General features: G+C 41.3%; 1 protein-coding gene across 4 annotated transcripts; it reads right to left on the bottom strand.

Annotated features, from left to right (window-relative positions):
* Positions 1-4590: 4590 nt before the first annotated feature.
* Positions 4591-39892, bottom strand: RAD23B (RAD23 homolog B, nucleotide excision repair protein). Of its 4 annotated transcripts, none has more exons than XM_061632934.1 (10): positions 39495-39892; positions 26052-26133; positions 24211-24290; positions 22222-22505; positions 19667-19722; positions 18242-18369; positions 13599-13746; positions 11975-12102; positions 11546-11734; positions 4591-5941 (listed from the first exon to the last, which is right to left on the bottom strand). In XM_061632934.1, exons 1-10 carry the CDS (start codon positions 39558-39560, stop codon positions 5828-5830), a joined length of 1275 nt encoding a protein of 424 aa, XP_061488918.1. In that variant the 5' UTR covers positions 39561-39892; the 3' UTR covers positions 4591-5827. The 4 variants fall into 4 exon arrangements, with proteins under 4 accessions (XP_061488918.1, XP_061488934.1, XP_061488926.1 ...); XM_061632950.1 differs by having other exon boundaries at positions 11546-11716; positions 39495-39888; XM_061632942.1 differs by lacking the exon at positions 39495-39892 and adding an exon at positions 38956-39030.
* Between the last annotated feature and the right edge of the window lie 32197 nt (positions 39893-72089).

A 72089-nucleotide genomic window follows, 5' to 3' on the forward strand; every position in this document is an offset into this window, starting at 1 on the left:
TTATGTTCTTATGAGAGGCTGAATTTATAAGCATAAGGGATGTTGTTAAGACCAATGTATCTGGTGTTTAGTAATATAGGTAGATTGTATGTTGATAGTTATACAACCACGAGAGTGGCTGTATACTATAGTCAGCATGGATTTTTCGCATTCCACAATGTTAAATTGAAAATAACCCCCCATGCCATTCTGATCCTTCCCATAAGCTCATTTCAAAACAAAACATTACAAAACTTATAGTCCTGAACTCAGAAACACTTGCTTAACCCACTAAATTTTCATGGCGATACACAAGACAGTCAGAGAGAATCGAGAGTACAGTGTAAAAACAGAAAAAAACCAGAGCCCTTTTGGTCTTTTTTCTGAGTTTTCATAATCTGCTGAAATTCATTAAAAATCAGCCATGTTCACAGAGTACTTGTAGTCCTATTAATGACCTTGCCCCACACTCTGACATTCATCTTCTGCTGTTTAAAGGTTTAAAAATGCCTGGCTGATTTTTAATTAAAGAAAATTTTGCTTGAACTGAATGATGTCTGGCATGCTCAGTAAGAACCAAGTATCAGTGTTCTAAAAGCCAGACTCCCAGCTGCTGGGCTTGGCTAACCAGGGGGCCACGCCCACACTAGACTTTGATTTCACATGAGACAGTCATGGCTTCCCCCAGAGAACCCTGGGAAGTGTAGTTTGTGAAGGGTGCTGAGAGGAAATTCCTGTTCCCCTGACAGAGCTCCAGGGGCCAGAGTGGTTTAACAGTCAGCTGCTCTGATTGAAGGTCTGTGAGGGGAACAGAGCTTCTCCTAGAAACTCTCAGCACCCTTCAGTAACTACACTTCCGAGGATTCTTTGGGAGAAGCCATGACTGCCCAAAGTGAAATAACAGTCTGGTGTGGATGTGGCCAGGGACAGCTTTGGTTCAAATTTGGGTGGGAGGCTACATGTGCCTGCTGTAGAATAAAAAGGTGTGGGAAATGCTGAAAAGCAATGACACTGTTCACAATGTTTTCCTTTTGGAAAGGAAAGGGGCTTCCCCTCTGCCCAGTGCCCACCCATCTAATCTCCTCCCCTCACCCTTCCTCTTCCTCCCCCCCTCCTCCAGGTCACTTTTACCTATCCTAAGCACAATTGCAGGGGAGTAAATCCCACTGAACATAATAAGCATGCAAATGATCAATCCATTCTCAGCAAACATGCACAGGATCACATTTATTACCTCCTGGACTAAAATGCAGGGAAATTCACTAATAGGCAAAAAACCTTGCGGTTTAAGAATGTACCTATTGCCAACAGAGATTTCTATCAAACTTTAAAAAAACAAGGAAATTGGGCCGCTACAGTGAAAGCACCAGGGAAGCAGGAGACCTGACCTCCTCTCTGAAGTATTGTACTGCCCTACAAATTTGTAAAAATGCAAACACAATTTGGGTTGGTCTTTCACAGTTCACTTCACTTCCTGTGTAGCTTGGAAGAATTTGGTAATATGTGCCTCTGAGCATATGGTGAGTGGTGGCAACACCTGCAGTCAGCCCAAACAACAGAAACAAGATGTGCTGTGCTGATCTTGTTTTGGTTGGGAGGAAGCAACTATATTAAAACAGTTGATATCGTTCAGATAGTCACTGTAAATATGTTTGATTTACTTTGTAATTTTAGTGAAGTTTCCTATAGTAAATCATACTCTTTTGCTTCTGTTTCTGTGAATATGTGAAGTACAGCAACACTTTGCAACCCTAAAAAAAAGCTCCAAAAACAATTGTGGAATAATGGCACTGAGTGTTCTGCAGAATAGTTTCCAATGGACATGAGGAGTGTCTCAGTTTGCACAAGATAAAACAGTGGGAGGTGAAATATATTCTAGCAAAATTCTAGGTGTGCTCCGTTTTTAATTGACCATGCCCACCTTCCTTAAGTGGAGTGGTTTAAGCAAAGCAGGCTGAAAGTCTGGCTGGAAGTCTGGCTTTTAGAACACTGACAGTTGGTTCTTACTGAGCATGCCTGACATTATCATTCAGTTCAATGCAAAATTTATTAACATTAAAAATCAGCCAGACATTTTTTTAACTTTTAAACTGCAGAAGATGAAGGCTAGAGTATAGGGCAAGGCCAGTGACAGGATTACAGGTACTCTGTGAACATGTCTGGTTTTTAATGGATTTCAGCAGATTATGAGAACTCTCAAGAGAAAAACGTCCAAAAGGGGTGTTTTTTTTTCTCTTTTTAGAGTTTGAACTCTCTATTCTCTCTGACTGTTTTGTGTATCACCATGAAAATTGAGAGGGTTGTTAAGCAAGCATTTGAGTTCAGGACTATAAGTTTTGTACCATTTTGTTTTGAAATGAGCTTAGGGGAAGCATCAGAATGGCATGGGGGGTATTTTCAATTAACATTGCAGAATGTGAAAAATCCACGCTGGCTATAGTATACAGCCACTCTTGTGGCTGTATAATTATTTTATGCTTTTGTTTGTACACCTACAGAATTTTAAAGCACCTCATACATTTTCTTACACCCTCTGTTAAAATTGGCCACAGAATCAGAAATGGACACTATCAGCAGAGAGAAGAGGGAGCAATTAAAACTGTTCCCTTTCTTCTCCAACCAGAGCACTAGCAGAGATATTAGTTTTAACTGGACACTATCAACAGGCGAGCATGTGGTTTCCAAGGGGAGCAGCTGTACGTGTGGCACAGTGGAAGGAGGAAAGGTACCGTGGGAAAGTAAGGTTTCCCCTTACTGTGGGGGGAGAAAAATGGAGGGTCTAGGCCAAGGCCTGGGGGTTTAAGAAAGCATTTGAAGACCCAGGGCCTGCATGGAAGGGAAAGGGTGTGCATGTGGGTATAGGTGGTGTATTTTATTGGATTGCAGAAATGACTTTCCTTCATTAAAATGGAGGTTATGCTGGAGCAGAAGGCTGGATTCAAAGGAGTGGCTTTATGTTTGGGGACTCATATGGCCCACCTCGGCCTTTTACTAAGGTTCTTGTGCAAATTACTTGTCTTTTGGCTTCCATGAAATGAATGTTTTGCATGCAGTACTTGTTCACATTCCCATGGCAGACGCTTTGTGACTGGCCCTGCTCTGCCTATGGCAGCTCTTTTGCAGCAGCGTGCACGGCCCTTTCTCAAAATTCTGAATGTGTCCATGGGCCCAAAAAGGTGGTGGCCCCATACATACTTATGAACTTAATTATTCCTTTTACTATTTAAGACATATATACAATTCAACTACCCAGCCAGCTTGTGGGTAAGTCACTCCCTCTGTAAATGTGCACCTTTAAGAGAGACAGTTGATTTTGGATTTGTAATAATAAAAATTATAATATTTTAATGCATTTTATTTGATAGCTGTTGTATACAAATCCATTCTGAAACTGCCAGGGTGGCATAGTGGTTAGTGTTGGACTACGACCTGGGAGATCAGGGTTCGAATCCCCACACAGCCATGAAGCTGACTGAGTGACCTTGGGCCAGTCACTGCCTCTCAGCCTCAGAGGAAGGCAATGGAAAACCACCTCTGAATGCCACTTACCATGAAAACCCTATTCGTAGGATTGCCCGTAAGTCAGAATCGACTTGAAGGCAGTACATGTCTGTTTTATCTGATTTCAAAAACATTGATTGGACAGAATATAATGGCAACGTTTCCCAGTTTAGCAAAAATCTCAGCCTAGATCTGCCATTGCGGTGTGGGGCACCAATTGCATGGCAACTAATCCAAGGCTATCCCTGGCTGCCTGCTTGTTGAGTGTGATATACAAGAGGTCTCTATGTTACCACTCACACAGGCAAGTTTAATATGAATATCAGCAGCATTAATTATAACTTTCTGGAAGCAAATTTTCTAAATACCCAAATCTAGAAAATATCCATTTGTAATAATGAATTACAGACATCAATTTCTTTATCCTACTATGCTGGCTGCTCTATTGGTGGCAGCCAATCCAAATTAAAATTCATTTAATCAAAGCTTGGTTGTCTTGTACATTATACTCAAAGTATGTTATGGAAATGGCCAGTAGAGGGCCCTTTTCTCTCTATAAAACCAGAAGAAATAGTTCTTGCAAGGCCACAAAACTGTCATTCATTTTTTAAAATTTCCTCAAGACAAACTGCTACACGTCATATTTTGTTGTTTAATATAATTAGCTTTGGGAAAAAAGCCAGATGGGTTTTGCAGAGAGCTTTCAGAACATAATCTAGTTCCATCTAATTTGAAATGGCATCAAATTTGAGCACCTTCCACTTTAAATGAGGCTGTTATGCAGAATAAATGTGACAGTAGGCGTGCTATAAGAAAACCTATCTCATGACATTTCAAGCACTTCATATTAAAGCAGGTCCTAATATGTGTGCATGACCACCACAGTGTAATGTCTGCCACTCTTTCCACACTTCTGGTTTAAGAAATGAGGAACCAGGCATCTCCTCAAGAGGTCCGATTTGGCCCAGCGGCTGATCCTTACTGAAGCAAATGTTATGTAAAAGATTGGTATTTTCAAGCACTGATTTAAAAACAACAGGTATTCAGAACCACTTCAGACCAAATTACAGAAAATAAGTAGCTGTCAGTAAAAAATAATACTCAAAACCATACAATTAATGTTACTTTTAATAGGAAGTAAAAGGGGGATGTGCATAATCTTTAGGGATCCAATAGCTTGATTGTTCATCTATTTTCCCATTTTCTGAACATCTCTTCAAGAGCAAAATATTTTCACAATGCTTTTAAAACAGAAGAGAAGGCAAGTTACTGGAACATTACAGTTCTTTTTAAAGCAATACAATGACAATAGCCTTTAAGAGTCCCAGAAATTGAAACTATAAGATTACAAGCATTTAAGACACCTAGTTTTGAAATACTTGCAGCTGTATTCATTGATCAATTTCACTTTGAACAAAATATAGGTAGGATGGAATCTGATTTCTTCATAAATACTTTCACTAGGATGGAGAGTCTACATTTTCTTCATTGGCAATAAAAAAGTGCTCAATTCACAAAAAGGGATACATCAAACCCAAAACATGCAATGGTTGTTCGTTTAAAAATATTACTGTAACCAAACACTGAAGTAAGCAGTAATTCAGTTATCTTAAAGTATTAGCCCAAAAGAAAATGGTAGAAGTTCACCTGTATGTATATAGCCTCTCCATTTATTTTGAAAGGAAGGGGACAGGGAAGGGAAAACCTCTCTAAAAATCAATGATCAAGAATCTAAAACAATGGTTTTAATTTGAATTTTTAATCCAGCATTTCATGTGAAATAATGGGCCTCTTGTAGTAACTCGATACATCTGAAGCAGCAAAAAAAAAAAAAAAAAAAAAAAAAAAAAGCCCACCACCTGCATTTTTGGCATACTTTTAACATTTACTCAAATATATTTTTATCTTAAATTTATGAAGCCGTTATCCAGTGTTACCGTGAAATACAGACTGTCAATTCTAGGTAGCCTTTGCTATCTCCAAGACCAATGTTAATTAAAAAGAAATAAAGCAGGGCACCACACTAATTTTGGGAGCTAATATACTAAAAGAGTGAAAATCTGGGGGAGGGGACATGAACTTTCAATTTATAGAAGAAAGGAAGTATCTGCAAAAAAGCTGGTTTTTGGTTGTATAGTATTTTACACTTTGATCTGCTACATCTGCCAATTTACAGCAGATGTGCTTGTCTTTCCTTGTATCCTTTCTATATTTTCTCTCCCTCCCCTCCCCCCCCCAACCTTACACCAAGTATCATGGATATGAGCCCAAGTATCCCAGACAATCCAGTGAACAGCTAGTGTAATGCACTGGTCTGATGTGTGAGATTTTAAAAAGTCTCTCCCTTTCAATCTTCATCAAAGTTCTGTTGTAGAAGGAAGTTGGCTGCCAAGTTTTCATTCTTCTCACATGCAAAATACGCTTGTATCACAAGTCCTTCAGGGAACCCTAGTGCCTTTAACTGTAGGATGGAAAAATATATTAGAATTCACATTTCAAGCACGCAGCACAAACCTCCTTAAAGAATACATCTCGAGCAGCCCAAATTCTTCCACCATTTTTTTATTTTTGCTGCTATACTCAGTTAAAAGCAGCAGAGTCCACTGTGACATACAGCACAGCTTTATCACAGATTTACCAATTAACAGAATCCTAACATGGGAAAAATTAGATGGGTGAAATTATGAGAAAGAACACACAGACAGCATGCTGACAGTTTAAACCATGTGCAGAGTTGCTCTTCTGAAATACTGGCCTGGCATGCAACAGTAAGCCATGGCTTGATTAGCATAACCATGGTTTAACTGCACAAACCCAGCAGCTTAAACATGATTTGTTCCAAAACCACTATTGTAAGCCATGGTTTGTTCCTGGCACATGAATCTGGCTTGTTACAAGGGAACTCAACATGTTCTATCAATCACAGTTTGCTTGCCTGCCCAGATGCTTGCCAAACTGCAGAGCTATACAAGAAGAGCAGTGCAAAACCAAAACTGCTCCCAAGGTCAGGTGGCTCTTGCTGGCACTTTGCCCTAAGAACTTCCTCCTAAGTGCCTGGCGACAGGCTCCTTTCCCTGCCCCGCTCCTCTACTAGTGCTGAAGGAGTTGCACTGGTTACCGGTTGTTTTCCGGGCCCAATTCAAGGTGTTGGTTCTGACCTTTAAAACCCTATACGGTTTCAGCCCAGTCTATCTGACGGAGTGCCTCCCACATCGTCAGGGCATGCTCAACAAAATCAGCCTCAAAAGGCCTTCTCTCTATCATCCCACCAGTTAAAACAGCTAGACTGGTGATGACTAGGGAGAGGGCTTTTTCAATTGTGGCCCCCACTTTGTGGATCCCAAATGATCTCCGCCATGCCCCCTCTATGATGAGCTTCCGCCAGGCCTTGAAGACTTAGCTCTTCAGGCAGGCTTTTGGGGTGGGTTAGATTATTATTGTTGAGATTTTTAATGTTTTAATGTATTTGTATGTTTTTATTTTGTACGTCGCCCAGAGTGGCTGGACAGCCAGCCAGATGGGCGACTAATAAACCTAATAAATAAATTTAATAAATGAATAAATAAATAAAATACTACAGCCCATCCTCCTCAAGGCAGACAGCTTCACAGTTGCTGTTCAAGAAAGGAATTTTTTAAAGCCACCATGGCAGTACTCTCTACTAACATCTCACTGGGACAAAGAGGAAAGCAGTGAAGTTAAATGAACACTATACAATGATACTCTAATGCAGAGGTTCCTCAACTTTTTCCCCTATGTACGACCTGAAAATTGCTGAGGTTCTTGGTGGACCACCTAATGGTGTTTTTGCCTGTTGTAGCAATTGTAATGAGCTGTGCTAGATACTGTACGATTTTTAAATATATTTTATTGCTTCTTTTATTTCTTATATATTGTATTTTATTGTATTACAATTTGAATTCCATAGAATTCAACTATAATAAAATACAATACAATTTAGGCAACATAAGCAATAAAACACAATATAAAACCAATATGAATATTTAAAGTGAATGATGTGCTGCCTATCTACAATCACAAACACACACATACCCCGCAGGCCATCTGAATGAAGCTCATGAAACACTGGAGGTCCACAGACCACAGTTTGGGAATCTCTGCTCTAATGTACCTGATTAACTTACAGCAACCATTTATATGTGATGTTTTTTTTTTTAAAGTTAGGGATACACAGCAGTTGCTGAAATAAATAAAACAAGCATTCACATAAGTAAAACTAGCAAGGTGAAAAAAGTAAAAAATAGTAGAGAAATACAACCCTTGGAGGAAAAAGCCCTCTGTGTCCTTTCAATCAGAAACCAATACTGTCCATAAGAAAAAAAACTGATATACATCATGCCCTGAAGCCTCAGTTCTGTTTTCACAAACCCATAAACAATAATCCCTGACTTTGCTAACCTTGCGTTCTACATTATGTATATTATTTTAGAGGCAGGTTTGCTAGATGCATAAATAAGGGTTCTGAGATTTTGTTTCCCAAGCTCTCCATTTTCTGTTGCAACCCACAAGGTAAAGAATGGTTTCTTCTAGAGGAGCACCCAGACTTGCCCAGCCCAGATGAGGAGAGGTATGGTACCCATAAACTGAACAGGAAAGCAAATGCAGTGTGTCTTCAGGCCAGGAACATCAGGAATGCAACATTCCACTTCATTTTGGAAAATTACCCCTCCTTTCCACAAGATTTTAAGGTTACTACCAACTTCTGCTGTACACCTTCAGTAACACCTCACTCTCCATTCTGACCCTACTTGAGCATGTCTGCCCTCACATACCCCCTCCTTTTGTATGTGTCTTCATCAGCAGAAACGGTGCAACTGAGGTGGGAAGAGGAGGGGCGATTTAGCTGTCCAGTTGGATTTCTTAAAGTGCTTACTGATTTTGTCAGTTGCCTACAGCTGGGGCTGCTTCATAGGTAATTTCCTGGGATGTGGGTTTGGGTGTTTTTCTGTTGGAAGCTAAAGAGGAAATGCTTGGTAGGTTCGAGTACTTTAGCAAGAACTTTTTTCCAAGATGGGATTAATGGAGGCTATGGTATTTCTTGTTCCATGGTGGGGGCAAGGTTTCCCTTTGGGCAGATGTACATCCAGGGTGCTTAGAGCACTGTAAAATTGTGCCCCTGTGCAGTTTTCCCCTCTCCAAAGACTCAACTTTTGCCAGGAATTAACTTTAGAGACTGGGAAAGAGAAGCGAGGAATGAGTCTGTGGAGGAAAAAAAATTCAGCAAAGCAGTACCAAGAAAGGGATAAGGAGTTTCTCAGCTCCACATAACACTGGGTGATCCTTTAATGAGGACAGGGAAGAAACTGCCAAAATAAGCCCATCTTTGCAGGGCATGTACAAGGAGACCGTGATAATTGTTGTCACCTTGCAAGGAGAAGTTGACTCAAGAATCACATCTGCAGTGAGCAACTAAGGCAAGTCATGGCTTGCAACTCAACTTCAAAACATAGTTTCACTTCCTATTTTGAGGCTAATCCTTAACGATAATTTATGTATTCAGGCAACTATACAGGTAATTTGTCTACCTTAACCATGGTTATGTCTAAATATTGCCTGAGAACATACGTGAAGTGCTTTGAAACTCTAAAGGGCTATGTGAATGCTAAAGGTTTTTAAGTGTTATAAAGTAATATAATTAGATGGCCAAGAGTGAAGGTATGTATTTCTATTAATAACTGTACTGTAATGGGAATATTGATAGATAATTTATTGTTTTTAGCCAATGGCCATTACAACGTAAGTATCAATATAAAACATCTGGTAAAACATACAAGTAAAACATTTATGGGACATTAGGAATCTATCCCATGATGCATATGAGTTTTCAAAAACTAATTAAAATAATTGTAGAAATGTTGATATTTATTTCATTTTTTCATATATTAAGATTAAAATGTGCTCAGGTGAATCTCCCTTTGTTGGTAGGACTCATGTGTTTTAGGAGTGCCATTCTTATCTTCGCTGCAGCTAATGCAAACAGGGCTACCCCGTAGGTGACGAATTTGTCTTTGTCTGCCAGTAGCCATCTAAGTTCATCTGACTGGCCTTCTAATAAAGACTGAAAGGGAAAGATGAACTTCAGCCTTGTTGAGTCATATAGAGCACAGTGTAATATATAGTGCTCCATGCCTTCTATTTGACCTGACCCACATACGCACAGTCGATCTTCTAGTGATTTTTTTTAAGTATCTGCCAACCAGATATTCAGTGGGCATCAATTGGAATCTGAGTCGGGTAAAGGCAATTCTTATGGGGAAAAAGGTTAACTGCTGCAGATAGGAGGCCCTGATCTAGCTTAATTTTGCCAAACCAGATGGCCAATTTACATTTTTTTTGAATATTCAAGGTCTTTTTGGGCATCTTTGTCATAGACAAGGTCCCTGATCATGCTTTCAGATATGTCCTTAACGTGGCAGGGGAGACCGAGTAGCTAAGCATCAAACGTCTACTACTTTGTACCCAGCCATCCTGATTCTGTAGCTCCAGGAAACATCTTTTGGCTAGGTGGTGTTCTGGCATCTTTGATAGCTTTTTCCAGTATATTAAGATGGATTTGTGTATACGTGCTTTGAGAGATGGAAGGCCTGCTTCACTCCTTAGAAGTGCACCAGGTGTGCTATGTGCTACAGACAGGAGCAGGCGCAGAAACTTGTCAAGTTGGTCTCCGCACTGCACACCCCAAATTGCTGCTCCATACACGATCTTGGCTGCAAAAACTTTTAATGTTGGTTCTATTAGGCGATGGCCATCAGTATGGTACAGTTTCTTTATAGGCCCTAATAAACGGACAGCTGAGGATGTTATTGCCTCTAAATGGGTGCACCACGCAGTATTTTCAGAAAAGTGGATACCCAAGTATTTAAATGAGCGGCATTGTTCTATCCTATGGCCATCCAGCATCCAGTTGTGCTGCTCATGCCTCTTAGCAAAAACAACTACTTTGGTCTTTTCATAGTCAACAGATAACCCTTCGTTCTTGCAATACCTTCCAAATTTAGTGAGCAGTCTTCTCAGCCCCACAGGTTAGTGAAATGTGGGCCATGTCATCCGCATAAAGCAATACTGGAGTTGTCTGTCCTCCAACAGCAGGAGGAAAAAAGGAGGGATTGAGGACTTCCTGCATAATATCGTTTATGTAAAGGTTGAATAAGATCGGGCCCAGGATGCAGCCTTGTTTGACACCCCTTGAGGTGGGGATTGAGTCAGAGAGATAGCCTGCCCTACCAACTCTGATCCTGTTATCTGTGTTGGAATAATGGGAATATTGACCGCTTTACAGAATTATTGTATGAATTACTAAGGTTTTTGAAATGTTTTGAACATTTAAAGAAGTGCCAGATATTACCACTCATCCTTCACTTTAGTTCTACTTAATGAGAACAGAGCAAGAGCACATTAAAGGCTTGCAAAAACTGAAGTGCATGACTACATGGTGTGTACTGATTACAAGGACCTACAACCAAATGATGCAGCATGGAGTTCCCATAGTCAACCATGCCCTGCTCCAGGATTCCTCATTCCAATCCCCCCAAGTCCACCCCCAACTCCCACTACAATAGTCAGTGCACACTGTCCTCAATGGGCTGTTTTAAGGATCCTCTCCCTCACATGTTGTTGTTGTTGTTATGTGCCTTCAAGTCGATTACGACTTATGGCGATCCTATGAATCAGTGACCTCCAAGAGCATCTGTCATGAACCACCCTGTTCAGATCTTGTAAGTTCAGGTCTGTGGCTTCCTTTATGGAATCAATCCATCTCTTGTTTGGCCTTCCTCTTTTTCTACTTCCTTCTGTTTCCCAGCATTATGGTCTTTTCTTGGGAATCATCTCTTCCCATGATGTGTCCAACTATCTCCCTCACATACAGGGTTTTTTTTCTTGAAGTTTTTTGTATTTCCGTACACCTTTGGGTTCCCCCATGCCTGCCAATACCTCTCTCTTGTAAACAGATGGTGCCATTTTGGCTACATAATGATCCACACTAAAAGATAGTGGGAGGTTATTCTCGACTGCAAAAATACAGACACAAAAATGTCCCACTCACCCTTTCTATAGCTTCTTTTTCCTGAGGTGTAACTTGAATGTAATTCATGTGACGGCTTCCAGCTTCAGCTACGCCTCCGCCGCCGCCACCGCTGCCACCTCCCCCTTGACCAGACTCCTGAACAGGCTCATTTAACATCTGAATAAAATGTTCTTGGTGTTGGCTTATTTGCTGTGGTGCATGGGAGGACAAAAGCAAATAATACACTGAAATAAAGCATATTCATTCCTACCAATAGCCTTAAACACAACCACTTCTGTTTGTACTAATAATGGTAACCTGCAAAGTGCAAACAAAATAATCAGGAGTGCCCTGCAATGCTATATTTATAAATGGAAATTTAAAAAAATAAAATTTGAGTTAAGGTGCCTCATTTACTTTACTGCCTCCCTTTCCCCACAGGACAACCAATAATGCTTTAAAAGTCACCTGCAATAATTGAGGATTTTCCCGCCCTATTTGCTGTAGCAATGCAGGCAGAAGAGACGGATTCTGCTGAATAATTTGCCTCATCTGCTGGAACTGAGGCTGGTTTCGTAAAAATTCAAGTGGATGTCCTGAAAAGGAAGGAGGTACTTTTAAGATCACACATACACATAACCCCACGTATCATTACTGTTTCTTCAATATTTGATCAGGGAAGATATGGTAGTTGAAAAAGGTGTTTGGGTGGGGAGATAACTTCAACAGTTATGATGATGCTTGAATCTTATTGGAGTGACATATATTTAATTCCAAAGACTTAGAATTTCAAGAAGAAATCTCAGACATGAAAGCAATTCATCAATGTCCAGCTTGAAGTGCATGACAGAGCAAATTACTAGTTTTTCATGAGAATGCTATGCTTACTGTCTAGAGTACAAGAGAGGTTTTCTAAAAAAAGATCCAGTCTTTACATGGAAATAATATCAAAAGCCAGGCATCAGGTACCACAAAATCTAAATCCAAAGTGGAACAATGAACTGCATTAGAACTTTTAACAATTTATCTTGATGAAGAAAGGTACTGAAACTCACTCATGAACATAATATGTATACTCTATGAAATTAAAATTTTAGAGATAGGATGAAATAGTAGTTCAAGTCTTTACCATCACAGATGTTACTCATTTTATACTGCCTGTCTGGGTCTCTCATAATATAGACATTTATCTCCTCTTTGTGCTAAAAAATTAGTAAGCTGTATTTTATGAAACGGAAATGTTATTTGAGCCTGAATCAATTTTAACCACAAAATCACAAATCCAAGAAAGCAGCAACACACCCACCACTGGAAGATAAATTTGTGGAAAAAATAGAGAGGGCATCTCATTTTCAAGTGTGGAATTTTCAACACACACACCCAAAACCCTATAAAAACAAGGTATTAATTACTAAACTCTAGAACAGGGGTTCCCAAACTGTGGTCCACAAGCTTCATTCAGGTGGTTCACAGTAAGTCCACATTAAAGATTCGTGTTTTTTATTGTTGCTTTTATTTCTTATACTGTGTTACTGTACTACAATTTGAAATCTTGAAATTCAAATTGTAATACAATAAATAAGAAACAAAAGCAGCCATTAAAATACAATTCAAAATCATACAGAATATAACACAGCACATTACAATTGCTACAACAGGCAGAAAAATCATTAAGTGGTCTGTCAAGTTCATCAGCAATTTTCAAGTAGGAAAACAAGCTTGGGAACCGCTGCTCTAGGGGAACAAATTCCATTTTAGCTCATTCCAAACAGTATGAAGTATTTGCTTTCCCAGAAAGATTAAACATGTCAGACATATGTTGGAGGCCAGTTTGATTTTGCCAGTTATTACCTATTGAAAAAAGGATTGGTTAATCTGCCTGCCTAGAGCTTATTTCCAAGAGAGATTGCAACAAGAACTACCGAGCAGGTAGCGGCTTCTATAGACTTATACTAGGGAAAACAAATTAGAAAGATTTAGGTCTTATAGGTCTTAAGCGAAGCACAGAGGCACAGGGAAGGAGTATGCAAAGCCATATTATCAGAGGCAGACAATATGGATTTGCACACCTTTTCAAATGTGGCAATCTTACCTCCTGTAGAACTAGTAGTAGTAGTAGTAGTAGTTGTAGTAGTAGTTGCTGCTGCCGCTGCTGCTACTGCTGAAGATGGAGAAGCACCAGTGCTAGCTGCTTGAGGGGGATCAGCCATACCTTGACTCTCTCTGTCTCCAGGGATACCCTAAAATAAGCATAGTCATGTTAAATAATAATAATAAAATAACAACAACAACAGCAACAACAATGAATTTAGGATTAACCAGCCTTGCAAATTGCACAGTATGTAAAGCGTGGCTGGCAAATGGCACCATTTATGTTTCAGCAAATGTCCAGTCAAATTTTACTTACTGTCTTAAAGCAGGACATACATTTGTCCACTTCTTGGAAATACACAGGTGAAATTTAAATGTGTTTATAAAAATACTGTTAACAACCACCACTATATTCCTGAATTCTCAGATAGTCAATATTTCTAGGCACTGGTTCAGTGCCAGCAGAGCTACATCTGGTTCAGATGGCATGGAGATGTAGAGGTGGTAACATCAGCATACTTATGACAGGAACTCACCCAGGAAAGGGATGTTGGCAATTGGCCTCTTTCAAGGAAGCTGGAGCAACCCCCTTCCAGAATGAGGCATTCACCACTCCCTAGACCCACCCACCCACCGACCCCCTTTATCTATAGTGGTATCAAGGTCAGAGCACAGATAAATGTGTTTATCTACAAAGTGTGCTGCAAACACGTCACAACTGATCTCAGAGGGTTCAAACATTAAACTGTGGTTCAAGGCCCACCAGTCCCTTAACCACTCTGAAAAGTTTTGCTGGATGGCTACTCAATGCAGTTGTGGCAGTGAAGTAGGATTTCTTCATCAATGCCGCATCATAGGCACTATTATGTGCTCTAACCTGCATTCAGTTGTCTTCACTGTAAGTTTTGAGACACCTGCACTCCAACTGCCATCCAACCTGCTTTGCTGCCTGAAGCTCATTTGAAAACCAAGGTGAGCTCTGAGGCTCTATAGCACTAGAGAGGGAACTTAAGACCAAACCTGTCAATGGCCCTTTCAATCTTACAATTCCATAGCAAGACCAGGATCTCAGAAGGAGGGTCAGCCTTGCCAAATTTAAAATCCCCCAAAGAATTCAGGAATTCATCAGATTCCCTAAGCTTTTGATAACCTCTGTTGTTCATGCTCTGGTAACTTCTAGATTGGACTACTGCAACGCGCTCTACGTTGGGCTGCCCTTGAAGATAATTCGGAAACTACAGTTAGTCCAGAATGCAGCGGCCAGACTGTTGACGCGGACCAGAAGGTCTGCTCATATAACACCTGTTCTGGCTCGTCTGCACTGGCTTCCTATTTGTTTCCAGGCTAGATTCAAAGTGCTGGTTTTGACCTATAAAGCCTTACACGGCATGGGACCGCAATACCTGGTGGAACGCCTCTCCCAATATGAACCTACCCGTACACTGCGCTCAACATCTAAGGCCCTCCTCCGAGTGCCATCTCATCGAGAAGCTTGGAGGGTGGTGACTAGATCTAGGGCCTTTTCGGTGGTGGCCCCCGAATTGTGGAATAGTCTCCCTGATGAGGTGCGCCTGGCGCCGACGCTGCTATCCTTTTGGCGTCAGGTGAAAACCTTTTTATACTCCCAGGCATTTTAAAGTGTATTTTAAACTGTTTTTAAAGTATATTTCTAATTGTATTTTACTAGTGTTGTATTATGATGCTGTTTGGTTTTTGTTGTTGTTTGTCTGTTTTTGGCTTTTGACTTTTATATTTATCGTAGTTATATATTGAGCTGTTTATCTCTTATGTACACCGCCCAGAGAGCCGTTAGGCTTAGGGCGGTATATAAATGAAATTAAATAAATAAATAAATAAAATTAAATAAATAAATAAAATTAAATAAATAAATAGTGGATCATCTTTATCAGTCTCACACTCAGGGCTGTGGAGTCGGAGTCGGGAGCAACTCTGGGTGGAGTCGGAGTCGGTAGAAATGTACCGACTCCGACTCCTTCATAAATGGCAAATGTATATTAACTAGTAATAACACATTTACTGTAGTAAAATGGTAGCACAAGGCATTTCATCACCACCACGTGAATCCAGAGCTCGGAAAAGTTACTTTTTTAAACTACAACTCCCATCAGCCCCAGGGATTGGGCTCGTGGGAGTTGTAGTTCAAAAAAGTAACTTTTCCAAGCTCTGGATTCACGTGGTGGTGATGAAATGCCTTGTGCTACCATTTTACTACAGTAAATGTGTTATTACTAGTTAATATACATTTGCCATTTATGAAGGAGTCAGAGTCGGAGTCGGACAGTAGAAAAATAGAGGAGTCGGAGTTGAAGGTCTGGTGTACCGACTCCACAGCCCTGCTGACACCGCTAAATGGAGATGGACCATCTTAATCAGAACTCACCCCTACAGGGAAGAACAGCCACCACCAAAGCAACCCTCACTAAAAAATGATTGGTGACAAAGGTGTAAGTTTAACACACCCAAATACAGAACCATTGTCAGCCCACTCTGCAAAAAGCCAGCGAAGGATGTATCCTGCAACATATTGTTATAGCTGCTGTGGAGGCCATGAAATTGACCCAGTCCAACTAGGGGAGCCTCAGTCTGAATGTTGATGCTTTTCAGGAACTAATCTTAGTCTACCTCAGCCAGATAGGTTGCTGGGCAGTAGGGCAGGCAGTATATCAACAGGATTCTATGTTCTGACTCTATAATCTAGCATCAGGTACAAACCTCAGACCTGGAGCTCACGCAAACTAGCTTTCTGGTGAGGGATAAAATTTCTGTAAATGAGAGTGATGTTCCACCCCTCACTGTTCCAACCTGCACTGAGGACAGAACACTTAAGACAGCAGACTCAGATGGCTCATCCACCAAAGTTTTGGTGATTACGCTGGCCACCTCATTCACAAATAATCAAGGACAGATGTTATTGTAGACTAAGCGGACATTCACCAACAGCACTGCAAGGTGGGAGTGTAGGCTAGCATAGCTATCTAGGTCCCAAAGGCTGGTGGATGACCCAGCAGAGACAATCGATTACAGCTTCCCCATTTTATGCTAAAAACCTGATGCCATGTAGAAACAAGTAACATGATGCTTAGCTGTTGCAAGGACTGTTTTGGCAACTGAGGTTACTTTTCACATGATGCAAAACGTTATCTTTAGCTATACCAACAATTTCAGAAAAGTGTGCAAAGACAAGCCAAGACAAAAAGTAGGAAGACAAAGCTCGATGTATGTTGCACCAAAGGAGTTCCAAGTAAACAATAGCAAGCAGACTGATTCTACTTCAATTTCCAAATGGTTTATTGTGTACAGAAAGCTACATAGCCATAATAATGCAGAAACACATGAAATGTGGCTACTGTACACAAATCTGACAGTTTGAGAAACCTGGGATCTCAGCTGAATTTCCTCACCCTCATCAGAGAACAAAAGGGATGGAAAATATATAACCAACAGTTGCTACAAACTAACTAGAATGGAAGCAAAGCTGACCAGTAAATATATCTTCAGCAGTATTATACATTTCTGCAAATTTGTGATTTGCATTTTCTTCCTGAAGTGTTTGTGGCTTCATTTCCCCTGTATGGAACTTTACATTTCATTATTATTAACTGTAACCTTAGCCAAAAGAGAAGACCAGTAGTGACTTAGCATTCCACATTAACAATTCTGCTCTAGCCCAGATTCTAAAAAAAGTAATCTACACAAAAAAGGGTTATAACATTTTTCTCTCTGAATTGACAGAAATAAGCTGAAATTGTGAATGTTAATTTACCACAGTAATTATCTTAAGACTGTTTCTGCTAATTCAGCTGTCTCAGATAGCTTAGAAGTGGTCTCCCATGGTTAGGGAACCTTGTCCAACAGTTTCATGTAATTAACAATACTCACATATTTAGCAGTGCCAAGACCAACACACTGAATGTAGGGAATGGAGCTTTACACATGATTTTCCTACAGAGAGATAAGCAGTACACAATGGCTTCCTGAGCCGACTGTGCATTTATAGTAAAACAACAACAACACTGCGCTTCAGAAATTATCTTTATGTGGAGAAGGATAGGAATCCTGTGGCCTACGGTTATTGTTGGACTCCAGATCCCATCAGTGTCCACTGTCATGGCCAACGGTCAGGAATTATGGGAGTTATAGCTCAGCAATACCTGGAGAGCCACAGATTCCCAATCCCTGATGTAGGGAAATAATCCATAAAGGGAACCTTCTTTTAAGACTTCTACATACATAAATCCGCAAATGTAAGAAGTCCAAGCAACCACTGAATGGCCTTTTTAAGTGAACACAGGGCTGTGATCCAAGCTTATGCTTCCAATATTTTAGCAGTTTCAAATCATACTTCCTTGCAGTTCAAATGGTTACACTTTTTAAAAAAGGAGAGTTGCAGTTCTTTGCATTCTGACTGAAAATGTCATTTGTTAGAACAGCGAAAAAGATAAGGCAGCTGTAACATTTTATGTTCTTTTTTTACTTCAGAAATATCCTGAAACTCTGAACATAGGCCTTAATTCTTATATCTCCAAGTTTTGGTTTTCCCTCCTCTTAGTGATTGGCACACCCAGAGTAAGTCAATGTCAGAAGATATAACAGAAAATTATGAAAATTAGGAGATATGCTCACCATTAGAAGATACTCCACTGCTCTATCAGGATTGTTGAAGCTGGCTCTCAGTGCAGCAATTACTTGCTCTCTCTCATATCCCATAGACATGATCTCAGTCACCATATTTTCATAGGACTGACCTGTCACTAAGAAGATCAGAGAACCAAAGATTAAGATGAAAAAGGATTAATGCAGATTTAAGGAAGGTGGGGGAGGTCTCATACATATTAGTCATATTTAACTATAATAATCAATTTCTGGCTTAAGAAAACAATCTAATGTACAAGACTAACATATGCCTAGGGAACCACTTTCCAGGCAGGTTATTTTTGTTACTGTTAAAACACCAAACAATTTAACAATTCAAAAGCTACAGAAGTGATTAACTATAATTGAGGACCAGCTAACAGCTTTATACTGCTTCAAAAAAATGGGGGTGGGGCAGATGCACTGTACAACAGGACTCATATAGATAGTTAGGAGTTCCTAACCCTCATTTTCACCTTTAATGCATTTTATAGCGGAAGAGCTTGATGGTACGGCATGTTTAAAAACAAGATGGGTTGCATCTCGGTAGCACACAAAATTGCAGAAAAGGCAAAATGATTCTCTGCAGTAGTATTCATTCCATAAAACAGAGATATCCATACCTGACCATTTTTCCAGAAGTATGTCTTAAGAACATAGAAGTAGCAAATTCGTTTTTAGTACTAATAAACTCTCTTTCATCAGGTCCCCTTCCTAATCCTGTCCTTTCCCCTACCACAGCAACCCTGAACGTTTTACAGTTGGCAACTCTAAGTAATTCACTAAACAAAGTGAGGCCTTCAATTCAGTTCACCTGCTAGGCAATTTCCCTTAAACATATATCATAACTGAATAACACATATCAAATTTTATGTTTCTAGGGTTGCCGCCCTGGCAGCAGACAAGTAGCTTTCAGGCCAGATGGTATTTACCACATAAATTCTTAAATGAGGGGTCCACACATGTCCTCCTCACAATGGTTGAAAACAGGCCCAAAAAAGTTAGTACTGGAGACATACCATCTCTCTCCAACTCCACCTTAGAACTCTAGTGGTCATCTGCAAAACTACCAGTGTTAATAATACTAAACCTTTGACTGTTGAATTATAGATTACGTGGATTCAGAGCACATGTTTCTGGCACAAATTTAAGATAAGCAAGTTGGTGAAACCAAGAGGTACAAGTAAAGTTTTTTGTATAATAAGTTTGGAGACAATATTTATTAGATTTTTATCCCACCCTTCCGTCCCAGTATCTATAGATAAAACTCACATTATATCAAAATACTCACTAAGATTGACATTTAAGTGTGTCATACTTGTTGAATTACAACATTAATGTCAGAAGTAAGATGCAAGTAATGATTTTTGTTAGTCTTTAATAGAGGCGCTCTTGCAGCTATCAGAAAATACTTACCAAGTGCACTTGTAGCATCCTCAAAGAGATTTGATCGTGAGGTATCACCTGTTGTACTGTAATAGAACAAAAGCACTGAAACAGGTGCCCCTTCCTTTATACATATACCTTCAAAGTTAAAAGGATTAATATTATAATTTTGCTCATAAAGAATCTAACATTGCTGGGCACTGTGCGAAAATAAATGAATAAACAACCCTTGTCTGCAAGCTATACACCAGTTTTTAACCAATTAAAATTCAGTTAGTAGAATTTGCCCAAACTTTCCTTCCCCGTTCATGCAATTCACGGAGACACAAACTGGATTATGAGAAATGCTCAGTATTGGCTTAATTGTTCAACACGGGAATTCAAACAGATACACAAAGGTAAGATGCAGAATGATGCAAGCAACAATCAGGGCTCCCAGAGTGAGCTTTGATTTTAATAAGTCTCTAGCCCTCCTAGAAAGAATGTTACAAGCAAAACATGCTGGTACGCTTCTAAGCAATTTCTGTGAAATAAGCCAGCCTGTCTGCTCCAGCCTGTCAGTGTTTTTAGCCAACGAGGGAAGACAGTGACCTGTTTGGACCCCAGGCAATAGGAAAAGAGCTGCTGCCTCCCCCCAGTCACTTTTCCTGCTTTCGTCTTATTTGCTATTAGTCCTTGGAATCTCCATAGTTTGCCTTTCTTTTTTTCTTAGCAGCCTGTGATGGATTCATATAAGATTCATATAAGAACAGGTACTCCCTATACACTATTTTCTGAAAATACTACTACACAATAAGTGCAGGTGGATATTAAAGACAAAATGGCAAATGCAAAGTATGATGTTGATGTCCAGGAACTCATTAAGAATTTACTGTACAGTTCAACTTACAGTACACTGGTATACAGAAATAAGTCTCCTTGTGTTTAATGGGGCTTGATCCAAGGTAAGCTGGGATAGGATGACAGCCTAAGCTTTGGTTTAGGATTGGTACTGGGGAAAACAGGGTTCTTGTGCTTATACCAGCTATACATCCAATCAGAATCAGCAGGACATAGTTGACTTTCCATGGTTAGCATGAGGTAGTATGGGGGAGTGGAGAGTAGCAATGACTGTACTTTCTAATTTTGTGTTATTCCATGCCCCACGACAACAATTTTGTGCTGTATCACATCCCAATGACAGCACACTCTCAAAATTCAAAATGTACCCACTGATCCAAAAGGTCTGGCGATGCCTGCCCCATCTAGTGACCTTTCAGAAAAATTGGAAATGTTTACCCATGTATCAACCTGCACTCCAGTAAAATATTTAATGAATTAGAACAGGTGGCATAAACTAGAACATGGCTAACAGATAGGAACACAGCTGTTGCCACTTGTGGACCGGGATAGCCTGACCACTGTTGTCCATGCAGTGGTAACCTCCAGGCTGGATTACTATAATGTGCTCTATGTGGGGCTGCCCTTGAGGTTGATCCAGAAGCTGCAGTTGGTGTAAAATGTGGCAGTGCGACTGCTCACTGTGGCAGGGTATCACCAACATGTTACCCTGCTGCTGAAAGTATTGCACTGCCCATTAACTACCAAGGCCATATTCAAGGTTCTGGTGTACAAAGCCCTATGCAGCTTGGGACCAGGATGCCTAAAATTTTGGTCTGCCCATTAGCTACTGGGCTAAATTCAAGGTGCTGGTTTTGGTGTACAAAGCCTTATGCAGCTTGGGACCAGGATACCTGAAAGACTGTCTTACTTCTTATATACCCAGTCAATCACTGCACTCTGCAGGTGAGGGCCTCCTGCAGATACCATCTTATCAGGAGGTCCATTCTGCACAACATGGGAAGCAGCCCTTTAGCATTGTGGCACCTACCCTTTGGAATTCCCTCCCCTTAAATATTAGACAGATACCGTCTCTGTAATCTTTTTGGTGCCTACTGAAGACCTTCCTCTTTCAACAAGCTTTTTAAGTAAAGACCTTATCCCAATCTGCGTCTGTGTTGGAGTTGCTTTTTATGTTGTTTTTAAAACTGATTTTTTAAAATATGTTTTTAAATATGTTTTGTTTTAGTATGTGTTAAAGTCTTTTGTTTTAAGTTGTTTTAGTGTTTTTGTTTGCTACCCTGGGCTCCTTCTGGGAGGAAGGGCAGGATATAAATTTAATAAAAAATAATTAACAAATAATAAAATCTGTGTTCTTGGTTAATGCTATGAAAAGCTACACTGTAATTTCAAAATCGCATTGAGCAAGTACAGGTGCAAGCTTCAATTAACATTTGTAAAACTTAGAAAGACCGCAGCAGCATTAATATCTACAACCTCACACAATAATGTCATTAGAATTTTAATATGTCATATATTAAGGAACATTTTCAGATAACAGTCAAAATATTTCTGTAAGATAAAAATGAACTGGTTAATAGAATATGTAGACTATAGATCACTTTTAAAGTTTAATAAAATTATAGAGAGGTGTTTTAATATGAAGCAATATAGCAGAGCTGAGAACTAATATAATTTCTTTTTGCTGCATACAATTCTTTTAAGTTGTTATGAGAAGCAAGACCCTGGTTTCCAACAGTCCATACCTGTCTGTAGATGTAGGGCTGGTGGCAGCTGTTGTCTCTACTGGCTTATCTGCTGGTTTCTCTTCTACAGGGGCACTTATAGGTGCAGGTTCAGAAGCTACTGCAGCTGGTGTTGGGGCAGCTGGTGCAGGTGCTGAAACTGGTGCAGGAGCAGGAGCAGAAGCTGGAACAGGTGTAGGTTTTGGGGCTGCAGCAGCTATCGTAGAAGAGCTAACAGTAGTGGTGGTATCATTTGATTGCTGAGTTGTGGTTTGGGATGGAGCTGAAGCAGCAGCTGCTTTGGGCTATAAAATGAAGAAATCTAAATGATTCAGATTCCCAATGCAACCTTTATTTTTAACATGCCCCAGTGTTTGGTATTTTTATACACCTCTCTCTCAGGGCTCATTCTAAAGTTACATCCATCACAAATCTAGCTTTAAATCACTCCATATGCCATATGTCTCATGTACATCTGTGGCACTCCATGAGAGGTTTGAATGAAAGATTTGCATCAGCAGTCGTTTTACGCAAAAGGTATCACATGCAACAGTAGCCACTTGGAATTACTTATAACTGCAACAATGTGATGAATGCAATATGAAGATACATCACAGAGCTTATCTGAAGAAAAATTTTCCTTTTATGACCAGAAAACCATGATGCACACGTGTGTCCTCTGGTACTGCTGATGTCATGTGATACTCTTGTTTGGTCTTTTCAACATTCTTAAAGCAACCATGCAGTTATTCTATAAATGTGATTTAAAATCCGGTAATATAAGCACAGTTATGCTGTTTGCTAACATAGCAGTGGTTTTCAAACTGTTTCAGGAACCTGGGACTTTCTTCCAAGTTTGTCAGACGTTCCCACAATGTGAAGATGTGGTGGCAGATAGGCGTCCCTGAAAGGCAGCAGGCCCATCACTACCAAACTTCTACTGCAATATGTAGATGAATGCATATTGAGTGTATTCCAGAGCACATTTCCAAGCCACAAACGTTGATGGTATGTGCCAACAGTTCTGACTGGGATTGTGAGTTAACCAAGTGTGTGCCCAAGAATATGCACCAGAGTCTTCCAACACCACACAGGTGTTCCTGGACATATTTGTGAGGTTTACTAAGCAGAATAAATCAATGTGAAGATTGTAAACACAAATAGTCCTTGAATACAGTAAACTAAATACCTGACGGTAAAAAACAAACTATTTCCTCTTTCAGTTTGTTGCGGGAACTCCATCAGGTAATTTGAAAGGCAATTTAGCAAAATCCTGTTTAATCAATTGTTGACCATCATCAGACATCAAGATGTTCAAATAGACATGGTTAATGTGGCCACCAAGGTCTGGCCATGGGTTTAGTTCATCTCCATTTATAGTGGCCTTGGGCCACATTCTCAGAGAGACGAACTGAATGATGAAAGACTGTTGCTAATCAAGCCACAAGTGAAATGGACATTGCTCTATTTCAGTTAGATAATTTTTCACCTGACAATTTTCAACATATCCCAAGGTAACCTTAACATAAGGATATAGCTTCACCATGTAGCCAACTGTAATACATACTAAATACGGCTCAAAGATGGGCAGTTTTCGGTTATGTCAACTAAACATTTGCCCCAATTTCATCTGAAAAGCAGGGGAAATCCAATTAGAATAGTCCGAGATCTCAGTATTTCTAAGATATTGAAAAATTAAGCTTAATAGTAATTCAGATACAGATGTATGTTACACCAATGGCAAAAAGTGGAGGAGAATATAAATTCTTGGGTTAACCACTGAAATCCAGCTGACTGCTTCTGCATATCTGAAAAACAGATTCACCACTGCTGCACGCACTTCACAATAAGCAAATTCTCACAAAGTTATATGGAATAAATTTAAATATGCTTGTTTATTTTAATGTCATTATAAATTCATTTATAAACAAATAAATGAATAGTGCTGAATATTCTCTTAATTTTTACTATACCTAGAAAACCTCAGGGTAAAAGTTATGAATAACTTACTTTTGTCACCATAACCACCACAAAGTTCTTTTCATCAATTTTGTATTCTTTAAGAGCAGTATCATCATTAAGAATTTTACCTAGAAAATTAAGACAGGCATTTCATGTTAGCTTTCCTTAGGATTTTATATAATCATATAAATGTGATTAAGCAATGTGCTCACTCTATGTAGAAATCTAAAGATGGAAATAAATGGCAACTGTTATTTGAAACCTAAGCATATGACAGCACAGGGAGGAGCTTATCTGCATCCTCCAGACAAATGGTTAAAGCTAACGTCTCCAAGTACATCTCCTTCTGGGGCTATTGAAACAACACTAGGTTCCCCATGCAATAGATGCCATACTACAAGTAAACACAGCAGAGTTCCTGGTCATGTTTTCACACTAAGCGTATTCAATGACTTTCAGTTTCCCTCTAAGTGGTCTTTCATAAAATTCCACCTTGTATTGAATTTCACTTAAAGAGTATCCATTGGCTGTTTATAGTGTAACTTCATCCAACAGCTGAACCAGACTACAGCAGAACTTCTTCCAGCTTAACTGATTTTGAATATCACACAGGGAAAGCAAACACCTTTACCTAACTGAGGTCAGCCTAGTACACAAAGCTCACCAAAATATGTATCAGGGACTTTTAGCCAGAGACTTTCACAAAAGGTGGGGTGCTTTAACAGACAACCACTTCTCACTTTCTGGCAATTGTCTGGACTGTAGCTACAGGTTAACTGCAAAAAGTTAACTGCAAAAATGTTTAGCGTGATAGGCACAGAAATTCCTGTATTGACAGTGGATACACACACATCAAGGCTTCTCCCTACACATATAGAAATATCTCCCTGTCACACAATTTCCACCTGAGAAAGCACTATTGTTATATTTGAGTACCCATGACAGTATATAAAATGTGAATCAGTTCTGAAAAGCTTGCCAAATTAATGAGCTTGTTTTTGTTTCTTTAAAAAAAGGTAAAGGTGTCCCTGCATTTGTAGTGCGAGTCGTTTCCGACTCTTAGGGTGACGTCTTGCGATGTTTACTAGGCAGACTGTATATATGGGGTGGGATTGCCAGTTCCTTCCCTGGCCTTTCTTTATGCCGGGTACTCATTTTACCGTCCACAGATGGATGGAAGGCTGAGTGGACCTCGACCCCTTTTACTGGAGATTCGACTTCCTCCTTCCATTGGAATCAAAATCTGGCCGTGAGCAGAGCTTTCGGCTGCGTTACCGCCGCTTACCACTCTGCGCCATGGAGGATCTTTTTTGTTTCTTTAATGTGACATAAAGACTTCTACAGATATAATCCAAAAGCACTCAACAAGTTTCAGTAAAAAAAAATCATCCTGTTATCACAATAGCCACTCAAACTATGAATACCTGGGTTGTAAAAACCCTACTCAAAATCTACATCCCCCCTTCAAACTTTTCCTGGTAATTGTAACGTTTAGGAACATAAATACATGATCTGATTTCATCCCAATACCTCAACTAAAATATACAATTTATCCAGCTTTTACAAATCTAGCAGGAGAAAAAGTGCAGGGTAAGCCTATATAAATTCAGGAGTAAGTTCCACTGTGTTCAGTGGAGCTTCTCTGTCCATAGGCTTAATGCTAAGCAAGCAAGAATTTCGATAGAACATTTGTTCACAATTCCTCAAAGCAAAGACATTTACCAAACTAAGAGGAGGAAGAACTTTATATTTTACATCAGAACTTAACGTAAGAAGTGAACTGGAAATAAATGCTTTATGACGTTTTCTTGGCGCATCAAGAAATCATATAGTCACGTCCTAATTTCTTCTCCCATTTCAAAATTAATCTTTACATGTAAAAACATTACCTGCATATATTAATTTTTGGCCAGCTACTGGAAAAGCATCTTTGCCCTTTTCTGATTCAATCTTCTCTTTCAATGCTTTCACCTACAACAAATGGTTTAGTTAGAACAAGTTCCATACTTAGAATTCTGATGAACACTGCGTTTTCAAAAAATTAAACAAACATTAGAACAACTGGGATGGCAACATTCTTTGATACATCAAGTTGTTTTGTTTCCTCTTGTGGTCCTTCAGATGTTGAAGAACTACAACTCCCATCAGCCCAGCCAGTATGGCTAATGCTCAAGGATGATGGAAAGTTAGAGTCCAACATCTTGGAGGGCTACAGGTTCCCCATTCCTGCTTTCTACTGGAAGCAGTGTTTGACATTTTCTGCATTGGCAATTCAACAATTAGCTAAGTCTGACATCAGTGGACAAATTACATTTGAGATAGCAATATGGATTAGCCACAACTTTGCTTGATGTCAAGATAAAGTCAAGAACAGAATCAGGAAAACTCTAGAATTCAGACTGCAGAATTCTGATTTTCAGAACTATCCATAACGTGTCTGTAATTTTACAACTATTTTTATCATCCATATCATTAAATATACATCCCAGTTTAAACTTCCAATTTTTTTCTGCCCACAAACGTAGATGAAATTAATCACATTAGTATGCCCATCCTTCTACCAGAGTGCTCAGTGTTTCAATTGATTCTAACAATTTTGCAAGACAAATGAAACCACTCAGTGAAGTTTTGCAGCTAAATTGAAACTTATTTCCCGCATCCAAACCTAATACTGTAGTTGAGTGGTGGGGAACTTTTTTGGCTCTGCAGGCCAGATCATTATCAGGATCTATCCTCACAGGCCAAATTTGGCAGGTGAATGGCCATCAATTAGTCAGAGGGATGAATTATGCTAGATGTACCCAGTTCTAAAGGAGGAGCTGAAGAGTTTCTTCACTACAACACTATAGCCCAAAATTATGCAAAAGGAGAAGAAAGGACCACTTTGCCCTTTTATCATAGGATCAATAATTTCACAATATTTTCTATCATTTTCTTCTGTGTTCTGCTAACAAACTGGTGTTTAACTAGACATGCTATGCTCGTCCCCCCATTTTTAAGGAGTCATATTTGAATAAAGATAGCAGCAGTGCACAAAAGTGTGATATAGCATGCTTTTAGTGTCAGTGTTTTTATCATCCTTTTACCAAGCATTAGATCCGCCACCTCATTTTAGCAGCCAGGCATGATAATCTGAGAATTCAAGGTACCAATTACGTTTCAAGTACCACAGAGCCCTGCCCATCAGTGTGCAAGGTGTGCAATGTCCAAGGTGGCCAGTCATAAAATTCACAAGAGAAAAGTCAATCTACATACCACAATTAAGCAGTTAACACAATAAAATCAGACAATGAAGGAAAAAATACCAGTACGTTTTTCATGTGTACTCATGTATGTAGTACAATTTTGTGTCTGAACTAACACTACATTAATGTCCAATACTTCTAGTATTAACTTCAAGCCCTGAGATCAAGCCTCTTTAATGCGGTGTGTAGTCCTTTGCTCTCATGAATGTATAGGCAGCAATAATGCCAGAAGTACTCGTCAGCATTAAGGGTAACCAGGCAGCACTGTCTTCCTACAAGAAAGCGACTACGCCCTTAGTTTTGCCAGGTCTTTATTAACAAGTCTCACTTCCCATCATGACAAAAGCGTATTTACTCACTAGCATATAAAACATGTTGAAAAAAGCAAAATGTCAAGATCAGGAAGAATTTTGACTGTCAATCTACCAATGGAGCAGGAATATGGGAAGAGAAGGAAGAGATCTTTCACGAATCCCATTGATGATTTTATACCATTCAACCGCATGGCAGCACACCTGTGAAGCCTGTATTGCCAGATGATGGCAATTTTATCTATTTTTTTCCTGCCATCTGACTTACTTAACCTGCCTGGTGCTGTCATTTAGGGGGGTTGGGGGTCCACATTACTGTATGCAGCGGGGTTGGTACCAAGGATGGATGTCACCAGTCCATGTCACTTTCAGGAGTGCTCACACTGTCCCAGCCTACTGTCCCTTGGAACTCAGTTACAAAGGACTGGGCTAAAAATGCTATAGCCTCTATTCAAGTTTTAACCCATATAAAAATCTGCAGAAAATACATTTTATAATCTAGTGCTAAATATTTCCAAAATTCTTTCAGTGATATCCAACAATGTGCAGGCAGACTTCCATTCATACTACTGAATTTCTCTTTCCCCTTGTAGCTCCCTTCAAATGTACTCCAAAGGGTCCCCTAACCCACAACAGCAATGGGGGGGCATAGGAGAGGAGATAAAGGGAAGTCTTGTTGCATGAGTGGAAATCATTAGATGTCACACTGTGTTAGAAGGCTTGCATGAATTTTGTTCAAAACTGGATGAAGTTTCTGCAAATTACGGCTTTGAGACCATACATATTCTAATTTGATTTTTAATGCATTATAGAAAAACAGCACTACTCCCAGCTTCTGTATTTCCTCTGGCAATGACTTCTAAATACATAATCAAACATCTAGTAGCAGTAAAAGGGTCTGACAAAATATACTTAAATCTCTTTAAAAACTTAACCCCAGGTACCAAAGAATAACCCAAATAAAAAAGCTTGCATCACTTCAGCCTAGATTTCTGAGACTCTCAAAGGAGAAAGAATTCCATAGTTGCGAAGCAGCTATCAAACACACCTCTCTAACATGCCTGTTAGTAAGCAGCAAAAAGACGGAATGCTTTAGAGGATTTTCTCAGCTGATCTGAGAGATGTTAACAGGATAGATAAGCAAAATCAGTACAGTACTGTACTTTAACTGTACAGAAAACAAGTGACAATGTAGCGTTAAAGTCAGGGTAAAAAAAAATCTTTTAAAAAAAACCCTTTATATTTTTTTACTTAGAGTCTTTTTATTTAAAAAATCATAGTCTCTTAAATAATTCACTTAATATTAAATAATCTGGATGTACAAACTGTTACCTTTACAGTTAATCTTTAAACTTCATCAAAGGCACTGCCAGATATATTGAGTTGACTTTTCTGAGTAAATGAAGTAAAGTTTTATTTTGTTGTAAGCCATTTAAGAGAACTGATCATAAGTGGTTCATAAATACTTTAAATAAATGTGATAATTTCTCAAATTGGTATATTTATGCTGCCTACCAAACTTTAAGCATTTTATTTTCACCTGATGAAAGTAAACTGCTGTAGTTAGCCCAATAACCATTTTACTTTTTCCCATCGGTCACGGGCATTTCTTTTTCACTGGCTATTCTGTATTAGGCAGGGGTTCAACAAAGGCAGACTGAAGCAGAAAACAGCAACACTGCAAAGATAACAAAATTATCTAGTGTGCAGGATCGTATATTCCAGTTCTCATTGGTGCTGATCTTAAGTCCCTATATCAGATCATTTTAATGACATTCCCTATATGCAAGCTCTGGCTGCATGAGTGAAAGAATGTAAATAATACTCCAATTGTAAATTAACACTGTTGGTCATCACATTTGAACCAGTGTTTTAGAAATGTATGAAACGATCAATGTGAACCTTGTTTTAAATCGCTACTTTAAATTCCCCTTTTTCTCTAAATCAATACACCTTGATGAGGAGAAATTGCAGTCAGAGATCCAAAGCAGTAAAAGACCACAGCTTAACAGATAAAGAATTGGCAATGAATACTCCATGTCACTGTGGAAACTTGAAAACCCAGTTACAATTCTGAATCACTAAGAACTCCATGGCTCCATACTTTATTGCCAAATCTCATCAATGATAGGTGTTCTATTCCTCTTACAGGTCATAAGACCTGCTGACTCATCAGTCTCAACTGCTTCCATCACAGAAAAATGTTTCAAATGTAATGTTAGGAAACAGTCACAGCACAATGAATAGTACACTTGAACAGAAATTAGCATTTGATTTCTCAACATTTACCCTGAACAATTTAATGCATTCTCTAATTATCAGAAAATGAATATGCTGCTAGGACTAGATGCTATGATGTCTGCATAGCAGAAAGTTAATGAACTGGTTAACACAGCAACAGTGTAATCCTAAGCATGTCTACACAGAAATAAGTGGATGTGGTTAGGATTGCAATCTTAACTAGATGGTCCACTGGGTTAAGTATTGTTGGTGTGCTGACTAGCAGTTGACTCTCCACAGTTGTCTCTCAGCCCTGCCTGTAGATATCATTGACTGAACCAGAGACCTTTTGGATATGAAGAATGTGCTCTGCCACTAAGTGACAGCCCATCAGCAGATGCTAAATAACTTAGGACATAAAGCACTAAGGATCTGTTAAAATTCGAACATAGATGCAAAATTCAACAGAAATCTCACCATTAAACTAACTTGACAGCTTTGTAAGCAAGAGTTTGCATAGTTGAGTTGTAGACTACATACACACAATACATTTAAAGCATCCCCCCCCAAGAAACCTGGGAACTGTAGTTTACCTCTTACAGAACTACAATTCCCAGCACCCTTGGGAGGGGGGAAGAATGCACTTTAAATGTATGGGGTGTACACAGCCACAGTAAAAGCTGCTTTGGACAAGTTTTCAATTAAGAAGCAATAAATCCAAATTTCACCAAGAGCTTCATATTTGTGCAGCTATCTTTTTAGTTCTTGGATTTTTCTACAGCTGTTATTGATCCTCTACTGGTGGGAGCCCTGTAGCCAGCCTTCCTTGTTAGGTGGGGCAGCCACATTTCTAGATGGAGCATTGGGGGGGAGGGGCACAGAGCCAAACAATCACCCCACTGGTCAAGAGGATGTGAGGGCCAGGTCACAAAAAGGGAAAGCAGTGCCCTTCTCCCTCACTCCTCCTCCATCCAGAGAATGTGTTGAATGAATGAAGTTTAATCTGTTGAATTGTGTCACCTTTTTTTGGGAGAGATCCCCAGCAATACCAGACTCAAAATCTTGACTTTGCCTATAGCTACAGTCCCATTTCACCTGTGGTCTGTCCCTGTGGTCCGATTCTCCATGAACTAGACTACTCTGGTAATGTCAATGAGCTCCTAAGTTTGGCTTTGATATTGCATTAAGTATCTCAGTTTTAGATTCCATCTGAAAAACAAACTTGTCCATAATGCAAGTTTAGTGAAGGGCAGAGAAAATACTATAGGGTGTGTTTGTTAACTCCTCCTTGAGAGTCCCTCCTTCTAGTCTTGTTCCTGGCCTTTAGATTTTCCTTCCTTTTGGATAATGAAGGGAAAACTTTTTAACAGGCTGCTATATCAAAGACTTACTAAGCAACTGGAAAGTAATTATGGAAAGCAATTGGATTTATTTTACTGGTTGCTAGGTTGATTTCTTTCTCCAGAAATCCTTAAAAGGTCTCATGCTGAGCTGCACATGTTAGGAAAATCAGAAATTAGGCCTGAGTTACAGCCTGGGTATCCAGCCAGCCAGCTAACTGTAATGTAGGGCTGATTTCATCCTTTGCCTACAAGAAATCAAGAAAAAGAAATAGCTGCTCCTGTCACTTGAGGCCCAGGTAGCCTCGGTGGCACGGAATGCGTTCTACCAGCTTCGGCTGGTAGCCCAACTACGACCCTATCTGGACAGGGAGAACCTCGCCTCAGTTATTCACGCTCTGGTAACCTCTAGATTGGATTACTGTAATGCACTCTACGTAGGGTTACCTTTGAAGACGATTCGGAAACTTCAGCTAGTGCAGAATGCTGCGGCCAGAGTTCTTATTTGGACGAAGAAATTCGACCATATAACACCTATTCTGGCCCAACTGCACTGGCTACCAATATGTTTCCGGGCCAGATTCAAAGTGTTGGTTCTTACCTATAAAGCCCTTAACGGCATCGGACCGCAATATCTGATGGAACGCCTCTCTCGCTATGTACCTACCCGTTCACTACGCTCGACGTCTAAGGCCCTTCCCAACTCATAGGGAGGCCCGGAGAACAGCAACTAGATCTAGGGCCTTTTCAGTGGTGGCCCCCGAATTATGGAATGCCCTCCCAGATGAGATACGCCTGGCGCCTTCTTTGTTATCTTTTTGGCGCCAGGTAAAAACCTACCTCTTTGCCCAGGCATTTTAAGCTTAATTTTAATTTTAAACTTAAACTGTAATTGTAATTTTTATTTTAATTTGTATTCTAATTTTGTTTTTAAGTATGTTTTATAATTGTATACTGTAATCCACACTTGTTCGTATTTTAAATGTGGTTTTATCTTATTGTACACCGCCCTGAGAGCTTGTTGCTATAGGGCGGTTTAAAAGTGCAATAAATAAATAAATAAATTGTGAGTATAGTGAGTGCTTTAAAAGAGTAAAAGGTAGCCATAATCTCTTTATTTCACCTTTTAGCAATAATCCTGTTCTACTCATTATAATAACTGCAGAATAAACAAATTCTTACTTCTTAGTGCAGGAAAACAAGCATGCTTCTTTAAAGCTGGCTGGGTAGACAGCACAACTGAAAACGAAAAGCAGACCAGAGGAAAGTCCAAGGAATGGAGTCTAATGCTAGCCCACAACACAAAGTTCTAATATTAACTCTTCAAAGGTCAGGTTACTATACAGGCTTTTTTTTTTCAGGATCACTTAATTATAGGGCGATTGTGATCATGAAAAATCCATCCTCAGTCAGGAAAAATCTTGAGTGAGCAGATTTTTGGGGTCTCTTCCAAATGAAGCTTTTGTTGTGCACTTGTCCTGTCTTATTCACTGAATTTTTCAGAGGGTCCTATTCTTAAATTGCTCCTGATCTTAAAACAAGCTATCACTTCCAAAATAAATTCAGGAAGAAGCACCCCCATTTTGCCCTACCCCCAGCTACAGGCCTGATTGGTGGTTTTTGACCCTCCTGCTTTCCATTTGCTCATCAATCTTGGTGCTTTCCCACCAAGATGGATAGCTACCATTTATACTTTAAGACAAAAGAGCTCTGAAGAGTGCTTCTTGCCATGAAGATTTATGTAATTATTTGAAGTGCAAATTTATTCAACACAGACAACCAGGAAGGTAGCTATTACAAGCCTTAGCTTATATATGCAAAGTTATTAAGATAGACTATCCATATCTACAGACCAGCAGAAAATATTCAAACAAGCAACTTATAAATATCAGTGGTTCATACACACTATGGGGTTGGTTAATGTTTTTGGCCCTAAGACCACATCTCCCCATTGGAAACCCTCCAGGTGTTCGTATACTATTTCTTTCTATGATTTTTAGCTCACATCTTCAGTGTCACATTTGGCATTCCCAGGGCTTACACTAAACTTTGAGCAACGCTATAGGTGAGAACCAACAGTTAAAGGCCACTACCAATTATTTACTGATTTAGAGCCAAAAGTACTTCATGTATTATATTGTCCTCCTCATAAAAATTGTGTTATGTACACCGGCATTATCTTCACGTTGCAGACAGGAGGGCAAGACCTAGTGGCTTATCTAAGGCCACCTAATGACGCCATGAGAAGCAAAATTCAAACTGGAGATTTAGCTTTGTCTCCTAGACACTATGCAACATATGCTTAGATAATAGCCCAACTTTTCTTCTCAAATTTAAGTTAAAATCACTAGTGTACAATCCAAACAACTTTATATATTATTATTATTATTATTTATTACCCAGCCTTCACCCAGAGGTCCCAGGGTGGGTTACAATTTTAAAACACATAATTAAAAGAGTTAAAAAACAACCTAAACATCACATGATGACACATAATGATGATCACCACCATCATCAGAGAAGCATCTTAAGAACAGCCCTGCTTGATCCATCTAGTCCAGCATCCTGCTCCCCCCAGTGGCAAAGCAGATACCCCCAGAAATGCCCACCACCACGGCATGAAGGAAACAGCCCATCCAGGCTGCCTCCCCACAGCATAGGGGAAAATGTTCTTTACAACTCTAATAAATATAGCAAGCACCTGATACAGCAGCACAATAAAATGTTAGTTAAATTGAGGGTCTAACCCCAAACCTTCAGTCATCATGAACTTGGGTCCTGAATATCACAGTACAAGCTCCTTCACGTTCTTGGCTCCGAGAGTTTACCATTTAACAACTTTGAAAGTGGGGTAGCACCAAAAACCAAACTGCTCAAAGTGGCTTAAAAAGGTTGCTGCAAAATCTGCCAGTCCCTCTATATCCATCTTCTAATTGTTCACAGAATTAGGCAGTTCACCTCCAGGGCTGGATTCAGGTTAGTGAAAGTTGACTGAAACATCCTCCAATCCTCCCCCTGGCTTCAATCTCTCGCTGGCAAGGAATATGAACTACCTACAAAGGGCAGTTTGGCTATCATAACATAGAGGGATAAAGGTTTCATACTTCTAGCCAAAAGGTTCTGTGATATGCTGGGCTGAAACAGTTATATGCACCAAAAAGCACTATCATCATCATCACCTTCATCCCAAAGTCTTGGTGCCTCAACACTAAAGGTCTGCTTCCCGTGTTGTGCAGAACAGACCTCCTGATAAGATGGTATCTATAGGGGGCCCTCACCTGCAGAGCGCAGTGATCGGGCATATAACAGGAAAGATTATCTTTCAGATATCCTGGTCCTGAGCTGCATGGAGCTTTGTACACCAAAACCAGAACCTTGAACTTAGCCCGGCAGCTAATAGGCAGCCAGTGTAGTTTTCAGCAGCAGGTAATATGTTGGCAATCCCCTGCCCCAGTGAGCAATCACGCTGCCACATTTTCCACCAGCTGCACTTTCTGGACCAACGTCAAGGGCGGCCCCACACAGAGTGCATTACATTAATCCAGCCTGGAGGTTACCAGTGCATGGACAACAGTGGTCAGGCTATCCTGGTCCAGAAACAGCTGCAGCTATCTTCAGCCAAAGCTGGAAAAGGCACTCCTAGCCACTGAAATCACCTGGGCCTCTAGCAACGAAGATTGATCCAAGAGCACCCCCAAACTACAAACCTGCTCTTTCAGCGGGAGTACGACTCTATCCAAAGCAGGCAATTGACCAGTTATCCAAACTCGGGAATCATCAACCCACAGCGCCTCCATGTTGCTGGGATTCAGACTCAGTTTGCTGTCCCACATCCAGCCCACCACCAAGTCCAAGCAGTGATCTAAGGTTTGCACAGCATCGCCCGATTCAGATGTTACAGAGAAATAGAGCTGAGTGTCATCAGCGTACTGCTGACATCTTGCCCCAAATCTCCCGATGACCGATCCCAAGGGCTTCATGTAGATGTTAAACAGCATTAAGGACCAGATGTTACCCTGTGGCACCCTGCAGCACAACTGCCAGGGGGCCAAAATGCTATTTTCTGAAAACGACCCTGGAGATAGGATCAAAACCACTGTAAAACAGTGCCACCGACACTCATCTCATCAAGTCAGCTCAGAAGGATACCATGGTCAACAGTATCAAAAGCCACTTAAGAGATCAAGAAAGAATAACAGGGTGACACTCCCCCTGTCCTTCTTCCAATAAAGGTCATCCATCAGGGTGGCCCATAACCAGGCCTAAATCCAGTTTGGGATGGGTCAAGGTAATCTGCTTCATCCAAGAGTGCTTGCAATTGCTGCACCACAACCCTCTCAATCACCTTCCCTAAAAAGGGGGTATTTGCAACTGGTCGGTAGTTGTCACAAATCAAAGAATCCAGGATGGGCCTTTTCAGAAGCGGCTGGATCACCACCTCTTTTCGTGCAGCTGGAACCACTCCGCCTTGCAAAGACACATTGACTACACCCTGGATCCACTCTGTCATATCCCCTTGGCAAGCTTTAAAAAGCCAAGAAGGACAAGGGTCGAGAGGACATGTTGCTGGCCGTGTTGTGGCAAGTACCTTGCCGACGTCATCAAGCCGCATCTACTGAAACTGATCCCAAGAAGTTGCAGAAGAGGTTGCTCGCATGTGTAACAAAAAACACGTTCCAAGGTTAGAATGTCTGCACTAACAAAACCAGCATTTAGCAACTAAATTGAAGCTTTAATATGTTACACTTGGGGAACCTGTAACAAAATGTTGCAGTATTCCCCACTTCCTAGGAATGCTCCTTTTCTAGATTAAACTGAAATCTAAAAACAAAAACGTTAAAATTTTCTCATTTAGTAGAATCCAGGACCACCTATAAAGCATACGGAGTTAAACCATGGTTTCCTCTATAAAAGAAGGAGCAGGGGACAATTAACTGATATTTAAGATCAAGCATTTTAAATGTAGCACAATGTTACACATTGTATTTAAAATCTCCACCAATTAATATTTTGACATTATGAGACGGAATGTAAATTAGACAGACAAGCTCTTCCTTAATTTCTGGCACATGGGTTATGTGAATGGAGATTATGCTCCTGGATAGTGTGAAGCAGGGGCGGGGAACCTGTGGCCTTCTGGATTTTGCTAGAATCCTAACTCTCATCAGCCTTTTTCTTGGTGATGGAAATCAGTCCACACAATACTGTATGCAACATAATTAGCACATGCACATAACTTCTCCTTATAAAGCCATTTAGATAAAGTACTATAGAAATGCTAACTGCTGAAAGTACTTTCCATGCTCTCAGTAATTCTAAGAACTTCATACAGTAGCATAATATCATGACCATATTATAAATTTATTTTATTTATTATTTTATTTATTTATTTATTTGAGGTTAAGAGATTTGGAGTATTTGAGGTTAAGGGAGTAGCTTGCCTAAAGGAAACCAGCGAGTAAATCATGGCAGAAGATCAAAACTATTATTCACCACACTCCAAAGCAATGTTGATACATATTCTACCTCCCAAGCACAAAGAACAGGACTGTTCTAAGAAGATCTTATTGTTATACTCACTGGCTTGCAGAACTGCTATATCCAAAACTAAGACTGTCAATCAAAAAAGGCTTTCATGGAAACAGGTATAAATTTGCCCCTTCTCTTCATCACCATCTTCCTTGGTAATGAATCCACAAGTATAAGGCTATGGGACACCTTCAGAAAATATTTAATAGTAATAATTATGGTTAAGGTGCTGGACTACAACCTGGGAGACCAGGGTTCGAATCCCCACACAGACATGAAGCTCACTGGGTGACCTTGGGCCAGTCACTGCCTCTCAGCCTCAGAGGAAGGCAATGGTAAACCACCTCTTAATACCACTTACCATGAAAACCCTATTCATAGGGTTGCCTATTCATAGGGTTGCCCTAAGTCAGACTTGGAGGCAGCACATTTACATTTTTAATAATTACACAGTCACAGACCCACTATGAAAATATATTAACTTAGCAAATAAGCAGCAATATCACTGGAGCTACACATAATCCTGACTGGAAAAACTGGACAAAACCATCCTTCATGACAGTCAGCCATATATGCTACTTCAGAAAGGGGCATTTAATAAAACCAATGGCCATAAGCTTTAAAACTGGCATAAAAGAACTTTTTAAAGCAAACCTAACAGTTCTACAGTTTAGGTTGTTTTCTAAACTTACTTTAATCTATATAGATCAATGTTGGTAGAGATATATCAAGAAAGGGTTCCAAACAGTTTTGACACAAAATGTACTAAAGCTGGAAATTGCACTCTTAGGGAAATATCCAGTTTTGGCAGTCTGCATGGAGAACAGACTTCTATTAGCACAATGGGTCTTCCCCTTCCTATCCTTCCCCTGCAGCTACCCCCCCCCAAATACAGAGGGTTGAAGGACCCTTTGGAGCAGATGTGGGGGGGCTGCTGCTGATAGGAGAGGAAAAGTAAATCTCCATGCATCCACTCATGTGACAACTTCAGCTGGTACAGTCTAAGGAAAATACATCAAAACAGTCTCCTGATTTGTTTCCCACAAACTGCCAGCACATTTTGCAATTTTAGGGAATGACTTGCAAAATCTACCTTCTTGATGAGAGACGGTATAATTTCAGACCCAAACCAAATGCTAGAAATACACTCTGATATACAAGGAAAGCATTACGCTTCTAAAGATTCAAGTTGCTAATGAAATTATATACAACCTCCTTCCTTCAAGTTTTCAGAAAGTGTACTTTCAGTGATGAAGGACTAGTCAGGGGCAAGAACCACAGAAAAAAGTGTGGTTAGATACACAGAGAAGCTCAATGCAGAAGTAAATGGTGGGGCCCATATCTACCCTCTCACCTACTTAAGTGAAGGGGACAGCACCAAAAAAAAATTGTGTGTGATACTAGTTCACTTTTATTGACCAGTTAACACCAGAGAGGTTATTAGAGAATAGCCCATACCTAGCACAAATATCAAAGTGTACCAAGTGTACAAAACATTCCTTTCACATTTTCTCAAAAAGGCTCAACATTCAACTCACAAGGCTTCAGTAAATATCACTGTTACCAATAACTCAAAAACATTCCTGCTTCGTAATCATGCTTCTGAAGAGACCAATCAATATAGCTCATACCAGAGAGATGGGAAACACACACACACACCAATACTGTACTTACATCACATTGCCTCAAAAACGATTTAATATGTGCGTTCCAACATTGTTCCTCTGCTGCCTACTTAACATGCAATGAAGGTATTGGCTTGAAATACCCATCTGGAGCAACCTACGTAGGAAGCTGCATAACCATTTCCCCCAGCACTCGGCACACCAGTTCAGCAACCTCGCAAGAACTTTTATAAAGGAGAACTCCCTTCCAGTCTCGCACTTCGATGCGTAGCGTCCTCCTCCGATTCAACCGAAACGGGAAAGCTCTGCTCGCCCCACAAGCCACAAAATCAACCTTCAAGAACAGAATCGAACGCGGCATACCATCTGCCCACCTCTCTCACACACGGGGCCTTTCGCTGCATACCCAGAACGCGCGCGCGCGCGCAGGCACACAACTCACACACGCCCCTTCCTCATGCAAAGCGAAATAATGCAAAGTCACGGCAAAGCCCCACTTTAGGATACTGCAGAAACCACCCACCAGCTTCTTCTCAAGCGGCTTTTCTAGTGCGCGCGCGCGCACACACACGGCGCACAACATTAGATTCGCTTGCACGATAGATGAACTGAATGGATATTAACAATTACTGAAGTCACTTTACACTAAGTAGGGATGGGGGGGAGGAGGAGAGGCATTCCCCCCTCCCCCCCCTTGCAACAAGGACTCGAAGGCTGCGTCAAGGCCTGGTGATGAGGCAGGAAGACGCAACCCGTTCGGCCAACTCTCTCACACCGGTGGACTTACATACACAGCTGCTCTGCCGTCGCTTTTCTCCCCACAAGCCCCCTCCCCCAAACCTCTTCCGCCGACTTGACTGCAAATCCGATTCCTCAGCCTTCTCCCTTCCTAAGGCAGACTCCAACTTTTCCCACCACAACTTTAAGCAAAACTGCTCCAAAGGAGGCCTTGGCACTGGGCTTCCCGTAACTCCCGTCAGTCGCCCCCACGCCGCCGCCCCTCCTCGTTTCCATTCCAGGCTTAGGCCCAACAGTTCGCCCCCCAACTTCCTCAGGCCGCACCGTCTCCTCGGGATCGATGTCTATCTTGAAGGTTTGCTGCTGCAGCGTCTTCAGGGTGATCTGCATGGCGGCAGCTCAGCTGTAGGCCCCGGCAAAGCCTACCCCGCAGGCTGCCTCGATGGAGGGCGATGGGGGGTGGTGGTACTGGCGGCGGCGGCGGCGGCAGCTCCCCCTGGGTCCTCCAGTCACCGCTCCGGCCTAGGTTGGCTCGGGCTATGGTGGGAGAAAGGGGGAGGGAAGGAGGGGTTGGGGGCGGAGTCAGGAGTAAGCAAAATGTTCTCGCGCGCGAAGGAGGCGTTAACAGGATTCTCGCTCACGGCCCAGCAGTAGTAGCAGCTGCCGCCGCCATGATGACGGCAATGACGAAAAAGCCGCGTGACCTTCTGCCCCAGCCCTCCCTGCCTTCCTCCCTAGGTTAGAGGAATGAAAAGCACAAGATCGTGGAGTGCGCATGTGCAAGCAGGAAAGGAAGCGTCATGTATCTTTATTTTTTCCGCCCTTTCCCACTTTTTAAAATTGTGGGCGAAGAACTACGCATGTGCGAACAGGAGTGTGTTGTTTTGTTTTTGTCGGAGGGGGCGGAACTGGTAGAGGGAGCTGTTAAAGAGAGAGGAACCACTGGAGCAATAAAGGACCGAGGTGGAAGTGGAGGTACCTGAGATGTATGGAATGAGGAAAGCAAGGCTTTGAGGGATGGAATAGTCTTTGAGGCACAGGAGCGAAAGAGAAATAAATGGTGGTGCTGCTTCTTAAAAATAAATATATATTTCGGAGGTTAGTTTTACATACCCCACACCGAAAGACTGTTACTGCTCTGTCCAAGTCACGCTTTTTGTGGAAAAGGTACAAAAGAGACCACGTTCAGTTAAGTCACCCAAGAATGTGCCGCGGCAAAAGGAAGACCAGACTGGCCCTATTCCTCGGCCAGAGAAAGGGCCGGCGGTAGGGCTCTTGCTTCAACCCAGGGCAAGAACACTTAGCTCCAACTGCCAGCTGTTCTTGGAGTTGTAAAGCAAAATAGAAAGAAGCACATCTTGGCCCAATCCATCAGTCAGAGGTTTTAGGCAGCGTCCAGTTCTTGAGGTTCCCAGCTATAACAAAATAAAAATACACACAAAAACAAAATAAGGAACAACAACAACAAAAAGAGTGTGGCATGATTTGAATCTTTTTAATTGAACAAGTACTTTTCTAGCCTTTTTCTGTGCAGGTGCTCAGTTGATGAAAGTAGTATGACCTATGGAAATGGACTGCCTTCAAGTCAATTCCGACTTATGGCTACCCTATGAATAGGGTTTTCATGGTAAGCGGTATTCAGAGGTGGTGTACCATTGCCTTCCTCTGAGGCTGAAAAGCAGTGACTGGCCCAAGGTCACCCAGTGAGCTTCATGGCTGTGTGGGGATTTGAACTCTGGTCTCCCAGGTAGTAGTCCAACACATTAACCACTACACCACTGGCTCTGGATATTAAGTATAGTGAGCCTATTCAAACACTCATGTCCCTGCAAAATTATGTCTTTTACCAAATCACATCTCTCATTTGCTTAAACTTGCAGACCTAAACTGAGAAAGTGTCACATTTTGGTCTGATGCACATAACATTAACTTTCAAAACCTATGCCAAAAAATTAACAAATGCCTAAATTTGAGGTCTCTTTCAACTTTTGAGGCCCAGGCCAAATGGGACTCCTGGTCCCCTCTCTGACCCTTGCTGGAGAGCTAAGGGCTACTGTGTTGTATGGACCTGGGTTTTGTGTGTGTGTATTAATTACAATTTATCATAAGCCACTTTCAGGCTCATCTAAATAAATAATGTACACTAACAGCAATACAATGAAATTGAGTCCATTTCCATTTTCTTTTTGCTGTGGGAGTCATAATCTTAAAATTATATTCATATGCTTTTATTCCCCCATATGTCCTTAAAAGTAAATTCTATTGAAATCTTTATATTTTATCATTCAGTTTGTACCATATCCTTCTGTTCTATTGGAATCTCAAAAATGTTCAGAAAGCAATTTATACATCAGAAGGATTAACTCAAGCGGTTCATCAATATACTGAATTTTAAAAAGTTAAGGGAATGACTTCCAAGTAACTGCGGCTAAGGCTGGAGTGGAAGAGTTAGGCTTCAATATTTCGGACAGGACTCAGGAATGTAGCGCAACTCAGCAAATGTATAACTTATCTTAAATTAATGGGTGATATCCAACATTATTCTTTTAAATGGGTCTAGTCTGAGTATGATTTAGCTGGATATCACCCAGTATTTTTTACCCATTTAGGATACCTCAGCGCTTTTGAACATTTGGTGTTAAAGTTTATCAGAGTTACTCACCTGGAATATGTGAAATATAGGACCTTACCAACAGTAAGCTCCTTTTGTGCAGCTCCGTCAGCTAAAAGTGGAATAGCCATGATTTTGGCCTGCATTTAATATAGTGCTATATCTCACAATGTCCTCTGTATGACAAAGGCAAATAAAAAAACACTGTTTCGTGAAAATAATGGTGGAAGGGACCAAGTCACCTACCAGTTATTTTTGGTTGTTTTATCTTTTATGAACACACTTTTGCTTTAGTGCACCAATGGAAGACAATATTACCCAGCTCTTCTCCTGGTCATTTGGGGAGGAAATCATTTGAGGAGATGTTCCTGAAGAGGAGAGTAGAAAGATTTATTCCCATCATAGTTATTTTACCATACCAATATTGGGGAACAGTGGCAAAGCTCTGAATTGGGCAGCAAGGGGTGAGGAGGAACTATGGAGCAGCTTACCAAGTAGCTTTGCAAGCCTCTCTGAGGATCATTGTGAACGATGGAGATCCCCATTCCTGTTCTCCAGACTCCAGAGAACGCTTGTCTGGCTTGGAGCAGCGACTCAGCTCACAGAATGAGAGGTTTCTGTCTCCTCCGTACTGCAGTTCCCTACGTGGGAAGAAACATGAAATGGCAGGCGTGCAAGTAAATCAATAGCACAAATGAAAATCTAACTGCAATCCTATGTACAAATCCAGAAAAATCACCCCAAATCACAAAGGACAGGAGAACTACAGGAAAAACACTGGATTGCAATGGTTTGACCATGAGCCCATAACTTTGTTTAGATACTCTACAATAACTGGCTTATTATGTCACCTTTAGAGAAAAATGGCTAGTGCAAAAGCAACCCAGTTCTTTAACGCAAGGAACTGCCTGCAGATGTTGTTGGACTCCAACTCCTGTCAGTCCCAGCCAGCATGCCAGTAGTCAGGGATGCTAGGAGTTGTAGTCCCCCATTCCTGCTCTGGAGGAACTTCCAATTTTACAAAAGTTCACATAGTTTTAGAAACTCAGGCCCCTCTTTAGTTTATAAACTTCAGAGATGTACTTGTTTGTGTGTTTGAAGACTGCACTCTCAGACACACTTAAGGATTGCAGCCTTAAAGGTTAAGAATTGATTGAAGATTAGATGGTAGAAAGCAAATGAATTATGTAACTAGAGGAACTAAAACGTGAATCTGAATGTTGGTGATTGCTCAATATTCAAGAAATAGTTTCATTTTTGAATGTGAAAAGGGAAACAAATAAATATGTGAACTGCTCAAGCACATACAAGATCAAAAAGTAACTGAGACACTACTGCTCTCATAGGTTTTATGCATTATGCCTACTATTTCTGAAACCACGTTTACAAGTGAAAATGCCTGCAAACAGAAGTATGAATGGGTGTTAATTGTGGAATACTAGTAAAAACATATTGGGGAAAAGTATAACAGGCTTCATATTTTATTACTACATTTAGGGTAGATCTTTCAACCCACTAAAGTTCAGAATTTTGTTGTTACCAAAAATTGTATGTATGTATGTAACTGTAGGTGGATACAACATATCCTCAGTAATTAGCAAAGTATACACAGAAGCGCTAAAGTTACTTGTGAAAAAGGCTGCAATCCTCTGCACATTTACTGTGGGCAAAGCCTCTTTGAACTCAAATTAGATTTATTACAGGACCAGCATGGTTCAGGATCTGCCAAGGGATCATAACCCAGTAGGGGGCCCGATGACAACAGCCTCCCTGGAAACTGGTCTTCACTATTGTAGCCTGTATGTTCCTCCGTTATCTCTCATTCTGGTGGTAGTGGTGGTGGTGAGGAGGAGCAGTAGATGCTACTGCCTACTAATTCATTGGATCTCAGCCTGGCAAGCAACCAGCTGGTAGCGATGATGTTGAAGATGAAGAAGAGGAGCAGCTGGTGCATACACCAAGGACCCTCCAAAGTGTGAACCCAGCATTGATTTAATCCCATGTAAACATATAGAATTGGGCTACACGCTCTCCTGAAAATTAAGGAACAAGCTGATCAAGCAGTGACTAACTTAAGGCCTCATCTGCACTATACATTTAAAGCAGTATCATACCACTTTAAATTGTCATGGCTTCCTCTAAAGGATCCTGGGAACTGTAGTTTGTTAAGGGTGCCGAGAGTTGTTAGAAGATCCCTATTCCCCTCACAGACCTACAAGTCTCACAGTGGTTTAAGAGCCAATCCCTCTTCCAAAGGAACTCAGGTCTGTGAGGGGATAAGGGGTCTCCTAACAACTCTTAGCATCCTTAACAAACTAAAGTTCCCAGTATTCTTGGTGGGAGGAAGCCATGACCCCATGACTGTTTAAAGTAGTATAATAATACTTTAAATTAGGGTTACAGACCTCCTTTTTTCAGCTAGAGACTCTGGATTTTGGGGGTCCCCTCCAATTCTCCGGGTGACTCACCTTAATCTCTGGACTTTCAGCTTTCATTTTAAAAAAAAGTTTCTAGGTGGTCTAGTTTCAGAGATATACACCAAAATGTCAGCCATAGCATCACAACTTCTTAGTTGCTCTAAGTTCTGCTCTTATCCCCGCCCTTTCAGGTTTTTAACCAATAAGAAATCAGGGTTGTGATTGACAAGGAATTATAGAGCCAAAGTGTAGAGTCAAATTGAATTGTCTGTCTTCAAGTCAATTCCGACTTATGGCGACCATATGAACAGCATTTTCATGGTAGGCGGTATTCAGAGGGGCCTCCCTCTGAGGCTGAGAGGCTCAGAAACGTGCTTTTTCCTGCTTTTCTGAATATCTCACAGATTGAATAAGTAAGCTTTCAGTCTTTTTCTCTCTTCTGTGTAGGAGTCAGACAGGTTTAAATTTTGAAAAGGGCACTGTTTTGCAAACTTTCCAAATTGAAGCTTTAATCCAGTACTTGCTTTTCCAGAGTAAACATATCCAGAGTAAACCGCATTGCATTCAACAGGACTTCCTTTTGCGTAGACATGGTTAGGATTGTGCTGTAAATTGATGGGACTTTTGAGTGAACATAGAAAAGAATTGTGTTTGTGTTGTATATCTTTCCCCCTCCAAACCTATTTTTAAAGCAATTAAGCAGGGCTTACTTAGGTATCACTGTTTTTATTATGTAGGAAACATACTGATTTTATTTATTTTTAACATTCTGCAATGATCAACTGATTGTGACAATAAACTATTATATGGGGTGTATGTACTTTTACATCTCTATGTGTGTGTGTGTGTATGGGAATCTTTCCAACAACCTGTGAGGTAGGGTTGCAGTCTGGAAACCATGGCAGCTCACAATAAGAAATAAATTCCTTTAAAATCCAATAACCATAAAAACAAGTATAAACAGTTACAAAACAGCTTAAAGTGGCATATTCTGAATTTTGGGTTGCATGAATGAAGTTGCTTATCACTTGAGGTTGAAGTTCTGTCCCTGTTTGAGTAAGCCCCACTGAATACATTGAGACTTGCTTCTGAATAAATAAATGTAGGATTACTCTATAAATATGTTTACAGGTTGTGTAAATAATAAACATATATGATAGTCATGCTTATACAAATATTTCTTCATTTTTCATGTTTTTGGTTTTTGGTTAGGAATCCTGACTGGTTGTGAGATGCTTAGTTTTCTGCCTTACTCATAGGAATCTTGTTGTGGTTGGTATGGTATTGCATTTAAGAAATAATCGCTGTCTCTTGTTCTTTTTCTATTTGCATTTCATTTACCTTTATTCTCACCCCCTTTCATCCATAGAAGCAACGACAGTGGTTCCATGTGCTCCCCTCACCCTTCTTAAACCCACTCAACTTAAACTCCGCTCAACCTTTATTGAACCTTGTTGTTTGTTTCTTGTCCAATAGTGGTAAAAGAGAATTCACATACTGGGCAGCATGGCTGCAATTGTTGTTGTTCCCAAGCTGCTGCCTATGAAGGTAGACCAAATCATGAGTGCTTTCTCTCTGTCAGTTATATTCGCTGGAATTGGGTTGGCTGATAAAATGAGTTTATAGCAGCCCACAGGGGAGACAGAAAAGGGTAGAGAATCTTCTTACTTATTACTCAGACCTCTTTCTGAAGTGAAGGGTCAAATCTGTAAAGAAATTTGGATGTTAAAAGGTAAGGGCAGGGCATTCCAGGCAGGGGGTTGCCAACCATACTTGGATATGGATATCTTTGCAGAGGATCCCTACCAACAAGACAATCCAAACCATATCTACTGAGAAGTAAGTCCTATTGAGTTCTATGGGGCTTAGTCCCTTAGTAAGTGTGTTTAGAATTGCAGCTCTTCGGGGGCATCCATCTTTACTCCTGAGTGCTCCCACCTAATACCTCCACAACACTAGGCTCCTTTCTTCCTACAATGGCCTTCTGGTGACTGGCCTGGGCTGAGGGCACTTAAACTCTTTTTGCCAGAAGCGAATTGGCTAAATGTTCCCTACCCAGGCTCCATCTTTTAGCTAAGATTTCTATCTTAATTTCCAATCAGATAAATGTTTTTGCATGAATTGTATGAGCCAAGCAACTGTGGTTGATGCTTAATGTTGGACCTGCCCCATGATGTCACAAACCCAAGAAGCAAGGTCAGCTATAAGCCTATAAAATGGCAAATTCCATGCTAGGGATCATTTGGAAAGGAATCAAAAATAAAGCTGCCAATATCATAATGCTGTTATATAAATTTATGATGTGACTGCATTTGGAATACTGGTTGCCTCACCTGAAAAACAATATTGTAGAATTGGAAAAGGTTCAGAAAAGGGCAACAAAAATAATCAAGAGGATGGAGCAACTTCCCTATGAGAAAAGGTTATAGCATTGGGGGCTTTTTAGTTTAGAGAAAAGGCAATGTGATAAAAGTGTATAAAATTATGCATTGTACTGAGGAACTGGATAGAGAAAAAATTTTCTCCCTCTCTCATAACACTAGAATTCATGGACATTCAATAAAGCTGAATGTTGGAAGATTCTGGACAGATAAAAGAAAGTACTTCTTTACACAGTGCACAGTTAAACAATGGAATTTGCTCCCATAACAGGCAGCGATGGGTACTAAATTAGATGGCTTTAAAAGAGCAGTAGACAAATTAATGGAGAATAAGGCTATCAGTGGCTGCTCAGTATGCTTCTGAACACCAGTTGCCAGAAGCCATAGGAGGGGAGAGTGCTGTTGTGCTGAGATGCTTCTTGCTAGCTTCTCATGGGCATCTGGTTGGCCACTACTAGGATGCTGGACTAGATGGGCTACTAGCCTGATCCAGCAGGCTGTTCTTATGTTCCTAGAGAAATAATAGAATAAGGTATGTGCTAGTTGTCATTTTGGTCTTATGAACTGAATATAAAAGATTCAGATTCCTTTTATTGGCCAAATGCGCTAATCAGCTAGGGTTATAAGCTTTCAAGTTAAAAATAAGTCTTCATGCATGAAAAGTAAAAAAAATTGTTAACCCAGGACCTCACACTATTTTGTTTCCTAGCTATTGTAGAGACTGTGGCATGTAACGACAAAAGCTGGTTTGATTTGCATTTCACACTTTTAAGCAGTAGAAAGTGTCATAGGCAGTCTTAGATGGCCCACTTATTTATTATTTAGAGTATTTGTACCCTGCTCTTCAGCCAAAAAGGCTCCCAGAGTAGCTTACATACAATCAGTTAAAACAAGACAGTCCCTGCCCGCAGGTTTACAATCTAAAAAACATGACACACAAGGGAATAGGGACAAGGAAGGAAGAGGAACAAAACAAACTCAGGCACCAATTCAAAACTAGTAGTCCTTATAATGACCAGCTGTCATTATAGCAACAGTTCAGGGATAAGAGATGCCTGATGGAACTGGTATTTTGGCAAAGGTGATGGAAAGAACCCTGCTACTCATCTCCCAAGGAGGTAGCCTTATGAAATGGCCACTGCCAGATAAGGGACAAGGCCACTCCCACAGTTGAGGGAAAGGAGGCCTGATGGAGCTTGCCTTTCAGCAGAGCTGATGGAATGAGCCCTGCTTCCCAGGTCTCCTACAGAGGTGATAAACTGGTGTCTGGTCTCCTCATGTGTCACATAGCACACAGATAGCCAAACTGAGGGATTCTAAAGGACAAAACACTGAAGATGTACAGTGTCTCTGCAAAAGTCTATTTATTAAGGTACCGGCTGAACAGGTACCTTAACAAGCAATCAAGCACTCAGTCAGGTGGTGCTACAATTACAGTAACAGCATGTATTCTGAGAAAGAAATCGCACACAGCATTAAATACAATAACAGGGCTATGTCAGCTTAGAATACCCATTCCAAACATGCCAGGGGGACAACTATTTGTCTTAAGAAAGCTATTTTTATATGTATTTGAGCAAATGCAGAGGTTGACCATTCCTAATCAATGCGATTAAAGATGGAAGGGAGATTTGTCTATATTTAGAAGCCTAATTATAAATTTGGGAATGTTGCCCTGGGCTCCCATATTTCTACATTATGTGTGAAATTACTATAGAATACAGAACAATGCAACATGCCTTGCGGCTGCTACCACATTATTGAACAAAAGCATACCATCTGCTGTGGAATAAATGTAATTTCCAAAATAGATGATTTTCTTAGTATATAGGTAATTTTCCAGCTGGACTGCAGTTTCCTCGGGTTCATCAGGATCAAGCTGAAATGTTCCGTTTCTTGGTTGCTTTCTCTTTTACTAAAAAGAGTAAGTAATACCATCTCCTAGGTCAGAGTGCCTGCCAAGTTTATTAGCGCACAATGCATCAACAACATTCTGATCTGCTTAATAGTCATAGCCCAGTATATACAAATCACAGATCATATGGAAAATTTATTCCTGGACTGCACTATTTCAGATAGCAGATAGGGGATGTCATGTTTGAATATATGTTGTATGAAGAAAAGAAAAAAGCACCTTCTTGCACATCCAAAACAATTGCTTAGAGAATATTATAAAATATAGTGGTGTTGTTTTAATGCAGTGAGGTTTTTTTTATTTTATTGTGTGGGTCATTAGTGACTCCCTGCCTGCAGCAGAACTGTCAGCGATCAGTTGTACTACATCAGCTGTTATTTGCATAGACTACCTCTTACATGCATATAAAGGTAAAACCTTGTATTTGTTCACGGCTGTCAAATTATATTCTGAAAAATCACAGGGTCCTTTCAGCTGACTATGTGCCACATGGTGGCTGTATTTATTTATTTATTTATTATTATTTATTTGATTTATATCCCACCTTCCAGCAGGAGCGCAAGGTGGTATTTACACAGAACTCTTATTGTCTGTAGCAACCAGCTGACCTGACTTTATTTACTCTGTCGCACAGAGTGGGGACAGCCGTGGTAAAACTGCCTTCACCATGAACCTCGTCTGGTGATGTAGCCACCACTGGGTAAGATCATAAGCAAGCAACCACAAACAATGCTTGGTCATCTGAATATCCTATCATGTTTTTTGTAGCAAATAGGGAGAAAACTCTTCCTAGACAAACAAAAGAGATTAAAGAGTGAAGGCTATACCAAATAAAAAGGAGATGAATGATATTTCTAAACATTTTTTGTTGTGGAACCTCACTGCTATACAATGTTATCAGTTACTGTTCATTTAAAAAAAATACAGCCTGCTTTTCCCTCTTGTCCTGCTTTGGTTGTGAGTCATGCAAGTCCAGTGTCTTAAATAAAATCTACTGTTCCTGTCTTTAATGAGTCTGTTTCAATCATCTGCTGAACAGGACTGAGTTAGCAAGGCTGAACTCTTTGAACTGCATTTATCCCCTATGACTTGCATTCTTGGAAAGATTTTCCAGTGGAAATGAAACAGCAGCTCACAATAAACTAACTAGCACTAAAATGATATAGGGGCCCTTGAACGGACAAGGGCTCCAGTTAATAATCTTTTAGTACAGTAGGGCCCCACTCATATGGCGGGTTACGTTCCGGACCCCTGCTGTAAAGCGAAAACCACTGTAAAGCGGAACTCATTGAATACAATGGTGTGCGATGCCCGAAAACCGCTGTAAAAGTGGAACAAGCGCCATATGAGTGGGACTTTAGTCTGCGTCTAATTGAGACAGCTGTATTAACGCATCGCTGTAGAGCGAAGCATCGTAAAGCAGGGCCCTACTGTACTTATAAAGCATTTTTCCAAAGTACTCAAAGTACTTTATTTCAATAATCCCTACCTAACTTAAAGGGCTGTAAAGCAGGCTAGCATTATCACAGTTTTACTGATGGAAAGGAGCTGTTTAAGCTGAATGACAGCTGTTTGTCTAAGCAGTTTCCCCAGTGAGTAACACACAGCACTCATGAGAGATTGAAGTGGGGACATCCTAGCTCATAGCTCATTCTTTTAACCATTACACTACAGTGTCCTCTCCTCCTGATCCAATGTGCACCCAATAGTCTGCTTGTGTCCAATAAAATCTTGACCTTTTGTTGTTCTAGTTTGTTTGTTTCACATCAAAAGGGTTCTTTTAGGGCTCTTTCACATGGGGACTTACTCCGAAATTGGTGCTACTCACATGCTTGTTAAATTCGCTGAGTTTACATGACGTTTCAGCCCATGGAAGACAAGCTGCTGCTTTCTCCCTTAAATCCCGAAGCAAATCGATCTAATTTTAATCCAAAAAGGGAAGGAAAAACCGTCTGTGCATCGCATCTCTAGGGGCTTGTAGGCACTTAGCTCCGATGCTTTGGTGAGTCCACGCCTCCTCCCTCCCCCCCCCTTTGTGTGTTTTTTTTACTCTGGAACAAACTGAGCTTGCTTGGTTGCCAAGGTAACCAGAGGAAGAGATAGTTTGACCTTAAGAGGGCGTGGTCATTAGGAAGCTGCAAGATTAACCCTTCCCCTTCAGTATGAACACAAAAGAGTGGATTGAAGGCTCATATAAGGTAAGAAGTGTGAACCTTTAAACTCCATCGCAATGAGAAAAGCTTCGCCTTTAAATTGGAGTTCAGCTCCAGTGTGAACCAGCCCTCAGTTTCAAAAGTAGATTTCCATGTGGTAATAGTGGGCTTGCTAGGGTTCCCCAGACTTCTGAGCAAACAGAGAGCTCAGGGGCTGGTGCCCAAGCAGGGGCAGAGTACAGTGCATTGCTGAATAAGAGAGCAGACTTTCCCTGGTTCTCAGATTCAAGAGGCTACAGGTATTCTAATTTTCCACACAATACATGGCTGATGATGGGCTGTGATTATCTTGGTTTGTCAGATGCCATAATGTCTTGCTCCACACTGTAGATAATGCAGCTCATCTCTTTTCAAAGCAGAGACCTACTACTACAAAAAATATTCACACATATGGTCAAGTATGTGGATCAAATCAAAGTGCCATTATAGTCAGGGTCATTAGTGCAGGATTTTAGCAATAAGCAATGATAGTTTACTTTCTGCTATGATTTTATTGGTTGGTTGTTTTCATTGGTTATTATCTACAGTTTTCATCATGTTGTAATTGTAACCTGTGCTGAGACCTTAGATGAACAGTGGGAAATAAAAAGGCGAAAGAAAGATAGATAGTGGGCGCTCACTCAGCATGAGTTGCATTTGGCAAGATGGAGATGCTGTAATTGGCAGAGGATTGGACTAGATAATCTTTGAAGTCTCTTCCAGCTCTATGATTCAGTGGATGAATATATAGTTGCACATTCATGTACGGGGAGGGGAAGATAAACTAACTCAGAACCTTGTTTATGATAGGGCTTTGTTTTATTTTTATTTATTTATATTTATATACCCCCTTTTCTCCAAGGAGCTCAAGGTGGTGTATATGTTTCTCCTCCCTCTCCATTTTATCCCTACAACAACCCTCTGAGGTAGGTTAGGCTGAGAGATGGTGACTGGCCCAAGGTCACCCAGTAAGCTTCATGGTTGAGTGAGGATTTGAACCCTGATCTCCCAGGTCTTAGTCCAACACTCAAACCACTGTACCACACTCGCTCTGATGGTGTGTGAAAGTACCTGTGAACAGGAGTGGGTGCTGGATTCTTTTTATTTTTTATTTTGCTGTGTGTGGGATGAGTTCTGCTTCTCCCTGCCTTTGGTCCTGTAAAAGCAGTAGTGTAGTAGCAAATTCAGAAGTACAAGGTCCCTTCATAATAGTCTCAAAACCCTTTATTTCCTGCTGGATTGACAGTGAGATCCTCGTTAATACCTTCTCCCACAACAACAGGCATTCCTAGGAGCCAATAAGCATGAAAGGAGAGAATGTTAGCTACTGAGAACTCAGTGGCTGACTTACCTCCTTTCACTCTTATTGGCTCCAATCAGCAGGAAAGGACAAGGAATCATGTTAGAAGACTGTTCTCAATGGCTAACACTCCCCTTTTATACTGATTGGCTTGTAGGATGCTGGAGATATAGAGACCCTGCTGGGACCCTGCTCCCAAAAGGTATGGGGTCTAAGACCCCCCCAAGAAACTTGGGGCAACACACCCCTCTGTGAAAGACACATGCACAGTCTCTTATTCAAACATGGATTGCCTCTTCTTATTTGCCCCTTCACACTTCCAGTAGGCTGTTCAGTTTTTTTTTCTTCAAGTGCCTGCATATTTATCTGCCATTTCTGTTTGGCACTTAACAACAATAACAGTTTTTAACACGTTTAAACAGCTTAATAACTGCTGGGGAGGGTGGGCAGAGTTGCAGCTGACACAAGGGCTATCCAGTCAATAAAGTGTATATCTCTGATCTGAGAGGGCGAAGGGGTAGCTTCTTGATTGACATAAGCATTGGCCAATCAGCACTATGCAAATTCAGATTCTGGTAAAAATCATAGAAGCAGGTTTACGATGAATCCAATCTGGAAAAGAAGAAGGCATATGTGTGCAAAAAGAAGTGAATGTCCTTAGACAGCCAACATTTGTGTGCATCTGGACATCCCATGACTGGAAGCTTCAGCTGGTACAGAAAGAAGCAGGCCTCAGCTGACTAATCTCAAATGAAAGACTTGTGACTCATTGTAATGAAACCACTTGTTGGGAACTGTTATTATACAGCCATGAGAGTGGCTGTATACTATAGCCAGCGTGGATTTTTCACATTCCGTAATGTTAAATTGAAAATACCCCCATGCCATCCTGATGCCTCCCGTAAGCTTGTTTCAAAACAAAACTTTACAAAATTTATAGTCCTGAACTCAGAAACGCTTGCTTAAAAACTAGTGTTATCCGTTCTCCAGCATTCCGCCGGAGACTCTGGCTTCGCGCTTGCTCTTCTGATCTCCAGTCAGACTCGCCCCCATGTCCCTTAATCTCCAGCTTTTGTGGACGTTACTGGGGGAGAGCAAGCGGAAGTCTCCTGTTCCTGTGATTGGTGAGCAGAAGACATGTGCTTCACACTGGGCTTCTGCACAGCCTCTTTCTTCCCTCATGCTCTGTGTTAGGCGGCCTGAGAGAAGAGGTGAAGAGGCAGGGGGGGTGGAGCGTCGGAGAGAAAAAATGGACGGTGGAGGAGAAAACCAGGACAAGGATGATGGAGGAGAAGGCAGCAGCAGAATGGAGGTGAGTGACGATGGTGTGTGTGTGTTACCCCCGCTCTCTCCCCCCCGCCTGCCCTCCCTGCTGGTTTAAAAGTTCAATCACTTAATTGCCCTGCCCCCCACCCCCATTCTCTCCCCCCACCTGCCCTCCCCACTGGTTTAAAAGCTCAATTGATCAATCGCCCTGCCCCCACCCCATTCTCTCCCCCTCTTGCCCTCCCTGCTGCCCTCAATTGCTTAATCGCCCTCCCTATTCCCACCCCCATTGTCTCCCCACCTGCCCTCCCCGCTCTTCCTGTTGCCTCCCCACTTGTCCCGCCGCCCTCCTCTGCTCATCCCGCCACCCTCCTCTGCTCGTCCCGTTGCCCCCTCTGCTCATCCCGTTGCCCCCTCTGCTTGTCCTGTTGCTACCTCTGCCATCCTCTGCTCGTCCTGTTGCCCCCTCTGCTCATATTGTATTGTATTGTGTTCCTACCATGTCCAGACAGGGCTGGGAAATATTCCCTGTCTGAAACCCTGGAGAGCCACTGCCAGTGTAGAACATGCTGAGGTAGATGGCTTATTGATCAGACTCTGTATAAGGTCGCTTCCTATGACAGATCAGGTATGAGAAAAAAATATCCATCAATATCTTGCTTAAGTTGGGTGTTAATTACTTTCAGTTAAAAGACATATTGAGACTACATTATCCTGATGAAGCCAACCCCTATTATTCTAATGTGCCAAATATGCCTACTTCTACATTTCATTTGTTCTATCTCTGCAACTTTGGTACATTTTATTTATTTATTTATTTATGTAACAGGATTTACATACTGCTTCATCAAGAAGACTTCAAAGTGGTTTACATAAATGGTATCTGGAGTACCCAAGTTAGAGATGCCATTGTGTGCTGGTCATTCACCAGTGCTATACAAAGTTTGGGGCTGAATCAAAGAAGATGGAGATTGAAGGATGTGCAGTTGTATGATAAAGAATTAGTTAATTTTCAGATGTTTTGTCAGATTAGTACAACAAATAATAATGATAATAATAATAATGATGATAATAATAATAATAATAATAATAATAATAAAAATTTATTTCTAAGTCGCCTATCTGGCCGAATTAACGGCCACTCTAGGCGACGTACAGAAAATTAAAATATAACATATAAATACAAATACAACATCAGACTCCATATTGTTTCCAAACCAACTGTTTGGGTTTGTAGTAAAGCCTATGTTCTTTTTATAACCAACATGGTACACAAGGAAAGACAGATGGGGAGGAAAGAGGAAAACAAGTAAACTCAGGCATTTTTCTTTCTTAATGCTTAGAATAAAGGCCTTTAACAGTCTTGAATGGAAATGTATGTTTCAATAGCCCTATGTATATGCTCCTTCCTCTGCTATCTATTTTAGACTGTAAGCTTCTTGGAAACAGGGACCTGGCTATGTTAGCTGTGCAAATAAGTAAGGCACCATAATGGTACAATATCTAACAAATGTTATTTAATGTCCTGTCTAAGATAGCGGAGTCTGGAAAGGCACTTGTAGAAATTCTGCATTTTAGATATAGAATTTAACAACAAATCTTGTTATGTGCCATGACTCAATCTTAGATGTTTTTCCTTAGTTGTTAAACAGAAGTGATGGAGAACTTCCCGTCATTCAGTCTACTGAGTTCTCTAATGCTATCTGAGAGGGGGAGAGAGAGAGAGGGAGGGAGGGAGGGAGGGAGGGAGATGACATTTCCCTTTAAATCAGTGGAACCATCCTACTGCAAGGAAGAACAAAGATAGTGGAGAGTTTGTTGTTCAAATTGCTGCCACTCTTCAGATTACTAATAAATCATTCAACTGAAAACACAATTTAAAAATATATGCCAGTAGAAGCAGCTAGGGAAACTTTGAGTTATACTAAATCCCTGTCTGATAGTGGCAGTATTTTGTGATGAAGTAAATGTGTTTTATGAGAAAGGCTCCTCACACCGACTTCACTTTTCCAGCAAATTGTCATGCTGGACATTTTGTGGTAGAAAATCCACCAGAGAATGTGGAGACAGGTCAAGAAAGAATTTTTTTTATTGAAGATCAAGTTAATTATCCTTCCTAATGACTTCTGAGGGGTATACCCCATTCATTCTGCTACATGGGTAGACTTGGTCAAGAAACATTAGATGGATATGCAGTTTATAAAAGACACACTGGGCTCTTAAAACCAGCATTAGTCTCCCCCCCTCCGCCGCCTCAGATATTGTCATACTCCAGGGAATGCCCTCAGGGGTTAGGGTCCCAGTTACAGGAGATAACTCCTATAGGAGCCAGTAGGAGCTCCAGTAGGACACTCATGCATGCCACACAAAGATAGATATTTTATGTCCAAAAATTGGTGTGTGTGTGTGTGTGTTGAGTATCTTCAGATGGATTGTGAAACAGACAATAGAAGGAATTAGTAGAACTGTAACTGGTCAGTTACTCAGATAATAATAATAATAATAATAATAATTAATAATAATAATTTAATTTATGTGTCGCCTATCTGGCCAATGGCCACTCTAGGCGACGTACAAATCAGTTGCAGTAAATGCAGCACAATAAAATACACATAAAATACAATATAACAAGGAAACTATAAATAGGAATGATAACAGTTCAGAGTAATAGGCAATTAGTCCTGAAAATTAACCCTCCCCGGAAGTCCCAAAGGCCTGTCTGAAAAGCCAGGTCTTCAAGGCTTTGCGGAATACATTCAGGGAAGGGGCATGCCGAAGATCGTACGGGAGGGAGTTCCAGAGAGTGGAGGCCGCCACTGAAAATGCCCTTACCTATTAAATGTTTTGATCCATTAAAAACAATTGGGCCAGCTGATTTGTATATTTTCCAAAAAAAAGTAATCTTGGATGCAAAATACAAAGCAATAATACTGTGACTTGGATAAAGGAGACAGATGCCAGGAACTTTGATCTAGAAAGAAAACTAAGCTGACATCCAGGGCCACTGCTAGAGGGCAGCTAGGTCTTAGGGTAGCCTCCTTACCTTCCTTAGGGTAGGAGGGTAGTGCTCCCATTCTGTGATCCATGGCAGTGTTGGCTCCTGACTCTGCCACAAATCATAGAGAGGGAGCTCCCAGGCACACACACCCCCATACAACTGCACAGGCCTGCAACACATCCCACCCACTTCTCCCATTGTGGTGAATACTGGGCACACTGCGCACACATACCTACCATCAACCAAGATCGTGACCGAGGCTTCCCTAAGGGGCTCATACCCCTGCCGCCATCTTGGTTGATGGCAGGCACGCACGCGCAGCTCACCCAGCATTCACCACAGCGGGAGAGGTAGGTAGTGCATGTAGGTAGGCGCTGTGGGTCCAGGGCAGGCTGGTGCCCAAGGGCCCAGTCATGCCTGGTGCCAGCCCTGCTGACATCTATCCTACCCTATGATAAGCAATCCAGTTTTGGGCATAGGGTTTGACAAGCTCTGGCCAAACATAGGAGGGTTATCTAGACTTCATCCTCCACCTCTCTGCAAATCAAACACTCTTAACAGAGTAGTTCATTCCAATTGGTGAAGTGAGTGGCTGTGTTTAGATGGCACGAAGAACTATGGTTTATCATGACAGGAATGAGGTTAGATTCTCCCCCTCTCCTCCTCTGAGGCAGCCATGAGGTAATCAGAAGCTTTCTGTTCTGATTTCAATTGTTGTTGTTATAAACCTTCAAGTCGATTACGACTTATGGCTACCCTATGGATCAGTGACCTCCAAGAGCATCTGTCATAAATCACCCTGTTCAGATCTTGTAACTTCAGGTCTGTGGCTTCCTTTATGGAATCAATCCATCACTTGTTTGGCCTTCCTCTTTTTCTACTTCCTTCTGTTTTTCCCAGCATTAATGTCTTTTCTAGTGAATCAGGTCTTCTCATGATGTGTCCAAAGTATGATAACCTCAGTTTCATCATTTTAGCTTCTAGTGACAGCTCTGGTTTAATTTGTTCTAACACCCAATTATTTGTCTTTTTCGCAGTCCATGGTATCCACAAAGCTCTCCTCCAACACCACATTTCAAATGAGTTGATTTTTCTCTTATCTGCTTTTTTCATTGTCCAACTTTCACATCCATACATAGAGATTGGGAATGCCATGGTCTGAATGATCCTGACTTTGGTGTTCAGTGATACATCTTTGCATTTGAGGACCTTTTCTAGTTCTCTCATAGCTACCCTCCCCACTCCTAGCCTTCTTTTGATATCTTGACTATTGTATCCATGACTGTGCAGAGGTATTGATAATCCTGGACAAGTTCAATGTCCTCATTGTCAACTTTAAAGTTACATAAATCTTTTGTTGTCATTATTTTAGTCTTGACATTCAGCTGTAGTCCTGCTTTTGTGCTTTCCTCTTTAACTTTCATTATCATCATGGTCTGTGGGTGCAGGGCTGGTTCTAAAGGGCGGCCAGGTGGGGCATTGGCCCAATGGCCCCTGGAGCTACAGGGGGCCCCTCAGCCGCCCCTCCGCTCCCCTTCTGCAATCTGCGGGGGGCCCCACACCCCACCTACCTGTCTGCTGTCTTTTACTATTGCCCTTAATGAAGATGGTGGCCGCGGTTTCCCTAAGGTACTGAAGCCCCTGCTGCCATCTTAGTTGATGGCAGAGATGAGCACGTGTAGCACACACACATGCCATCAACAAAAATGGCAGTTGAGGTGTCATCCCCTTAGGGAAACTGCGACCGCCATCTTTGTTAAGGGCAATGCTAAAAGACAGGAGACAGGTGGGGGGGCGTGTGTGCATGTGAATGCACACGCACACACACACACACGCCGGGGCCCAGAGCAAGCTGATGCCCAAGGGCCCCGGCATGCCTGGAGCCGGCCCTGTGTGGGTGGGTAGGAGATAACAAGGGAGGAGGTGGAGAGTGAGACAGGGTGGAGTGGAGAAAACAACTGTTTAAAAAAATAGAGTGGAGGGAAGAAGGAGCCAGAGGGCAAGAACATGGATAAAGGAGGAGGAGGAGGCAGCAGCGGAATGGAGATAAAGAACTGTGGAGGTGAAAGATGACAACATGTGTGTGCTTGCACTTGGCACACAAAGTGGCTTCCACCACACTCTCTGGCTACTGTGCCACATTTTTAACTTTTTTGTACCTCAGGGGAAAATGTTTGCTTGGGTGAGTGTCTCTTAGTTGGTGGCAGGTCAGGGTCTGGGAGCTGGTGAAGTGAGAGAGATTATGCTTGCTGGCTGGGGGGGGGGGTTGCACTTGGTTTGACGTGCAAACATTCGAGTAGTGGCCTCTGCCTCCCTCCCCACCTCCCTTACCAGCGGAGAGACCACCATTGCTATCATGGATAAAAAGAATTATTCTACTACCTCTGTATGTGTGTGTTTATTTTTAATGTTGTTTTAGGCTACTTAGATGTGTAGCAGCCAAGGCCAGCACCTTGTAGGTGTTTTTTTTAAAGTAACTGAAATGTAACTGTAGTGATTACTTTTGAGAAAAAGAAGGTAATCAGTTACTTTCAGAGCAATTGTAATAGTAACGGTAATTACTACTTTTTTGGGGCCATGTAACTGTAACTGTAATTTATTACTTTTTAAAAGTAATCTTCCAAGCTCTGGTGAAAATCCTAACACAAGAAGCAATTTGTGTTTACTTACTTTTCAAAGCTAGCCTAGCTCAGTGGCTGAGCAACTTCTGAACTCTGAATCGGGAAGCCCCTATGCCACACATTGTGACTTTACTGTGGGATAGCCTGGCCTCAATGATCTATGCTCTGATAACCTCCTGTGTAGACTACTGCAATGCACTCTACATGAGGTGCCCATTGAAAACTGCAGCTGGTGGGAAATGCTGTGGTTTGGCAGTGAGAGGGCTGGATGGGGGAAACATATCACTCAGACTGTTGCTGCAGCTTCTGGTGTGTATTAATTTGAATAATCATAAAACAAGTATAAACAGTTGCAAAACAGCTTAAAGTGCCATGATTCTGAATTTTGGGTTGGGTGAATGAAGTTTATTTTTATTTATTTATTATTTGATTTATGTCACACTCTTCCTCCCAGTAGGAGCCCAGGGCAGCAAACAAAAGAACTAAAAACACTTTAAAAATCATAAAAACAGACTTTAAAATATATTAAAACAAAACATCTTTAAAACTTTTTTGAAAGCTTTAAAAACGTTTTTTTAAAAAAAGCAAAGATTCCAAAACATAGGTGCTGCCGCTTTGTTGTTGTTATCATGTGCCTTCAAGTCGATTTCGACTTATGGCGACCCTATGAAACAGTGACCTCCAATGGCATCTGTCATGAACCACCCTGCTCAGATCTTGTAAGTTCAGGTCTGTGGCTTCCTTTATGAAATCAATCCATCTTTTGTTTGGCCTTCCTCTTTTTCTACTCCCTTCTGTTTTACTGTATTGTCTTTTCTAGTGAATCATGTCTTGTCATTATGTGTCCAAAGTATGATATGTGTCCAAAGTCAGAGGAAGGCAATGGTAAACCACCTTTGAATACCTCTTACCACGATAACCCTATGAACAGAGTATCCAAAATGCTGCCACTTTACAGGACTTTACAGGGTACTATGTGGCACCCATAACATGGAAAGCACAACAACCCTCTCAATTTTCATGGTGATACACAAAACAGTCAGAGAGAATAGAGAATTCAAAGTGTAAAAAGAGAGAGAGAAAAACCCAGCCCCCTTTTGGACTTTTTTCTCAGAGAGTTCTCATAATCTGTTGAAATTCATTAAAAATCAGCCATGTTCACAGAGTACCTGTAATCCTATTACCGACCTTGCCCCATACTCTGACTATCTTCTGCAGTTTAAAAGTTTAAAAAATGCCTGGTTGATTTTTAATTAATTTAAGAAATTTTGGCTTGAACTCAATGACAATGTCGGGCATGCTCAGTAAGAACCAACTGTCAGTGTTCTAAAAGCCAGACTCCCAACTGCTGGGCTTGCCTAATCAGGGGGCCACACCCACACCAGACTTTGACTTCACTTGAGATAGTCATGGCTTCCCCCAAAGAATCCTGGGAAGTGTAGTTTGTGAAGGGTGCTGAGAAGAGACTCCTATTCCACTGACAGAGCTCAAGTGGCCAGACTGGTTTAACAGTCAGCTGCTCTAATTGAAGGTCTGTCGGGAACAGGGCATCTCCTAGCAACTCTCAGCACCCTTCATTAACTACACTTCCCAGGATTCTTTGAGAGAAGCCATGACTGTGCTTGGAAAAGTTACTTTTTTTGAACTACAACTCCCATCAGCCCAATCCAGTGGCCATGCTGGCTGGGGCTGATGGGAGTTGTAGTTCAAAAAAGTAACTTTTCCAAGCTCTGCTGTCTCAAGTGAAATAAAGGCCTGGTGTGGTTGTGGACAGGGACGGCTTTGGTTTAAATTTGGGTGGGAGGCTACATGTGCTTGCTGTAGAATAAAAAGATGAGGGGAAACACTGAAAAGCAATGATGCTGTTCACAATGTTTTCCTTTTGGAAAGGAAAGTAGTTTCCCTCTGCCCAGTGCCCACCCACCCAATCTCCTCCCCTCCCTCTCCTCCTCCCCTCCCTTCCCCTTCCCTGGGTCAGTGTGGGAGACCAGGGTTCGAATCCCCACACAGCTATGAAGTTCACTGGGTGGCCTAGGGCCAGTCACTGCCTCTCAGCCTCAGAGGAAGGCAATGGTAAACCCCCTCTGAATACCTTTACCATGAAAACCCTATTCATACTGTCACCATAAATCAGAATCGACTTGAAGGCAGTTCATTTCCATTTTCAAACATGACTGTGTGATGTCCCTGTATATATATGACTGTAAATATGGTAAGTGCAGGTTTATTAGAGTGTATATGGTAAGTGGACTGAGTGAGAGGGGGGAGTACATGGGCTGGAATGCTGGAGAATGTTGTATTATGATTTGCTGGGCGTTTGAGTGTCTGAAGGTATAAATGAGAGGATGACAGTTGAGAGTGAGTTCTGTTGGTGGGAGTTCTGAGGGAGGCTGTTGGTTGGTTTTGTGGGTTGGGTTGCATTAAGCTGGTAGTGAGGCAGGTTATTGACAACTAGTAACATAAAGAGTAACACATCTGATGAAACCATATGCTTGTTAAACTACACCTTTAAGTAATCTTGTTATTCCTGTGTATATAAATAAATATTTCTTGCTTTACCTAATGCCTGATCCTTGGCTGGGTTTACACAGACCAGAAGGGTGGGCAGGGCATATACCAAGGTTGGTAAACAGTATCAATGGTGGCAGCGGTGAAGAGAAGGTATCCAGAGCAACCCAGGGCTGTATGCTTTATAGAAACAAAGATACAGGGGGGTTGTGGCCTGCAAGTGCACCCAGACACAAAGTATCAATAGGCCTGGAGGAGACTAAGGCACAGTCTCAAGGCAATATTGAATTACTGGGAGTGTCTGATGGTGCTGCCTAGCAGTGGGATCTTGAGAGAACTTTGCTAGAGCCTGTGAGAGAACCATTTAAAAAACAGGACCCTGAGGTGGGACCGTGACAAGGCGGTAGCCACAGGCAGGATCCTAGCAGGTGGTGGCCTGATTTGGGATCCTGACAGGAAGGGTCCTGACAGACTGCACAGAAATAAATCCCACTGAACTCAAAAAGTATGCAAATGATCAAAACTACCCTATAGCCCACAGATATTTCTATTCAACTTTAAAAAGCAGGGAAATTGGGCAGCTTTAGTGAATGCACCTCTTGGAGGCTGGGCCTGGCAACCAAGAGGTCTTCTGTATCTTTAAAAGTTGTGTAGATGAAAAAAGGATTCCACCTTGTGGTTTTTCTCATTACAGCGTTGCAAGAACACCTGCACTTGGCTGACTTTCTCTTCTTCTAAAAATACAGGATCAGTCTCAGGCCAAGAACCTGGCAACCCTACCTGGGAGTATGTGTGATGTAAGACTGCCAGGTGGGAGGGGTGTGTGTGAGTGAGAGTTCTAAGGGAGATTTTAATAAAAGACAGTTGGTTTTGTCAGGAGTTTTTTGTTGTTGGAATTTGGAGTGGAGGGAGGGAGGTTGTGTTGTGGGAGTGAGGTGGGTGAAAAAGGGTGGATTACATGTTAGTTAAAGGAGGATAGGACAGGTAGGGATGATAGGGACTATATATCAATATACTATTTTCCATCTTGTATTTTAATAAAGTTCATTTAAATTCCTGCATGTCTGCCTGGTCATGTGTGCTACCATATCAGGGTCCTATTCATTTGCTGTACCTACATCCTATTGTGCTAACAGGACACACCAGTGGTCACCTTTTGGGTGGGACAAAAGGTGGAAGGGCTGGAGCTTGTGGTGCAGAGAGCATCTCTGACCCAGGCTGAGGCAAGTGTTCCACTGGGTGGGGATTTCCTGAACCAAGTGTGGGGTGTCAGGAGGGATAATCCCTGGTGAAGGGCAGGTTCGCAACAAAGCCCTAGCAGTAGCAGTGGGATCTGAAATAAAAGGGTTTTATTTTGTGGTCAGCTTAAGGCTGCTGAATACAAAGGAATCTTGTTTTGTCACAAGGTGGTGACAGGCAAGGAGTGCACTGGTGAAACAATGTATCAAACCATAATCCATCTCAGAGATAGTGAAGTGGAAACATTGTGTGTGAAAGGAAAGGGGGAAATTGAGATTATGTCAACGAAGAAGGAAAGCTTAACTGACAAATGTAGACAACTAAATCTTCCTCATGAAGGAAAATCAGTGGATGAGTTAAAGCTGATGTTTTTAGATTACCTCAGAGGTAAAGGTGCTGGGAAGGTTGAGGGAATGCCAGACAGACCCACACCTATAGAAATGCATCCTCTGTATCTAAAGTTTCAGAGGGAGCAGAAACGCAACTGAAAGAAGACAATGAGAAAAAGATAGAGAATTGGAATTTGAGAGACTCCAAGTGGAAAAGGAAAAACTGCTGAGGGAAGAAAGGAGGAGGGTTGAGGAGGAACCCAGGCCTGGGAAGGTTTCTCCTAAAGATTTCAGTTCCTATGAAATTGGGGAGGATCCCCAGATATTTTTTAACATCTTTGAGAAAGCTGCTCAAATGTGGAATGTGGATCCTAGGGGATATATGAGGTATATTCTGAATTTATTATAAGAAGAACTGGCTAAAATATATAATAGTTTCTCAGTTGGTGAGTCAGTGGATTTCAACACCTTTAAGGCTGCTGTCTATCAAAAGTTTAGGTTTGGACCTGAATTCTTTAGAAAGAAATTCAGAAGTACCACAGTTTCATTTAAATCATATGTGGAATTTGGTTTTAAGCTCATTGATTATTTTAATAAATGGATTGGTTGTGCTAATGCGAAAAGAAAAGATGGTATTAGAGATTTCATGACTTTAGATTAATTTATTTTCCAGTTACCTCAGGAAATCAGATTGCTTGTGAAGGACAGAAATCCTAGAAATGTCAAAGAAGCTGCTAGTTTGGCAGACAATTTTTCTTTGAATAGAGGCCTTAACTTTGTTGGTAGAGCAAGCAAAGAACACCAAAATAAAAATACTCTGAATAAAAGTGAAGGATTTAAGAGAGATATGGGAAAAGGCAAAACTCAGCAGACACCAGCCAGTCCAGCGAAACAGCCGTCTGTTAAACCACTGTTCGGCAATACAGACAAAGCATGTTTCCAGTGTGGGTTAATTGGACATCTTAAGTCTGCATGTCCCCGAATGGGAATTAATAAGGGGAAAACCACCTCAATGAGATGGGTCCAGGTTCAGAGTAACACTGTGTCAGACAAATCTCAGAGGGTGCAGTGCTATATGTTGAAATGGAATAGAGTGCCTGAGTTTGACAACATTCTCAGGGAAAAACTGACTGTGAATGAATAAGTTTATTTGGCAGTTTTGGACACAGTGGCAGAAATATCACTTGTACGTGTAGATCTGGTTAAGTCCAAAAATATTTTACCTCAGAAAGCCATTACCATCAGGTTTATAGGAGAGAACAGGTTCAAATTCCACTAGCCAGAGTTGCAGTGTACTGGAGAGGTTCTGAAGGAGAATATGAAGTAGGGGTTAACAATGATCAGACTGAGTCTTATTCTGAGGAAGAATATTATGTCCCATAATAAACAAGTATATATTGTCAGTAGGTCCTAGAAAGGAAGAGGGGGGGGAGTTTCAATGTTGACTGAGGAAAATGATGCCTGTAAGAATGTATCAGAAGCAATTCCAATGTTGGTCCTGTTGCCCAGCAACCAGGTAGAGGCCCAGTCATGTGATACAAGTGCCTTGCTGTCTTCTGCAGTCACCGCGCAGGGAGACTGTGAATTGAAAAGTGCCACTAGAAATGATGAGAGCTTGAAATCTTTGAGAGCTGCAGCACAAAAGTAAGAAAGTTCTTTTAGGGAATCCCAAAGGGAACAAATCTTCTGGGAGAATGGCTTGCTATATAGAAAATACTACCTGTTATCAGAGGTGAATGTTTTATGGCTGAAAAACAGCGGATAGTTCCAAAGATCTACAGAATATAGTTGTTGAAATTGGCCCATGACATACCTGTGGCTGCTCATTTGGGAACTGGGAAAATGTGCAGATGTTTAGCATTCAGTTTCTATTGGCCAAATATCTCCAGAGAGATTACAGAATATTGTAAATCCTGTTAGAAATGTCAACGTGCGGGAAAGGGTGGAGGAAGGATTAAAGCACCCTTACAACCAATGTTTTTAATTGGGAAAGCCTTTTATAGAGTGGCTATGGACATAGTAGGTCCTTTTACAAGACCCACTCAGAGTGGAAAACATTTTGTAATCACTATGGTGGATTTTGCAACTCATCCTGATGCTGAAGCTTTCACAAACATTGATGCATTGATAGTGGCAGAGGCCCTATTAAAATATTCTCATGTTTAGGATTTCCTCATGAACTAATATCGGATAGGGGAACTTATCATATATAATTAAATGTTTGTGGAGATGTTGTGGCACAAAGCATCTCATATTGAGCACATATCATCCGCAGACCAATGGCCTGGTGGAAAAATATAATGGAACTTTAAAGAATGTTATTAAATCATATGTGGCAGATCACCCATATGCTTGGGACAAATGACTACCTTGTATGTTGTTTGCTTACTGTGATGTTTTTCACTATTTGAATTGCTGTTTAGCAGAAGGCCAAAAACTCCTTTATTCCTTCAGAGAGAATGTTGGGAAGGTGTTGAGTCTGTAGCACAATTTGTTATGGACCTATGCCAAAAGTTAAAGGAAACAATGGAATTAGCTCATGCAGACTTAACCACTGGGCAACAAAGACAGAAACAGTAGTATGATCAGAAACCCAGAGCAAGAAATTTTGAAATTGGGGACAAAGTTATGGTTTTCCAGCCTAGGAAACATAATAAATTGGAAGGTGAATGGGAGGGGCCATATATGGTCAAAGATAAAAATGACCTTACCACCTACACTGTTGTGAAAGTTGAGGTGGGAAAACAGAAAGTGGAGCACATCAATGTGTTGAAACCATATTACAGTAGGAGACTCCTGTTTACCATTTTACAACATTACCCACAGAAGATTATAGAACTGCACCAGATCTTCTGTAAGGAAGCAAAGAGGGAAGAGTCCTAGATCAAATTAAATGAACACAAGATACTCCTAAGGAAACCCAAGGTGCTATTACAGAAATCCTGCCAACCTTTCTAGTTCAAAGCCTGGTAGAACCAACCTTATAAGTCATGCCATTAACACGGGGAATCATCCTTCCATAAGATTGGCTGCATACAGAGTGAATGGGAAGGTGCTTGCAGATATAAAGAGGAAAGTGCATAAAATGCTTGAATTGAGTGTTATTAGGGAATCTAACAGCCCATGGACCTCACCAATAGTTTTAGTTAATGAACCTGATGAAACCATCAGATTCTGTGTGGATTATAGGAGTCACAGTCATGGATGCCTTTCCTATGCCATGAATGGATTCCCTGTTAGATATATTGAGTTCAGCCACAGTAATATCCACCACTGATTTATGTAAGGGATTCTGGCAAATGAACCTTGAGGAAAAGACCAGAGAAATATCAGCCTTAATAACACCAGATGGGCTTTATGAGTTCATGGTGCTCCCTTTTGGCTTATCAAATAGGCCTGCATCCTTTCAAAGACTGGTTAATGAAGTGCTCTGTGGCATGTCAGATTTCACCCTGGCTTACATAGATGACATAGCCATTTATAGTACAACCTTGGAGGAATATCTAGAACATCTGAAAAGTGTGCTGACTGCCATTAGGAAGGCAGGATTAAGAATAAAAGCCTCTAAATGTCAGTTTGGGAAAAGAGATGTAGTTTACTTAGGACACAGTGCAGGGAATGGTTATTTAGCCCCACTAGAGGACTGTGATGTTCCTATATTAATGTATATATGGTAAGTGTTGTTGTTTTAGAAGATACATGGTAAGTGGAGTGAAAGAGGGGGAGTGAATGGGCAGTAGAATGCGAGATGATTGGCTGAGTGTTTAAAATGGCTGAATGTATAAAAGGAAGAGTGAGAGTGGAATCTGGGGGGGAGAAGAGAAAGAGTGGATTGCATGGTGGGGTTTGAGAGAGTTGTTTGCCAGGAGAGAGTGAAGAAGGAGGGGGGTGGAGTTCAGATTAGTATTGAGTAAAACCATATGCTTATGTGCCTTAAGAAGAAATCTTGTTAATCTTGTTAGCTTTGTTATCTTTAATAAATACTTAATTTGGTTTACCAAAGGCCTGATCCTTGGCTGGGGTTTCACAGACCAGAAGGGAGGGTAAGGTAATGACCAAGGCTGAAGGGGAACTGTAACAAATGGTGGCAGCGGTGAAGAGAATAACAATACCAGTATTCAGAGTCTCTGGGAATACTAGTATTGGGACGTTACTGGTGGTTGCCTAGCAGGGGGATCTGTTGAGATCTGTGCTAGAGCGGGGAGAGAAACCATAAGAGAGAGCGGTCCGGACTGGTGGAGTCCCTGGTGGTGCCTAGTGACAGGCAGTAGCCACGTGCAGGTAGGAACCTGACAGGGAGAGCCAGGGAAGGACGCATCACATGTGGTGGCAGTAGCAGTGGGATACGAACAACAGAGAATCCAGATACGAATACTAGAGAATCCAGAACAGTGGTGTGGCAAACAGAAATAACAAAACAAGATTTCTTGTGAGAGTGACTGGCAAAGAGTGTGTGGCAAAGAGTGAGTGAACTCAAACACCATGGCTGAATACATAAAAATGAAAAGAGAGGAGCTGGTGGAGAAGTGCATAACATTCAATGTACCTCACGAGGGTAAAGGGGTAGATGAATTGAGGGTAGCACTTATAGGATTTGCTACTGCCCAGCAAAAACAACCTGTCAGGGAAGAGACCCCAGAAGGATATTTAAGCAATCCCGCTTATATAGAGTACTTGAGAGAGAAGTTAAGACGGGAGGCTGAGGAAAAAGACAAGCAGAGGGAGTTGGAAGCTGAGAGATTGAAGATGGAAGCTGAGAGATTGAGGATGGAAGGTGCAGAGAAGGAAAAACAGAGGGAGTTGGAAATTGAGAGAATGAGATTGGGGTTTGAGGAGAGGGAGAAGCAACGAGCATTGAATGCTGAATTACAAGTAGAAAAGTTAAAATTTGATAGAGAGAAATTTCACTCTGAGGAGACAAGGAAACAGAGAGATGGAGCAAAAATAAAAATTACTCCAAAGGACTTTGCTGTCTATGAGCCTGGTCAAGATCCTCAAATTTACCTCAGCACCTTTGAAAAAGCAGCTCAGTTGTGGGGGCTACCTGAAGATAAATACATGCAGTATTTATCAAACCTGATTAAAGGGGAATTGGCTGAGGTATACCAATATTTCCCCTCAGACAGGCCCGTCACCTATGCTGAATTCAAAGAAGCAGTGTTTAAAAGATTCAGACCGGGGCCTGATTATTTTAGAAAGCTTTTCAGAAACTGCCAGATACAGACAGGGAGGTCTTTTGTGGAACTGGGAGCAAAGTTGATGGATATATTTGGAAAGTGGATGAGTAGTGCCAAAGCTCAGTCAGTGGAAGAGGTGAAAAGCCTCATGATACTGGATCAATTATACCATCAGTTACCACCAGAAATAAGGCTTCTGGTCAAAGACCGTTCCCCTACATCTGTGCAGGAGGCCGCAGAGATGGCGGATCACTTCGCCTCCAATAGAACTGGCTGGGTGGGGAAAACATCAAGAGAGTTTAAACCCAGACCATATAGTGCTGGCAGAAGGGATGTGGTACCACAGAGAGTGAGTCCTCCATTAAAACCTGAAGGGCACAGGACACCCCAGAGTGGATCTGTGTACCCTAAAAGTGAGGAGAAATTATGCTACAAATGTGGTAGACCGGGGCACCTACGTTTTCAATGTGAGGTTGCCAACCCCATTAGTAATCCTGCTCAGACAAGGGCAGTGAAAACAGAGCCCAAGGCTTTAGAAACAGCGAAAAAGGTTCAGTTTTGCCAGATAAACTGGACAGAAGTAACAGACCTGGATTCAAGTCTGAGAGAGGAAGTGAGTGTACAAGGGGCAACTTATTGGGCATTGCTTGACATTGGTGCCGCTCAGACGTTACTGAGGCCAGATTTAATAAAATCTGAAGAAATATTACCTCAGGAAACTGACTATCCAAGGAGTGAGGGGTCAACCAGAGAGTTTGCCTGTGGCCCTAGTGAAAATGGAATGGAGAGGCCGAAAGGGCCAATATAAAGTTGGTATTAATGCCCAGCAACAAGAACCAGTAATACTGGGAAGAGATGTTATGGGGGCACAGGGGAAAATATATGTAGTGACCAGACAGCAAATTGGCAGAGAAAAAGAAGCCATATTAAGGGGGGCTGAAACAAACAGGGTGGAATCTGTTAACCAGCCTCAGGTCACCATAGCAACCACTAGCAGGCCTGCTGAAGAAGACAAACTGTATCAAGTGGTCTCTGGGGAAGAAGCAGAGCAATTCAGGGAAGAGCTGCATAAAGATATAAGTCTGAAGCAGATAAAGGAACAAGCACTGACCCAACAGATTCCTTTCACTGACAAACTGAGGAATCAAGTTGTGTGTGAGAATGGGATTTTATATAGACTGTGGATGCCTGCTGAGAGAAAGGATGAATGTGAACCAGTGAAGCAATTGATAGTACCTAGCAAATACAGAACCAGATTGCTAGAGGTAGCCCACGATGTCCCATGTGCAGGACATCTGGGAATAAAAAAGACCAAGAGGAGATTGGCTGCACATTATTATTGGCCAAATATCTCCAAGGATGTAAAACAACATTGTCTATCTTGTGGAATATGCCAAAAGGTGGGAAAAAGTGGAGTAAAGACCAAGGCACCCTTAAAGCCCCTTCCTATAATTGGACAACCCTTTTATAGAGTGGGAATAGATTTGGTGGGCCCTTTTTCCAAACCCACAAGGCATGGCAAGAAATATCTAGCGATGGTGGTGGATTTTGCCACCAGGTACCCAGACGCAGAAGCACTGAGATCTGTAGAAGCCCCTGTAGTGGCAGAGGCTTTATTAAAAATCTTTATGAGGCTGGGTTTCCCTCATGAAGTGCTGACAGATCAAGGCAGTGTATTCATGGGAGAAGTGATGCAATGTATGTGGAAATGTTGTGGTCTAAAACATCTAAAGACCACTACTTACCATCCCGCCACTAATGGGCTAACTGAGAGATTCAATGGAGTTTTGAAGGGCATGATAAGAAGCTATGTTCAAGATCACCCACAAGACTGGGATGAACGTTTGGGATGCTTCTCATTTGCATACAGAGAAGTCCCTCAGGAGTCAACAGGCTTCTCACCCTTTGAACTCATGTTCACTAGAAAAGTGAGGGGACCTTTGGAACTGCTAAAAAATTCATGGGAAGGAACTCTGGGAGAGTACAAAACTTCTGTAGTAGATTTTGTATTGGAATTCCGCAATAAATTAACATCAATGATGGAAGTAGTGAAAGAGAATTTGAGTCATGCACAGGAGAAGCAAAGTTACTGGTATGACAGAACAGCCAGAGAACGTGTGTATGATGTGGGAGATATGGTTATGGCGTTCATACCCAGGAAACATGACAAATTACAGGCTAACTGGGAAGGACCATATACCATCAGAGAAAGGCTTGACACAGTGACATATGTAATCACCACAGACCAATTAAACAAAACCAAAGTGGTTCATGTAAATATGTTAAAGCCTTACCATACCAGGGATGCAAAGGTGTTGCAAGTTACCTTATTCCCTGAGGGAAGTGGGCCTGAACTTCCAGATTTGGTACAGGAAAGCAAAGACAAAGGAGGGGTAGATCAAGTGGAATGGTCAGAGGAGGTGAAGGAGGAAGTAAAAGAGGAGATTCTGAGAGTTTTGAAAACCTATAGGAATCTCTTTAGCAACAAACCTGGCCGAACCAGTATAGTTATACATTCCATTGATACTGGAGATCATGCCCCAATCAGATATGTTCCGTACCGTGTGAATGGGAAAGTTTTGAATGAGATCAAAAAGGAGGTGGAAGAGATGCTGGAATTAGGAGTGATCAGGGAATCCATCAGTCCCTGGGCCTCAAGTATTGTCCTGGTTTCGAAAAAAGATGGAACGACAAGGTTTTGCATTGATTATCGGCTAATCAATAAAATTACTGTCCCAGATGCGTATCCTATGCCTAGGGTAGACGCAATGTTAGAGTTATTGGGGGCAGCAACCATTATCTCTACACTAGATCTCTGTAAAGGATTTTGGCAAATGGAACTAGACGAGCAATCCAGAGCCAAAACTGCCTTCAGTACACCAGATGGGTTATATGAGTTTGTGACCTTACCCATGGGACTAAGGAACTCACCAAGTTCATTTCAGAGGCTAATCAATACTGTGTTGCGAGGCATGTCAGATTTTGCAGTGGCCTATATCGATGACGTGGCCATTTTTAGCAAGTCGGTGCCAGAGCATGTCCAACACCTGACAACAGTATTGGAGGCCTTAAGAAAAGCAGGCCTCACAATAAAAGCTAAGAAATGCCAGTTTGGACTAAAGGAAGTAATCTATTTAGGACATAAGGTGGGGAGTGGGAAAATCACCCCCTTATGGAGCAAGGTGGAGGCAATACAAGCGTGGCCGATCCCCTTAACCAAAAAACAAGTAAGGGCATTTCTGGGTGTGGCTGGATTTTATAGGAAGTTTGTGAGAAATTTTGGGGAAATAGCAACCCCCTTGCATGAATTAACAAAGAAGAAGTGTTCTGAGCGTGTGGTATGGACGGATGAATGTCAGAAGGCTTTTGATCTACTGAAGCAAGCCTTGTGCCAAGGACCCATATTAATAGCACCAGACTATGAGAAACCATTCATCGTGGCTACAGATGCGTCGGACCTCGCGCTGGGAGTCGTCTTGCTACAGGAGAGAGAAGGCACCAGACATTCAGTGGCGTACCTGAGTCGCAAGCTGACGCCGAGGGAGAAAAACTATTCGTCGGTCCAGAAGGAGTGCCTAGCGGTCGTGTGGGGACTGAACAAGTTGCGCCCATACGTGTGGGGACGAAGATTCACAGTGACTACGGATCATCGGGCCTTGTTATGGTTGCAGACTATGAAAAACCATAACACTATGCTGCAGAGGTGGTCCTGGGCCCTACAGGACTATCAAGTGGACTTCCAGTTCATCAAAGGCAAGGACAATGTACTGGCCGATGGACTTTCCAGGCAAGTGGCTGGGACTGCAGTGACGTGACCAGACAGAGGAACAAAAAAAAGACATTTTCCCCATAGAGACTTTTATTTGTTAATGTGACGTATAAATCCTGGAACAGGAATAATACTCTGCTGTTGTTTAAGGGGGGGGAAATGTGATGTTCCTATATTAATGTATATATGGTAAGTG

This window comes from Rhineura floridana, chromosome 1 (assembly GCF_030035675.1).
Source record: "Rhineura floridana isolate rRhiFlo1 chromosome 1, rRhiFlo1.hap2, whole genome shotgun sequence".
Taxonomy (NCBI): domain Eukaryota; kingdom Metazoa; phylum Chordata; class Lepidosauria; order Squamata; family Rhineuridae; genus Rhineura; species Rhineura floridana.

Coding starts and splice junctions, on each gene's coding strand:
- RAD23B (XM_061632934.1), bottom strand. CDS start 39,560: ATGCAGATCACCCTGAAGACGCTGCAGCAGCAAACCTTCAAGATAGAC. Junction 22,506..24,210: donor TGGTGGTTATGGTGACAAAA/GTAAGTTATTCA, acceptor TTCATTTTATAG/CCCAAAGCAGCTGCTGCTTC. Junction 5,942..11,545: donor AAAAAGAAGCTATAGAAAGG/GTGAGTGGGACA, acceptor TCCATCCTACAG/TTAAAGGCACTAGGGTTCCC.